The sequence below is a fragment of the Xenopus tropicalis genome, chromosome 7, assembly GCF_000004195.4.
Source record: "Xenopus tropicalis strain Nigerian chromosome 7, UCB_Xtro_10.0, whole genome shotgun sequence".
Lineage (NCBI taxonomy): Eukaryota > Metazoa > Chordata > Amphibia > Anura > Pipidae > Xenopus > Xenopus tropicalis.
In genome coordinates, this window is record NC_030683.2 from 27,686,726 (window position 1) to 27,758,814 (window position 72,089).

The 72,089-nt window shown below is 40.9% G+C and overlaps 1 protein-coding gene across 1 annotated transcript; it reads right to left on the bottom strand.

The window, feature by feature from the left end:
- Nucleotides 1–2,115: 2,115 nt before the first annotated feature.
- LOC100489056 (opsin-VA-like) lies at nucleotides 2,116–22,056 on the bottom strand. The gene is made up of 5 exons (NM_001278751.1): nucleotides 21,711–22,056; nucleotides 17,701–17,911; nucleotides 6,073–6,190; nucleotides 4,935–5,174; nucleotides 2,116–2,349 (listed from the first exon to the last, which is right to left on the bottom strand). The coding sequence occupies exons 1-5, from the start codon at nucleotides 22,054–22,056 to the stop codon at nucleotides 2,116–2,118; spliced, it is 1,149 nt and encodes a 382-aa protein (NP_001265680.1).
- Between the last annotated feature and the right edge of the window lie 50,033 nt (nucleotides 22,057–72,089).

A 72,089-nucleotide genomic window follows, 5' to 3' on the forward strand; every position in this document is an offset into this window, starting at 1 on the left:
AAGACCCATCATGACAAGGGTTTGTTGATATAGGACTATATGGGAGACAGAGAGCTGCATGAATTGCATGTACATCAAATGGCCATTGGCCTAGGGATCCAAATCAGACTACTATATATCTTACTGTGTCCATTAATATAGTGTCACTTCTGGAGCCGATTAATTCCCAAACGACCATATATTCACAGGGTCACTGGAGAGCCAGCCCAAAGGTCAGAAAAGGTCTTAACAGCAGTGGCGTATTGATGGAATAGCTAATAAATATAGTTTCCTCCCTTATTAAAGGTTATAGTGATTATTTAGCCCTTTGGGACATGGCAGTTCATATGAATAGACTGGTCCATTACTGTGAACAAGTACATTTGAGTCATGTGATGGTCATGTATGAAGAATAGTCACTCCTATGATAGCTCCAGATTAGTGTTTTCCAGATTATTCCATGTAGGGACCATCTGATGCACCACACGTTCTTACACCTGGTTGTATGGAAACCATGATGTTTGGCAATGATATCGGTGATGCCCTTGAGTAGTCAAATGACTATTAGATGAAAATCATCTAAACAGCAAAAACCATTACAGATTGATGTACTTGCAGCACAAAACTGTGAACTCTCATTTTATTGAATGTGGTATTGTCTTGTTCTGTGTACCACTCAGCATTATAAAGTAGCCCAATGAGGTTGATATGGGTGTATATTATGTTAACCCTGTAACAGGCTTTTCATTTGGCATTTTTATCTTCCATTAAGAATAGAATTCAGCCTTTGCATCCATATCTGAATTTTGTCTATGAAAATACTACCCTGCAAGGGAAACTGCACAACACACAAATGCTGTGTCCCTCTTATCTATCGGGCTAATTGATTTCTCTGACATCTGTAGGCAAAAAAATGGCTTAAAGAAAATAATCTGTCTGGTACATTACAAAAAGACATCAAAAAGGGCTTCAGTGAATTATGTTATGTAGAATTAAAGCTAAAATAAATATTGATATTAAGCTGAGGCGTTTTAATTGTATATATGGTGAAAATACATGAGGGCTCATATACAGACAGTGGGCTGTAAAGCCATCATGTTTTTGGCACTTTTCCGCCATTGGTGCCTGTGGTCCTTGTGTTTCAGAATTGAGTGCAAGGACCTACACTTCCCCCATGGATACAGCGCTACTGGCATTCAGTATTGGTGGGCATAGGGTGCAAAGGGGCCCTTTACATATCATGTGCCCTATGGCAGGCAGTATGAAGCGTTCTGCATTGCACCACCAGTGCTACAGGTACGGAGATGCCGGTATGCCTTGGGCACAAACTCTTTCCGATAGCACTAATAGAAGCAATTTTGCACCTCTTACTACTCAATCACATGTGGTGTTTTGGTTTTTAAAACCTAATAGTTATGTTAGTGTGATAGGCAGAAGTCACCTCTATCACTGTTGCCTTTTGTTCAACATTGAAAGGACAGAATATCCTCTGTTCCAACAGGGGTTTGATGAACAGGGCTTGTGCTGATCAAACTTTTTCTTTTACATGCCAGTAAAAAGAAATCACAGTTCCAATGGGAAGTCCTCTGTATAAACAAACCCCTCTTTTCCTTTCTTAGGCTTTGTGATAAGGAGTAGGTCATTATACCAGTGTTTTCTCAGCCCAGCATTCTATCAAAACGAAATATATTGGCAAATTAAATAAACATATGTTTTTTATATATATATATATTTTTATTGTCGCATAAATAATACAATTGAAATTGCAGTTAGGATAGATGAAAATAAAACTATGAACAATTTGTCACACAATGCATACATTTTTTTTTTTTTTTAAATCCCTATATATTAATATTGCAGTATAATTCAGCAGAATAAAATGTGAAACAGAGCAATGCTTGACATCATTGGAATGAAAGCAAACTGTGTGATCCCCATATGTTGGAATGTACAGAACGATCAAACAGATGATATATTTGCAATGTTTCCCATCTCCCATCATTTTCATTATAAATATACAACAACAGAACAACAGCAAAAAGTATTTTCTTCAGAGGAAGTAGGCCTCTGAAAAATATGGCACTTCACACCCTTCTTCTGTGACCAAGTCTTGCTCCTGGCTCTTCCCGAATAGACTTACATTGGGCAGACTTTATTGTCTGACACCGGTATGTGCGCAAAGGAATTGCTGCTGCTTTTTTCTTCTTCCCGATTGGTTACAGCAGAACTAGTTATGTGTGTGGCAATGGCCAGCATTTCACCTCCATTATTGTTACGTGTTAGCACACCCCTTTCTGAAGTTGGGTTTAAATTGGACTCTTTGGCTTCTGGGTCGTTGATGTTGAACATCTGGTATAAACACCTCCTAAACTGCAAATGAGACACACAAATGATTAGAGTTACTGATATGTAATACCGGGTTTAAATCAGATCAATCATCCTAGAAGGTTAACCAAACCAAGGGACAACATTGTTGCCCAAATTAACACAAGCAACAAATCTTCCACCGACTAAATAGAACCAATCGTCATGACTGTTGATGCTCAGCCTTACTGCAAGCATCTGCTTGTCAATTTGTCACAATCCAATGGTGAGCAAGAAAAATTAAGTTAATGATATTTTTACAAGGACGTCACTAGGAAGTCTACAAGCAGTGTCTCAGCTAAAACACACTTATATATGCTTGGTCCTATAGAGGATTATCATAGGTCACTGGTTTTATTTTTGTCCCATAGGCCCCTGGGAAGGTTCCAACGAAAGACCAGCTTAAAGTGAGATTTGAGAAGATGACTTGTTTGTTCTCCTGTGTATCCCTGAAAGGCCAGCTTAAAGGTCATTTAGGTTGGGGTTTTGACTAAATTATTTTGGAAGTAAGGTTAAATGACTGATAAAGGTTTTCCTATATCTGTAACTTTATTATGAATAAAGGGAATGGGTGCTGAAAAAATATTGAACCTCAAAGTGGAACTTGAAAACCTTGTCCAAAACATTGTGTTCTAGATTAGTGGTGGGCAAACTCATTAGTCAACTGAGCCAAATATCAACAAAACAGCAATTGAAATTTCTTTTGAGAGCCAAATTTTTTGCAGACTGTCACTTGCTCACTCGTGCATGAAACGAGCGAGCCTCCCCTGCACTGCGTATCCCGCCCCCGCCTGCGATGTTTCTCCCGTAGCCCAAAGACCACCCCGTCCCTGCTGATTTTTGTTACGGGCAATGAAAATTCGATTGCACTGTACATGTGAGCCCGCACCTGTGAGAGCCAAATTCAAGGGTATAAAGAGCCGCAGTTTGCCCACCACTGTACTAGATGATAGGAAACTGGCGCTTTCTTAGGGAAATGTAGCTGAAAGGAATGTGGGCATCATCATACTACCATACTGTGACCAAATATTCAACATTTAACTTTCTGCAATAATTTGGCTCTTTAATAGGTACTGGATAAAGTACTTAAAGTAAGATTGACATTGGATTAGATTTTTTTTTTCATTATTCAAGGAGTCTGTGGCTGTTGAAGTTGGTGCCACAACAATTCCCTACTAAGAGAATCGAAGGATCAGGGAATTACTTCTGCTCTGGAACCATCATCAACTATTCAGTTAACTTTTTGCAATGTCGGTAAACCTCTTTTAGGCCTTAGTAACAACTTCACAATAGTGGTACCGACTGGAAGAGTGACGTTGGCTCATGCAATTTTAATTTTTACATTCTCTCCAGTCTGCTAAAATCAGCAAATAAATAGCAATTAACAAACATTTCAGCAACCTGAATTTAGTTGGCTAAAACAAGATCCTAGCGATTTCAGCGAGCCGTAAGTGCTACATCACATCCTCTTATATAACTGGTGATTATGGCCCCTTTTCTGTAGCTGAAATGCAGGGAGAAATACTTTCCACTTCCATGGATGTCAATTCATTTGGTACAGTAAGCATTTCAGAAACTCTGCGAATCTTAAAACCTACCAAATAATTTATCTTTAGAAATACGTGGTTTACATTCATTTTGCAAATTATTTACCAAGAACTTGGACAAAAGTGCAAAGACAACTAAGGAGCACAAGAGAAAGCCTCTTGGCAATAATGCACGGAGCACTTCTGCCCCGGGTCTGGCTGCACTCTGCACTTTGCTCTGGGCAGGGCAGTGGCAGTGGGCACAGGCTGGTCCTCTCCTTACCAAATTACAGAATGCCGTTGCAGCCTATGTCCATCACTGCTCCATAACTAAGCTTCTGAATGATACGCAAATGAGGGGATGAGGGGGCACTTATTGCTGCATTCATGGGGGTAGGTGCAGGCTCAAGAGGAGCACCCAGAGGACTGCTCATTAATTAATAGTGCCACATCCTACCCTAAACCATGCTGCCTCAAACTGCACCTAACCAAGCTCGTTAAGCCATGCCTATTTATGTACCCTCCCATTCTTTGACATTATCGAAAAGGGGTGGGATGTGGGGAGCACAAATATATAAATAAATGCCGCTCTGTCACTACTGCTTCTGGGAAAGGCAAGGAGAGGTCAGGAAGTGGCTGGACTAATGCCAAATATAGCCTGTCCACAAGCTGCCTCTGGGGGGCAATTGGTTGGCTGAACCTGAGATAAAGCTTCATATATAATAGTTTTCCAGGTACTGTAACCCATTGCAACCAATAGAATGTCAGCGTATTGGTTACTTTAGGTGATTAGACCTGTAGCAAACTTTGCAACTTTTCTAACATAACTACAAAAAAAGTGCTAACTGAGTAAACAGAAGCACAGAACTTGCATTGCAAGCACAGATTCATGGAATATGCACTACGGACTCTTAAATAAAACTGCAGAGGATCGATCCCAGCACAGAAAGAAGAAGGAATATATTTGTATTGCTGGTATATTTGCTTCATTACCCAACAGCTCTGTATGTAACTGCAGTGAATCTCCAGCATATGTAATTGTACCTGTGGGATCAGATATCATACCTGCTTGTTCATGTAGACATAAATAATAGGATTGTACATTGATGCTGTTTTTGCAAAGAAAGCAGGAATTGCAGCTAAACGTGGATCCAGATCAATAGTCGGGTGTGCGGTGATAAGGATAGAAAAGGCTGCATATGGAGTCCAGCAGATAAGAAACGCCAGGATCATTATGACAACCATTCGAGTGACCTCCTTCTCTGGTTTTCTAGTAGAGCCCAACCGCCCTTGTGTATCGGACACCTGCAGAGAAACAACCCAGGTTATATTTTACAAGGCACCGTGTAAAAAGGTTAATGAAGCCTCAAAAAGAGTTAGGGTGAAGACACACAGAGCTACTAGTAGCAGCTGCTTGTAGTGGCTACTAAAATAGAAAATGCTGATCATTTACTGATAACAGTCTCAATATGCATTTTAGCAGAGGTAGTTCTCAGTATTGTCTATGGCAGAGTATTTTCTGGTGTTTAGAAGCTGTGAAAAAGTGGCTGCTACTAGTAGCTCCGTGTGTCTTCACCCGTAAGGTGGCCATATACTTTAAGAGCCACTCAATGGTGGCCAAACAAGCGGACCTTTCTCCCGACATACCAACCTAAGGTGGCCGATATCAGGCTAATTTGATTGTTTAACCCTTAGGCCAAAAGATCAAATACAATGACAGGAATAGGACCAGTCAGAATAAGGACTGCATCAATGAGCCGATGTGGTCCCCAATCTGACTGGAAAATCAAACCTGTCTGATCAACATCTTGCCAATTTTAGGCCAGATATTGGTCAGGTAGGTCCATCAGGGGTCCCCATACATGGGCAGAAAAGTTGTGCAATTGGTCTGAAGGACCCGAATCAACAGCTTAAATCTGCTCGTGTATGGCCACCTTAAGTGGCAGCTGTTGATCTCATTCATGGGGCCGCTGTATTGTCCTGGAATTTCAGTGTCAACTGAAGATGCCCTTGAACTTTTGTAACATTATTAGGCTGCTTGTTGAAGCATTCACTGCTATAACTCACAATAGCACAGTCCATTTATCCATAGTTAGTCAGTTAGGAACAACTGAAGAACTTCAGCTTGGATCTTCTGTCTTTAGGTGCCTTCTTATGGCACTAAATCATACAGTATATGGGAAAACATGGCATGCTTACAAACCTTTCTTAGCTTCCGCATCAACTTTCCATAAGACATAAAAATGACCAGTAAAGGAAATACGAAGCAGGTTGTAAGGAACGTGATGATGTAGGTATGATCCCTCATCTCTCCCGAGTACCTATGCCACAGGAAAGCAAAAGGCATTAAACAAACCACATCTTTTCAAAAGAAAATAAAATGTCTTTGATAAACAAGGATATATGGAGGTCACAACACTATTTTGATAGATCCCCCAACATACAAAGGAATGGGATGATTGCACTTAAACAGACCACAGGACAGATACCATAGCTTAAAATATCCTTTGCAACAAGTGTACTGTTTGTATTAATAGTCTATTAATCTATGAGATGACATGGTGACCTCTTCATTCAGTAATATACAATGTTTAGTCACATCCCACTATTACCGAACTTTAGCCATGAGTTGTTAAAGCATGGTAGGAATCATACACAATTGAACAACAATTAAAGCCTTTCATGCTGGATATTCCTGGATTATATTCTTGACCTTGTAGCTGGAGGAGCACAATTGTGATTTACCAAGGAGAAGTAGGGATATAGCTAGGACATGAAATGTAGTTATATAACAATAATACAGACAGGTCATTTAAGTTTAGTAGTTGTAAGAGTTGATGTTAGCTGTTATATAAAGGTTAATATAATCCAGCTATAAAATATTGCAATTTTAGAAGGGAATTTGCTGATAGCGTTCGCTGGTATATTGAATCAGCCCAAACACATATTTCTCATAGATACATTTGGCACTGGAGAGTTCTTTTTCTTGAATAGTGTCTTTAACTAAATACAGTTGAGGGTAACAATTAAGCTCTTTTCCAGAACCTTAACTGGAGCAGAAATCTCTTCCTTTCCTTAGTGCAGTAGGGAGAGTCCTCTGTATTAAACATCTCAACACCAAGTAATTGTGACAGGACAGTGTCCCCTGGGGACAGTCCCCTACGTCTTGGTGCATCTCAGAGCTGCTCAATCTAACCATGGCAATGCAACAGCAAGCTTAAGCCCAGGAATTCCATGTCACACAACAGTCTCTTGCCCCCCACCCCCAGAATTATACACCCCACAATATATTTAGTAATCGTATATATCCAGTATTACTTAATCTCAAAATGCAGTACTGTGAGTATGGTAAGTGTCATTTCTCAACAACTAAGAACTAATACATTATCTACAAGTCAAGAAATCAGTGAAAAAACTTAGCAGGAAGAAAAACAACTTGTATAATTTAAAACGTTATATACAGTATATGCAAAATATATTATTATTGTTAGTAGTAGTAGTATGTATTAGTTAATATTTCCATATACACTTCTTCACACTAGTAATTTGAAAGTTTCAAGAGATGTTTCTCCTATAATTTATATAATAAATAAAACTGGGAGATGGGGTGGCTTTAGCTATGGCCACTTAGGTCATCAGACCGGAGGAAAGTCCCAAGGAGAGACTGTACTGTCACTTGGGATCTGAGTAGCAATATCTTGCAGGTGGGGAAGCCATTGATATTCTGAACAATTGGTTTTCATTTTTTGCAGTTTTTCAGTTATTTAGCTTTTAATTTAGCTTCCCTCCAGTCTGAAATTTCAGCAGCTGGTTGCTAGGGTCTTGTTTACCTTTGTAACCAGGCAGTGGTGTGAAAGAGAGACTGGAATATGAATAGAAGAGGGAGTAAATAGAGAGAAAAGAAATAAAAAGTAACAATGAAAATAAAATTGTAGCCTCACACAGAAATGGTTTTTTGGTTAGTGGAGTCAGTGACCCCCATGTGAAATCTGAAAGCTTCAGACAAAGTAGGCAAATAAAAAAAAAACAAAGACAAATTGCAAAGTTGCTAGGAATAGTAGATTCTATAACATACTAAAAGTTATCTTAAGTTATCTTATCTTCAGTGAACCAGGTTTTCTTGGGGGGGGGGGGATTTTTAGTTATGCTACAGAGAAAGCAGTCTTTTGAAATGGGCCAAGTACAGAGTGAGGCTACTAAGTATAAATAAGGGATGGCACTGGTAAAGTCTAACAGACGTTGGGGGTACTAGAAGGAATTTGTTCAGCTAAGGTCCATGACACAACAATCAAATTCTTAGACAAAAATACAGGCCATTTGCTAACTGCAGGGCAATATCCACAAGTATTTTTTGCACTTGTGCTGCACTGCAAATAGAAGAACTACTGACTTTACCTGATGAATACAGTCCTCTCTGAATAAGCACTAAGGGATGGATAATGTTACATAACATACATGTGTATATACTGTATATATATATATGATTTTATTGCATACTTGGTTCCTGAGAATGAACCTCACTTTGCTGCATGTTGAAATGATGGGTTCTGGGACTTATTTTCTCAGCGGGTGGTGCACTAATAATCTGAAAATCAGAGGGGCCACAAGTCCTCAGATTCATTACTTCAGCATGGAACAATTCCCTGGCTGTCTCCAAGTCCAGGAAGACGTAGACTAAATACCTTTTATTGCTTAATGTAGTAGATTATAAAATGCAGACTTTCGGGACTGCTGAAGGATCAATGGCAACCAAAGCTCAACACTCTCTAACCCCAAAAGCAGTGGCCAACCTTTGTCAAACCGTAGGGTTAGGTTTAGCAGAACCTTCTAGTGTTTTCTCACCTCTTAATCTTAAGAACCATTTCTAGTGTTTATGCTCTCACGTCAGCCTCATGGTTCCCCCAAAGGAGAACATCACCCCAATAATGGATGATTTTATTTCATTATACAAACAAATTGGCTGGACATTCTCTTTAAAACAAATAAGTACACAATACCATTTAAAGCACAATTTCTAAACCCCCAATAACCATTAAAGAGTTAAAAGGAAATAAAGGAATTACTGTTCACTCGCACCTTTTCCCTCTAACAACAGAAGGCACCAAACTAAAATACAATTAAAATAAGTGCTTCAGATTGCATGTTTATCCCTCTATAATGCAGACAAATTGCTGGTTGTCCCCAGGAGTATCGCTGGGCATTCTGACAGAGCTGTCAGCTTTACTCACAAAAGCAGAGTTGCCGCGTCTGAAAAACTTTTCATTTGCTATTTATTTTCCTTACACTTCATTGTCCCTCTTTAAAAGGCAAATTATCATTTCTGCGTATATGTCTAAACAATGCTGATAGAAATTGACTATTGTGCTTATAAATCCCCTAATTATACTCTGGTCTGCATGCAGAATTTCTTAGAGCCAGAAAATCTCGCCCCTAAAGGTCCCCATACAGGGGCAGATTATAGCTGCCGATATGGGTCCCTTGGAGCGATTCGGCAGCTTATCGGCCCTGGCCGACCGATATCTGGCCTGAAATTGGGCAGATATCAATCGGCCAGGTTAGAAAATCCAGTCGGATCGGGGACCGCATCGGCTCGTTGATGCGGTCCCCGAACCGACTGCCCCATTGCCGCGTGCAGAATTTGATCGTTTGGCCCCAGGGCCAACCGATCGAATTCGCCTACATGCCTCCCCGATATCGCCCACCCCTAGGTGGGGATATCGGGTGAAGATCCGCTCGCTCAGCGACATCGCCAAGCGAGCGGATCTGCCCGTGTATGGCCAGCTTTATGGTGAAGACACACAGACCACTAGTAGCAGATACTTGTTACAGCTACTAAATTAGACAATGCTGATCATTTACTGATAATTGTCTCTACGTGTGTTTTAGCAGAGGCAATTCTCAGTATTGTCTATGGCAGGGAGGAGTTTAGTAGCCATGGCAAGTAGCTGCTACTAAGTAGCTCAGTGTGTCTTCACCCTTACAATTTATACTGTAGGCTACAAGAAAATGAACCCAGAGTTTCCAGAGCTACTCTTTCATATATGAATGGTCCTGTTCTATGAGTGACATCCCTTTCTTTTAAGGTTATACTTGGACTTTAAAAAAGATCACCTGGTAACTTTTATTTTTTAAACTAAAGGTATAGGACCCCTTATCCGGAAACCCATTATCCAGAAAGTTCCAAATTACATAAAGGCCACCTCCCATTATAAGCAAATAATTCAAATTTTTAAAAATGATTCCCTTTTCTCTGTAATAATAAAACAGTACCTGTACTTGATCCCAACTAAGATATAATTACCCCTTATTGGGGCAGAACAGCCCTATTGGGTTTATTTAATGGTTAAATGATTCCCTTTTTCTCTGTAATAATTAAACAGTGCCTGTACTTGATCCCAACTAAGATATAATTACCCCTTATTGGGGGCAGAACAGCCCTATTGGGTTTATTTAATGGTTAAATGATTCCCTTTTCTCTGTAATAATAAAACAGTACCTGTACTTGATCCCAACTAAGATATAATTACCCCTTATTGGGGCAGAACAGCCCTATTGGGTTTATTTAATGGTTAAATGATTCCCTTTTTCTCTGTAATAATTAAACAGTGCCTGTACTTGATCCCAACTAAGATATAATTACCCCTTATTGGGGGTAGAACAGCCCTATTGGGTTTATTTAATGGTTAAATGATTCCCTTTTCTCTGTAATAATAAAACAGTACCTGTACTTGATCCCAACTAAGATATAATCACCCCTTATTGGGGGCAGAACAGCCCTATTGGGTTTATTTAATGGTTAAATGATTCCCTTTTCTCTGTAGTAATAAAACAGTACCTGTACTTGATCCCAACTAAGATATAATTACCCCTTATTGGGGGCAGAACAGCCCTATTGGGTTTATTTAATGGTTAAATGATTCCCTTTTCTCTGTAATAATAAAACAGTACCTGTACTTGATCCCAACTAAGATATAATCACCCCTTATTGGAGGCAACACAATCTGATTGGGTTTATTTAACATTTATATTATTTTTAATAGACACAATATGGAGATCTAAATTACGGAAAGACCCCTTATACAGAAAAAAACCCGGGTCCCAAGCATTCTGGATAACGGGTCCCATACCTGTACAAATAGACTCATTTCCACGAATGTCCATTTATCAAAAATCTGAGCTGAAAAAGAACGTGCAGGAAAAAGTTGTGGAAAAGTTGCAAAAACTGCAACTTTTTCGACTTGTTGCACAATAACCGTGACAACTGAACCATTTTTGTGTGCCATTATTAGACTAAGGAAGCAAGCTATGCAAAATACATTTCTCCCTAATAATGCTAAACTATCTATTAGATCCAATTCTGACCCTCTCCTGTCCTGACAATGAGATCAGATTTCATCTGAAAGCAGATATAACCCAAACATAAAGGTTCTGAGCACTTTTCCAGTTTCTATTTGTTTCTGAGATATTCCCAGTTTTATACAGGCTTTTTGCTGCCTTTGAATGTCAGTGACCCTGTCTATGCACTTTCTATGCAATTCCTGTATTCAGTTATCCCTAATGGTGGCCACACACGTGGCGATTTCTGATCTTTCGTTGCGACCATCAGTCGCAGGAAAGATCGTACAATCGGCCACTAACCGTTCAGGGCTGAAACGGCAGATAAGGAGATAGAAACAATAGGATTTCTACCTCCTTCTGCCGATTCAGCCCTGACGGCAGACTTTGCTCAGGTGCCTTCTATGGCACCCAATCAAAATCTTTTAACCTGGCCGATCGGCGAGTCGACCGATTTCAGCAGACTCCTGCGATATCGGTCGACTCGCCGACTTGCCATACACACACCGAATATCGTACGAAACGAGGTTTCGTACAATATTATCGGTGCGTGTATGGCCAGCTAAAGGCTGCACCTAGGTCAGTTTGTATCCCCTCATTGTATTGAACAGAAATCTATCAAGCCAACTTTGCTTCATTACATTACATTCATATATTTAACCTACAGAATTTCTCATCAGTCCCAATGGCACTTTATCACCCGTGGGAGAGGCAATTGCCCACAGGGAAAATGTTCTGTCTTTGGGGGAAGAAGATATTGGTAGAGAAGAAGGCTTATACATCTTTATAAATAGTGTTTTTGAATAACAAAGGAAAATAAATTCAAAGCAACTTTCTAATACACATTAATGAGAAATTTCAATGCTTTTAGACTTATTGGCAAATGCCTCTTTCTGTTTCAGGTCTTTTAATCAGCTGGCTTTTGTTTCAGGAGTCGGAGCCCCGAGTGCAGAGACTATAAACAGTCAGACGGACACTGCCTTTACATTTCCAAATAACTTGAAAGCCATTGACATTTTTGAATTAATTGATATTGGAAAGTGGCTTAGAATTACATTCTCTTTCATTAGGCTTTTTGGGTGGAGTCGCTCTATAATGGGGTTGTCCTGATGAATTCAAGTAGGTTTAGCCTATTTATAAGTTTAGCATTTAGGTTTAATGAAAGAGCGACATATCTTTTCTCGATGAGTAACTGAACAAGAACAATAATTATAGAATTTTGTCCATCTCTATTTACCATCTGTGCCAAAGGAATTTATGATTGTGCCAGAAAGACAAGTGCATTCCCTAAAACAAACTCACTAACTAATTACTGCTTAGGTCCTCTATATCAGTTTGTTCTGTTAAACATGTATAAAGGAGGGTTAATGACACAGATAATATCTGCCCTATAGATTGCACATTCAGTCTGTTATAGATTTTTTAATTATATTTGATTTTCTGTCTTCTTATTCTTCAAACTCAATCTGGTGGCTGTTTCTAGAACATTTTCCTTTGCAGTAATGCTGTGAAGAGACTCAGCTCTATAAAGAAAGTAAATGCTGGGTGACCCTAAAATCCAGGTCTCATAAAGCCCATTTTACAGTAGCCACACACATGGATATTTTGTATGGTTCCATCAGTCCTTGACCACCTAGACAATCACTTGTCTGAATGTTGTCCCTACACCACTTTGGCCAATCAAACTCTAATGCAACTGCTCCAAAGTTGATGGGTCAAACAGGTGACCAATTTTAACTTAGTATATGTGCTTTTATATTTATGAAGGTATTTATAGAGCTGCTATTTCTCAATGTTATATGGTTTTGCCTATATTGAGAATTTCCTATGTCTTTACTTTCCCAAGCATATTTGAAGGTATTACTGGTTCAGCTAGATGTTAGTCTTACCAAAGGCATTGTCTGTCTGCTGCCCTTGCTTGAGGCCACAAGCTCCTATTGTCATCTCCCATTGATTCCTACAGACGGCCATGGCCCAGGAGTCTAGGGGTCTCCCACAACATTACTGGGGTTGGCCAGCTAAACTATATAGCTGTGACTTTTCTAGCATTTCTAACCTAAGCAAAGGCAACCCCCATTCTGTGGGACAGTTGTCTTCCTGCTCCTCTGTAGTCATTGTATATGAACCCTGTGTGCCCAATGCCACTGCCCCCTGGTAAATGTATGGTATGGGCTATGGATGGTGCCTTTTAGTGTACTTGGGATCAAGGCTGCACTCCAAACCACACAAAGGATAAAGCAGAAAAACCTCCATGCTTTATGGCTAAGATTCTAGCTATCTACGTTATAGCATATTGTGATGACAATGCTCACAGAGCTTATCTTAAACCTACTTGACTTTAGGATTTAAAGCCCAGAATTGATTTTTTTTTATGTTTTCCTCTGGGGATCCTGATTATTCCAGAGAGTCAGATTTGTGGCCTGAGATTGTGTTAAGATTTAGTTTTATATCTCATGTTAATTTTTATTGGCTATTGTTGGAAGAAATCTCACTGTATTAAAGGGGATTATATAGACCAAGTCTAAAGATAAGAGATCCTGCCATACCTCAGTTTCATTCATGTAGTCATGCAGAGGAACCAGGGTCAGACTGGCACCAAGTGGGCTAAGCCACCAAGTGGGCCCGGGCGGCCCAGACCCGTTCCTTGTTGCCGCTTCCCCGGTCACCGATGTCCTCCCCTGCCACATTTTACGCACACTCAGGGGAGGACGTTGGGTGGGGGGTGGGGGCCCCTTCAGGAGGTTGGGGGGGGCGCAGTGATGTAACTTTATGAGGGGACATGGAGCGGGTCACGCCCTCAGTCACATGGCACATGGTGACACCCTCTTCTCCCCTTCCTCCCATTTGGTTGCCTACTCATTTTTTTTGGTCCAGCAGACCTGTGACCATCTGAGGCCCCCGACCCCCCCCCCCCCCCCCCGCAGGTTGCAGGGTCTGCTGTATTTTATTTCCACCACTGAATAAACAATAATCAGAACATTCTCTAACTTAACCTTCCAGGCTTCATGTGGTTGATATGTTCAGAAGCCAATTGATGCTGAATAATGACATAATTGCCCCAAAGTGGTTCATTGGCTCCCCAATATAATTCTATTTGACGTGGAGATCTGTCACTTTCCTATTGTTGTCTATTTGTAATTAAAACCAACAGCTGGTTTAGGTTAAGAGTCCATAACCACGGATTCCTGTTTCGCATTATTATTGCCTGCCTATGGGTTATTTGTTATGGACAACATCATCCCCAGCGCATATGTTATAATTTACACATCATTCCACTGATATTATCTATGCAGTATACAATGGCACTGAATAACACAGCATCTTTATAAATAAATCATAATACTATAATTCTAGCAACCGCTGTAGCAATCTATATAGGGTGGTCAGCCCTTCTCGTTAATGCATGGAGCTTATGAAGCAAATGTACATTATAGGGCTCAGTCATTATTATAGAACTCTGAATATGGATTTTGCTTTATGGGACATCTCCATTAAGGAAAGTCTTAAGCTTTAGCTGTGTAAATGCTTTCACAAGAAGCCTCCTAAGATCTAACGCAGTACTCCCAGTGTTCCCTGCCCCCTGCACCATGTTGAATGGGCTGATAGAGAAAATTAATTACAGTCTGTCAGTGTATCTGGAATACAGGTATGGGACCTGTTATCCAGAATGCTGGGGACCTGGGGTTTTCCAGATAAGGGGTCTTTCTGTAATTTGGATCTCCATACTTTAAGTCTACTAAAAATCATTTAAACATTAAATAAACCCAGTAGGATTGTTTTGCCTCCAATAAGGATTAATTATATCTCAGTTGGGATCTAGTACAAGGGACTAGTTTATTATTACAGAGAAAAAGGAAATCATTTTTAAAAATGTGAATGTGATTACTATGGAGTCTATGGGAGACAGCCTTCCCATAATTCAAAGCTTTCTGGATAATGGGTTCTGGATAAGGGATCCTGTACCTGTATCCTTATACAGGAACAGGATCCCTTATCAAGAAACCCGTTATCAGAAGAAGAAACAAAATTATATAATGTCTGGCCAGGGCCAGAGCATGAGAAGGCAGGGCAGGCAATTACTTTCACTTTCCATTCAGCACCTTCTAGATGTTACTGCACTCCTCTCATTCCCTCTCGCTTCTCAGGGGCTATAATGGTGTATCCTGTACATGGGCATCAGGCCCCCATTCTGGCACATATATGATTCTGAGGCGATACAAAAGTTGCCTTAATAAGATTGTGAATCCCAAGACTGATGGGAACAATATGTAAATAATTTATACAGTGCAAGTAAAGTTTATTTTGCTCAGCTAACGTGATAGAAAAGATTTTGGAATTATTTCTAAGCGCGACAAGTCCTCTTTAAAGTGTAGGGTTAGATGGCAGATATAATTATCTTTCCATCTGTCTGTTCTGTGCCATTTTCAGACCTTGATCCCTTCCCATTCTCTTATTGGTGACAGTGCCTTACATCCTATTGGAGACTATTATTGTCCCTTATGTACGAGCTGTTTCATGAAGAAGCACTTCAGTGCTTTCCCCCCGGGTCTTCTGACGACCAAACCCAGTGCCTGACCTCATGTTCTAATGGTTCCTCTCACTCGGGAACATAAGTCCCTCTCTGTGTATTCGCCATTCTTTGTTGAATTATTTATTGCCATTGAACAATCACTTTACATGTGCTCACAGCATAGCATGTCTTTTTTCTTTTGTTGTTGCTGGAAATATCTATTATCTACTGGCCTAGGGATATGGCATTTCTGTAACCATGTGGTCCAGTGCTTTGAAGTCACAGCGCATGTTTCTCTTATGGGACCCTGACTATGAAGAGGGGGGGGGGATACTTCTTTTTTGGTTGTGGGGTTGTTAGATTTCAACTGATCGGCACAAAATACAAAAGTTGAGGTTCTAGCATTGGCTGTAGTAGAATAAGGAGTAAAAATAGAGTTTGGCACTATTGGCCAGTGATCTTCACAGCTCTCTGTTCACTTGCATAGAACTTTTCTGTCTTTTCTATTAAAGAGGTAAATATGACCCCAAGAATTCCTATGCAGAGGAATAGCAAGATGTGGAGATCCCATCTGGAGAACTCTACTGAACCCTATTTTGCTCTTTAATAAACATGCCCCACATTGTTTACCAGGCATGGGAAACTGAAGCTGCTCTAAATGTTGTTGAATTGCAACTTTCAATACCACTTGGTGGGGATGCTGGAAGTTGACATTTACAATAATGATGTGGGGGCACAGCTGATTCAACTCATGAGATATCTGCACCAACCCAGTTGGTTACAGCATGGGGGTGGAAAGGGGTCAGAAAAAGCATCCCAGGACTTATTGGTTCTCACTGAGCCTTCTCTTCAGGCCCCCTCCCAGTTGCCCCCTCCCAGGTTCCCCCTAGTTACTTCACTGGAACAGTGTAAGTTTAAAGGGCTACCGCATATGGGTTTATCGAAATGTACAGGGAGTCTCCCCAGTTTGATTTCAACAACTACACAAAATGTTTTTGGATCGAATGCCTTCATCAGGTGGAAAATGTGTATGGTTCCAAAACGCTGCAAGTGAAATTAATAACTCGGAGGCATCTGGTTGCCCAACACTGGTGTATATTATCTTCATTATTAGTTCCTGTAAAAGGGCACATAAACCCCAAATAAATAACCCCCCTAATAAAAGAAAATATATTTCTAAGCAACTGTACATTGACATAAACTTGCAGTGCTTTTACACTGAAGTAATTGCAATGAAAAGCAGTAACTATCCCTCTGGTTCTGACTCTTGGCAGAAGTCAGTTGTCCTTGAGCCAAGGTATATTTCCCACAATGCTTTGCTGGCCATCCAGCTGCCAAAAGGATAGGCGTTTGATGCAGGAAGCATCTTTGGATGTTTCTCTGCACAGTTCTCCCACTCCCCATCAGCTGTCACAGTAGCCAAAGAGGAGTGAGGGAACAGTGCAGAGAAACATCCAAAGATGCTTCCTGCATCAAACGCCTATCCTTTTGGCAGCTGGATGGCCAGCAAAGCATTGTGGGAAACAACCCCATGGTTAACTGCAGGTGGCTGTACTTAACCCTGTGGTTGTCGGCCAGCTGGAACAGTGGCATAGCTCATGATATTGGCAGTATAAAACTACTTATCTTATGAAAAGAGGATGGGGCCATTAAAGGGGCTTTACTTCCAAGCTCAGTTATCTGTCAAGTTCTTGAGATGTTGGGCTCCTTCAGACACCAAACCCAAGCACCCAAGTTGTACAGGGTGAGGATGTGCTACATCGGACAGTGCTTGTTACACTAGTGACAGTAGGAGACAAGTGCCAGGAGAGTAATAATGAATAACCAAGCTGTAGATTTCTTTTCTAAAGCCACAGTAAAAGTTAAACATGACTGAATGAATCTTCTGAAAGAGCTGTGAAATACTCCCTGCCTCTCTGGGCTGTGATAGCCTCTACATCCCTAACAATCCCTCTAATAGCATTCTCATCCCAGCTCAGCACTTACCAGTTGGGTTCACAGGTGGTGCCAATCTTACTTGTGGTATAGCTGCTCCAGCCCATGGTCGGGGGGATGGTCCACACAAAAGAGAAGACCCACACGAAGATAATGGCCAGAGCTGAATGTTTGCCCTGAAGGCGCAGATTGCCCAAAGGTCTACAGATTACTATGTATCTCTCGAAAGCCAAGACTGACAGAGACCACAGAGCCACAATCCCTTGGAAGGTACAGAGAGAAAATATAAATACATATAACTTTGACACAATAACATTGACTGGTCAACTGTCTACAAAGCACTGAGAACTGGCCATGGTTTATAATACAGGTATGGGACCTGTTATCCAGAATGCTCAAGACCTGGGGTTTTCGGGATTAGGGATTTTTTCATAAGCATTAAATAAACCCAATAGGATTGTTTTGCCTCCAATAAGGGGTAATTATATCTTAGTTGGGATCAAGTACAGGTACTGTTTTATTATTACAGAGAAAAGGGAATCATTAAACCATGAAATAAACCCAATAGGACTGTTCTGCCCCCAATAAGGGGTAATTATATCTTAGTTGGGATCAAGTACAGGTACTGTTTTATTATTACAGAGAAAAGGGAATCATTTAACCATTAAATAAACCCAATAGGGATGTTCTGCCCCCAATAAGGGGTAATTATATCTTAGTTGGGATCAAGTACAGGTACTGTTTTATTATTACAGAGAAAAGGGAATCATTTAACCATTAAATAAACCCAATAGGGCTGTTCTGCCCCCAATAAGGGGTAATTATATCTTAGCTGGGATTAAGTACAAGGTACTGTTTTATTATTACAGAGAAAAAGAAAGTCAATTTTAAAAATTGGAATTATTTTCTTCTATTTGAGTCTGTGTGCTTTCTTTCTGTATAACGGGTTTCCAGGTAATGGGTCCCCTACCTGTACTTGTTCTAGTCATTAGATCTTGGCAAGGGCAAATATTGCCCTATTAAATGCACATTATAATCAAAACATTTACTAAAGCACAATAGTCTGTTGATTTGCTGACAAAGCGATAAAGTTATACAGGTATGGGACCTGCTATCCAAAATGCTCGGGACCAGGTGTCTTTCGGATAAGGGGTCTTTCCGTAATTTGGAACTCCATGCCTTAAGTCTATTAAAAAATTATTAACATGTTTTGCCTCCAATTAGAGTTAATTAAATATTAGCTGAGATTACTTGATTAAAATGGAATCCATAGGAGACTTGAGCTTTTTTGATAACAGGTTTCTGGATAATGGATCCATACCTGTAGTCACTTTTTTGCCTGCTTAGGGAAGTCTCCTTCCTTTCTCTCCCAAAGCAGCAGTTATAACACACTTTATGGATGAGATTCTGGGTATCTCTAACAGCACATTCAGACCACAGTGGTCCATTCTGATCCCCCAATGCTGCTGGACTATTCCCTTAGCATGTTGTGCCCGTGGGTTGCCTTTCTCTGTTTAACACTGTAAGTTCACTGGCAACGTGGGCTCCAGCAAGTGACCAGTAATTAAAAAGGTTAATTAGTAGAGTGACTGAGTAAAGAAAGCTAAGCAGGCAAAGGTAACAAGCTACCTGTAGATCTAATATATTTCATTGCATGAAATTATATATATTTAGTCTCTCAGTGCTAATTAGAAGTGCTTACAAACGAACTGGAGGGGTTGAATAGTAAAGCAATAGTTCTTATGTTATCTGAAAGGGCATAGAAACTGCAGAAAAACTGGTTTTGCACAGTGAAAGAAAATGCAGTTCGAAGCAACTTCCAATCTACGTTAATTAATGTTTTCTAGTGGTTATAAAAGGTGTCTGTAAATGTTATTTCAGCAGAACGTCTGTCTGTCCCTTTCTGTTCCTGACGTCTGACTCTTCAAACAATATCACAGGAGTCAGTTCTTCTCCGAGCCTGATAATCCGCTGGCTTGCCATGTGGTTTCAGGAGTCAGAACCCGAAGTGCAGAGAATGCTACCAGCCAGACAGATACTACTTACAATTGCAATGACACTGATTAGTTATATCTTAGTTGGGATCAAGTACAGGTACTGTTTTATTATTACAGAGAAAAGGGAATCATTTAACCATTAAATAAACCCAATAGGGCTGTTCTGCCCCAATAAGGGGTAATTATATCTTAGTTGGGATCAAGTACAGGTACTGTTTTATTATTACAGAGAAAAGGGAATCATTTAACCATTAAATAAACCCAATAGGGCGGTTCTGCCCACAATAAGGGGTAATTATATCTTAGTTGGGATCAAGTACAGGTACTGTTTTATTATTACAGAGAAAAAGGGAATCATTTAACCATGAAATAAACCTAATAGGGCTGTTCTGCCCCCAATAAGGGGTAATTATATCTTAGTTGGGATCAAGTACAGGTACTGTTTTATTATTACAGAGAAAAGGGAATCATTTAACCATTAAATAAACCCAATAGGGCTGTTCTGCCCCCAATAAGGGGTAATTATATCTTAGTTGGGATCAAGTACAGGTACTGTTTTATTATTACAGAGAAAAGGGAATCATTTAACCATTAAATAAACCCAATAGGGCGGTTCTGCCCCCAATAAGGGGTAATTATATCTTAGTTGGGATCAAGTACAGGTACTGTTTTATTATTACAGAGAAAAGGGAATCATTTAACCATGAAATAAACCTAATAGGGCTGTTCTGCCCCCAATAAGGGGTAATTATATCTTAGTTGGGATCAAGTACAGGTACTGTTTTATTATTACAGAGAAAAGGAATCATTTAACCATTAAATAAACCCAATAGGGCTGTTCTGCCCCCAATAAGGGGTAATTGTATCTTAGTTGGGATCAAGTACAGGTTCTGTTTTATTATTACAGAGAAAAAATCAAATCATTTTGAAAAATTAGAATTATTTTCTTAATATGGGCTCAATGGGAGATGGTCTTTCCTATAGTCAGAGCTTTCTGGATTGCGGGTTTCCAGATAGCAGATCCTATACCTTTATTGGTAAGTTCCTTAGAATTGCACTTTCCTGCACTACACCAATGACAGGTTTGGATGGAGGGCCCCTTTAAGATATATGACATTGGATAGAAACCTGCCTTTCATTCATCCTTCCTACGTCTGTACCCCTCCGGGAATATTGCAGTGTCAGTGCTAACACACACTCAGTCAGACCATACTATGTTTCCTATTGCAGTAGACATGCACTTTGCCATCACTTACACAGCAGCAGGGATCATGGTTTTCATATTTAAAGAAAACTTAATTAACAAAGTAATTAAAAGTCCAGGTATTCATGGCCCAGTTATGGATATAAGTGCAGGGGAACAGGTGGATTTGTTTCAATGTTCTATCCACTGACTGGTCCCTTTGTGCTTTAGTGTCAGTGCCTTGTTTCTTACCAAGCCAGATGTGGTTGGACTACATCTCCCAGCATGCTTTAACCCACCACTATATATATACTGGGAGTTGAACTCCAGCCACATCTGGGGACCCAAGGTTACATTACTCAGAAAAAAGTTCTTGAATGGAATGACAGCCGTACAATCACAGCATTCTCATCATAATTGTTTCTTGCATGCAAATTTAGCCTTTTTATGGTGCATTATGGGACACACTATACAAATATGCTGTTAGGGAGTTAGACAGTTCACAGCAATTAGCGAGTAAACGCTTGTTTTAGCTAATGATACAATGATATGCTCTGCTTTCTTTTTTTTTTAGCCAAATCCCAACCGTAGCCGTAATTAAACGAGGACCGGCTTTTTTTTTTATAACTGGAATCAATTTGACATGATTTTTTCAGGCCAAATCAGCGTATGGTAATTAATTTCCTTGCATGTTAATAAGCTGCTATCATGGAATACATAAATGACAGAGCTGATAACTACTTCACATTCCACAGACACAAATGTATATCTTTATATCTTTATATAGATCGTTGCAAGAGAGAGACGCCACAGCATACAAAGTGGATCAAACTAATGGCAAGTTCTGAATGGCAGATCGTTAGCATGCAAACGAGCCTTACCAAAAAAAGTAACAGCGAAGCCTTCCAGGACGCAAGCCCAGGAACCCAGGTAGAAATAGCCTCTGCTATTGGTCGCAATGCTAATGGTACCACCAATCACGGACACCAGAAAGTCCGCCACGGACAGGTTGACAATGATATAGTTCAAAGGCTGCCTCAGCTGCTTGAATTTGGCCGTAACAAGAATAACAATAAAGTTTTCAGCGATGGAGAGCGACGTTACCACAAACATGAGGGCGGCCAATAGATGGAAGTTCCAGGCTTCTATGGTCTTCAAAGGTCCAGTAAAGGGATTCCACACAGTGGAATTCTCAGGAGTGGCCAGAAGAGACACGTTGGTTGGCATGATGAGTGCGGCCAATCCCAAAGAGCCAATGAGACTGGAAGCTTGGTAGATACTGAGTTCATCTGATGTTCTTCCAACAGAAATAAGTTGTCCTCTGTCTCTGAAGAACTTCAGCTGTGTCTCTCATATTGCTTTAAATTGGCAAACAAAGAGCAATAAGCAAAGGAAGGTGCCCCTCTAAGTGCAAAACGAAGGAACCTGCCCCTAGTAAAGTGCAAGCGAATGTGCACGTGTCTGTCTCCTAGTGCAACTGCCATTGATCCAGGCATGAGTGTAAGTGTAATAGCTGTGCCTGCGCCGGAGACATTCCCCTAGTGTTCCCCCCCACCCACCCTGCCTTCTCTTTAACTGACAGCAGCCGTGTAGGAAACATCAGCAGGCAGGTCTCTTTTGTACAACCCAGGCTGGGGACCCTCCCTAACAGAACAGAGGGGGGAAAACAAGAGTTAAGCAAATCCAGCCTTCTTAACAGATAGGGAGGGGATTAGGAGAGAATGGATGACTTTCCTCACTGCCTCTGGATATAAACCTGGGTAGAAAAAATGCCAAATAATTACAGAGGTGGCCTGACCTGATGGAGAAAGTATCTGGATGCTGAGCTGATAGCAACAGCAGCAACTGAAAGGAAAGTCCTAGGGATAGAAGAGAAGAAGTAGCAGCTTCAGCCACAATGACACCAATGAATGATTCTTTTAATAAGTAATGTTCAACTCAACACACACACATATATATACAGGTACAGGACCCATTATCCAGAATGCTCGGGACCAAAGCTATTCCAGATAAGGAGTCTCTCCGTAATTTGGATCTCCATACCTTAAGTCTGCTAAAAAATCAATAACACATTAATTAAACCAAATAGGATTGTTTTGCCTCCAATAAGGATTATTTATATCTTAGTTGGGATCAATTACAAGGTACTGTTTTATTATTACATATTTTAAAATTCTGAATTATTTGATTAATATGGAGTCTATGGGAGAGGGCCTTTCCCTAATTCGGAGCTTTCTGGATAACGGGTTTCCAGATAAGGGATCCCATACCTGTATATATATATATATATATATATATATATATATACAGTAGCACCCCTATTTGATTTTCAGGGAACCATAAAAAAATTGTATAAAAGAAAATGTGTTAAAATAACTTATTCTTCAAGTACTCAAAGGATAGTTGTACAGGAGTCAGTTTTACTTTAAAATACATTATTTATCGTGTTGATGACAAGGGTTAAGCAGTCCAGCATTAATCTTACACTATTGGGGGGGGGTATTAATGTTATACTATGGGGGGGTATTAATGTTATACTGTGGGGGGAGGGGAATTAATGTTACACTATGGGGGGCATGAGCAAGACCTTTCTGACAGTCAGATGCACAAGCTACAGCAATAAGGGGTTTGTGTTTGGATATATGAGGTGCAGGCTAATTGGAAACGACTATTTACAGACAGAACCAGGGTCGGACTGGGCTAGCGGGACACCGAGAAAAAACCCAGTGGGTCCCAGCCCTCATGGGTCCGGCCAACCCACAACATTGCCGCTCCCCCCGCTGACCTCTCTCCCCCAATCTTACCTAGGTAAGTATCAGATAATGATGCATGCTCAGGGGGAGGTGGGGGGTGTGCGGGCAGTGGGGCCCCCTGGGGATATGTGGGGTCCCCTGGAGGGGGGGTGAGGGGGCCCCTTTGGGGGTGTAGAGGGCCCCTGGGGATGTGTGGGGGGCCCTGGGGATGTGTGAGGGGCCCCTGTGGATGTGTGGGGTCCCCTGAAGGGGGAGTGTAGAGGGCCCCTGGGGGGTGTGGGGGGCCCCTGGGGAGGTAGCCCTGGACCAAACCCTGGCAAAGTATGCGTGTGGTTAATATTTGAAACCTCTTAATTTCTAGTGCAGAAAGCACAATTTAAAAAAAAATCAGAATTTCAACCCTTACAAGTTACCAGGAGCGGCACTTTGCTGGCCCAGTTACCTGCGGGTACTGCCGCCTGTCACAAGCATCTCAACTCTCCTCATGGCAGCACGGCCCCTGGAAAAAAAGCCATTTTTGGGAACACAAGGATCAAATATTTATGTAAAATCTGGGAAAACATGTAAAATCCAAGAAAACCACTCATTGAAATGCATTATAAATTGGTGAGACCACTAAAAAAACCCAATGTAAAATGCAGGAAAATGTAAAATAACAAATCTGTTATACCGAAAGCTCTAAATTATTGTAATGCTATTAGTGTCTTGTTTAAATTTCAACAAACAAATAATTTTCTAGGCATTTCCTTTTTTTTCTGTAAGGATAAAACAGTACCTTGTACAGGTATGAATTCCATTATGCAGAAACCCGTTACGCAAGAAAGCTCTGAATTACAGGAAGGCCATCTCCCATAGACTCCACTTTAAGCAAATAATTCTTTTCTCTGTAATAATAAAACAGTACCTGTACTTGATCCCAACTAAGATATAATTACCCCTTATTGGGGGCAGAACAGCCCTATTGGGTTTATTTAATGGTTAAATGATTCCCTTTTCTCTGTAATAATAAAACAGTACCTGTACTTGATCCCAACTAAGATATAATTACCCCTTATTGGGGGCAGAACAGCCCTATTGGGTTTATTTAATGGTTAAATGATTCCCTTTTCTCTGTAATAATAAAACAGTACCTGTACTTGATCCCAACTAAGATATAATTACCCCTTATTGGGGCAGAACAGCCCTATTGGGTTTATTTCATGGTTAAATGATTCCCTTTTCTCTGTAATAATAAAACAGTACCTGTACTTGATCCCAACTAAGATATAATTACCCCTTATTGGGGGCAGAACAGCCCTATTGGGTTCAGTTAAGATTAAAAGATTTTGTAGTAACTTTTGTATGTAGATCCAAATTACAGAAAGATCCCTTATCCGGAAAATCCCAGGTCCCGATCATTCTGGATAACAGGTCCCATACTTGATCCCAGCTAAGATATAATGAATGTTTATTGGAGGCAAAACAATCCTATTTAAGGTTCCAGTGTTTCTTTAATGGCTTTAAGATACGGTATGCTGTTCTAAAGTACAGAAAGACCCCCTGCTTAACCCCTAATAGATCCCATACCAGTATTCATTCATTGTTGTGCTTGTGTGTGAGCAGAGCTGTTTTCTGCTGCTAAACAGTAGTCAATGCCTGTGTGAAAGACAGGGGGAAACATTAATGAAAAGGAACATTATTCCCCATTGAAGACCATTCTCTCCGAGCATTAAGCGCCTCTAAATGTTCTGAGCGCAGGATGTGTAATTACAATCCTGGCAGTTATTAGTAAGTAAAAAAGCCAATTTCAAGTCATTTTGCTGCTAAAGAAACTTCTACAGCGCTTTTACATTGTGGAAATTGTCACAGGGCAAAAGTAAGAAGTGAGAAAGGTTCTACGTGGTACCTATTGTTTCACTGAATCGCTGTCGTCTGTAAGGGCAGGAACAGATGGGATTCATACTGGCGGCTGGCATGTTGTTCTGGTGGCATTCAGTGCCATTTAGGCAAGAAGAGAACAGACTGGCAGCAACACCTATGTGTCAGATAAAAACATTTATAATAATATATTATATCATAGTGCATCTGTGAGGGTGACACAGGGGGTTGCTTTTATTTATCTTCAATAGCATTAAGCTGGCCATGCACAGTGAGATCTGCTTGGTTGGTGCGCTCATCAGACAACACATCTCTGGCCAATTTGACCACGCACACGATGGGTGGTCCCTTGGGCCAACAATCAGATCATACAACGGCCTCCAGGGACCTGCTGGGCAAGCACCACATCAGCACACTGGTCTTATCCTCATCCATTAGAATTTCCAAACCTGCCCAATAGATATCTAACCAGATATCAACTGGGCAGGCCTTACTGAGGGTCCCTACTTGATTTAGAGGTTCAGGGCCAGATTTAGGGGTAGGTACAGTAAGTATATGCCTAAAGCTCTGACTCCAGGGCCAGAACTAGGGGTAGGTACAGTAAGCATATGCCTAAAGTTCTGACTCCAGGGCCAGAACTAGGGGTAGGTACAGTAGGCATATGCCTAAAGTTCTGACTCCAGGGCCAGAACTAGGGGTAGGCACAGTAAGCAGGGCCAGAACTAGGGGTAGGCACAGTAAGCAGGGCCAGAACTAGGGGTAGGCAGAAGAGGCAGCTGCCTAGGGCACAACGATTGAGGGGCGCCAGGCAGGAGCCTCTCCTGCCTACCCCTAGTGCTACTTTGTCATTGCCTCCACCGCTTATCATTTGCGGTGGAGGCAATGACCGACTGAATCGCACTGCTGAGTTGGCAGGGTTGCCTAGGGCGCCTAGGGCGCCCGGTCGGCTTGGCCCGCCCCTGACAGTAGGCATGGCTGGTGGGGCACCAGGCTAAGTAGTTTTGCTTTGGGCTGTAATACTACATGGCCCGGCTCTGTCTGAGTCTGCAGCTTTTATTGGCCGGTATATATCCAGGTTGGGCACAAATGTTGGCCTATCGCTTCAGTTCACAACTGACCTGTTGTTTAGGAGGGTTACCTCCCCCGAAACTGATCCTGTAGTTTGACTAGCATAATATAATAAATAATTTGAGTTGCCCTCGTGCAAGTGTCATGCAGTGTCCTGTTTGTTGTGGGGCACAGACATATGGCCGGAGACTGAGTGCCCTGCAGGATTCTTATCCAAGGGATGTGTGACGGTGAACAATTTTGTATCCAGCTCCTTAACACATCCACTTCACAATCACTTCACTTACAGTTGCCCAGGGCGGCTCTGCTGGGGCTGGAATTTGCTCTAAATGCTTTGCTGAAATGGTGGAACCAATCATGGTGCCATGACACAAGGATCATTTACTAACCCTGGACAGTAACCCATAGCAACCAATCAGTAATTCGCTTCATCAGTAATTAGTCATCTGCAGGAGGAATAATGAAATCAAAAATCTGATTGGTTGCCAGGGGTTACTGCCCAGTTGCAACTTTAACAACTGCGTATAATTAAGTTGTGCTGTGCAATCCACACTACTGCTAATAACATGGCTGTGTGCTTAATTATACCACTGCAATGGGTGGGGATTAAATGGCCACTTCCAATAATATACCTTTTAGTTCTTGACACCCAGCTTTAAGGGAATGCAGCTTTATGTATAGAAATGGGATCTCTAATCCAGAATGCTTGCAACCTAGGCTTTCATCAAGTGCGTATTTTTACAGATTGGGTGCCAATTACAGCTGACATTTTAGAATGGAGATTGCAACGCTTCTTGCTGCAAATCTGCAGTGACTTGATGCAACCCACTATAGGAACCCTGGAATTACCACCATGTCCTGGGCAGTGCTGATTCCAGTATCCTAGCATCCTAGTATCCTAGTATCCATAGACGTACTGTACCTGCAATAAACAGCATTAGTAAGTAAACTATCTGGAGTCCATTTCAGCGGGCTGCACTTGCATTTGTTGTCATAAATGAAGCTTTTATGCTTTAAAATACCCAGCTGGATAGTTTGGCTGACAGCATGGATTTATGTTGGCTTAGCTACAAGCAGAAGGCATTTGGGGTTATTTATGACCCCAGGGGCCATTTTTTGTGCATTGTAAATGAGGTCTATTGTGTTATTATTACAAGGGAAAAGTCAAATAAATAAGGAACGTAAAACTGTTCACCTTTGCAGCTGCTCTCCACCTCTCCAGCATTTTAGCAGTTGCCTGGTTGCTAGGGTCCAAATTACCATAGCAACCAGGCAGTGGTTTGAATGAGAAACTGCAATGAATAGGAGAGGGCCTGAATAGAAAGATAAGTAATAAAAAGTAACAATAACAATACAATCTCAGTTTTTCTTTCTTAGCTGCCGAGGTCAGTGAACCCCATTTGAAAGCCGAAGAGCCAGAAGTAGTGAATTCGCAGCAAAATTCCACATTTCACCATTGCTGATTTTGTTTTGCAAAACTGCTGTGAAAATTCACCGCAACAAAAAATTTGAAGAGCAAAAAAAGTCACATCAAACAAGCCACAGTTGCCTCAAAAAAGTTGCAGTTGTATAAAAAAAAAATCTCACACATCAAAAAGTTGCCCGGTAGCTGTATTTTACTAATTTTTTTACTTTTCTCGAATTTTTCAGCAGTTTCGAGAGTTTTTTGCTGAGGCGAAATGGGACAGATTTGTTCATCACTAGTCAGAAGAATGCAAATAATTCAAAAATGATAAAAAATGAAGACCAGTTAAAAAGTTGCTAGGAATAGGCCATTCTATAACATATTAAAAGTTAACTTTAAGGTGAACCACCTATTTAATTAGGAAAGAAAACTGGCATTTCCATATTTTGGAGTTTTTTGGATAACTGGTTTCCAGATAACAGATTCTATACCTGTATTAATACCTATATATCCTGAGTTCATTTTCTTTTCTATGGAAACTTGCAGCTTTTCCCCATAGACACATTGCAAAAAGTTAATCCGCTGATGCCTTCAGTGAGGTAAATCCCCGAACCCAGTATGAAGGCAAATGTTCTGGGCACGCAACGATTCACGTTCTCATAATTCCACCTCCTAAAGGCAAAATAAAAAGTATATATTTTTAATGGGAGAATGTGTCTGTGACGGCCTACAGGCAGATACTGTGGTACTACCCTCAGCGGGATGCATTGGTGAGAGATGTAGTTCAACAGAATCTAGATGGCTTCCTGTTACCTTATTTTACCCCTGATGGTGTGTGCCCTGAAACAGAACCCAATACAGGAAGGCAATTAAAAAAAAGTGTTATGAACTTATATGAATGAAACAATAATAAAGGTTGATTGCCGTCCAAGTCTTCATGTGTCCTGGACACAAAAGCCACATTGCTTAATGGCTCTAAAGTACATTCCTTTCACAACGGCCAGACTTGTGTGATCCCCACTCGCCCATCGCTCCCTCCCGCTCTGTAGCAAATCTCCCAATTACTCCGACTTTGTTGCAGATCTCTAAGCTCTTTCTGGATTAGCAGCAAAATCTGCCACTTTCCTTCCCTGCCAATGCCAGTTCTCCCTATCTGTCGGGCACTTGGCTGCCAGTTTTATAGACGAAGACACGGGTTTTTGAAGGAGCAGGGCAAGCAGACAGATAACACGCAAGTAGAATTAAGAGCCAAAAGGTAAGAGGAAAGGTCATAGAAGGGGTGGTTTCTTTGCTGCATAATGTTTATTTCATAGGCTTGCTGCATTTCATATTAGGGAAGGACTACAACCCTATTATTCAAAAGGTCAATGTGGTAATAGAAATGTGCATAATTTAAGATGACCAGAGCTTACCAGTCAGGTCACACAGAGTGCCACTGGTTCCTAAGCAGCCCTGCAGACCTATACTGGCAGCCAACTTGGCCACTCATAGTCAGTTCAGCGGCCTATTATCTCCAGTATGGGCTACAAATGATGTTCGCCCTGATGAGTATCTGTTCATCCAGATTTTGATCTAGCATTCTGTAAAATTCTGTTGATTCTGGCAGAGGACTGCATTGAATTTTGGATGCAGTCTGCGGCTAATGAGTTTGTATGGGCTCCCAATGTCATCCAATCACTGGCCTAAAGCACCACATAGAAAGGTACCTGTGTATGAGCAACTTAAGTAAGGTCAAGCTGCTGTGATGGTTTTCTCCTAGTGGTCTTCAGAATATAGATCACATTATACCTGTGCCATACAATCTCTAAGACAGGGCAACCATCCCAAAGAACGTTGACCCCTTTTAACGTAGGACATTTAGGTTGTGACTTACTGAGAAATACAATATATTGATCTATTAGGCTCAAGGATTTATGTGGTCAGGTATATTTCCCCAGATGGCTGAGATGCTCAACCTTGTCTTGTGTTTCTTTAACTCTTATTTTTATTGGCACAGAATATTACTATAGCTAATTCATAGGACTTACTCCACAAGCCAGAGATACCATAACATGAACATTATGAAGTGCCTTCTTAAGATTTAACAGTGACAACATTACTCTGTTCCACACCCTGGGAAGTTGCCATTACTTTTAACATTACTTTCTATATGATAGAGTTACCCAGTGGACATCAAACTGGTTCCTAGGGTCTATCTCCTGGCATTTTACTTTGATATGTCACTTGACTAATTTACTTAATTGTTATTTCTATGGTCTTGTCCCAGGCCAGAAGGTTGATTACTTCCCGCTCACCTCCATTAACACAGACAGCAATGGACAGAATGGACAAAAATTTCACCCAAATATGACATTCCGGAACAGGTAATAATATATCAATAGCTAATTTTCCCTGGAAATTCCTTAGACCTGGACCCAGTGTCAGACTGGCACCCCAGGGACCCACCAGAAGACCATAGACCCACTCTACAAACTATTTCCTCCTTTCCTCACCCAACCTCTTTATTCTCCTAGTGTCTTTTATTCACATGCTAGCATCTATTCTTCCATCTATTTATCTTTTTTGTTCCCATACAGAAATAGGGAATGTCCTTGAAGCAGGCCAAATGGTCAGGAGCAGGAAGGCCCAATGACAGCTGTGCCCACCGGGAGTTTTCCTGGTATTCTGGTGGGCCAGTCCGACACTGTGTGGGCCTCTTACACAGATTTTTCCTGGGTCTACCCTGTATATTGCACAGACCTTAGCTTGTATTTACTGGTGTAAAGCACAAAAAACTGTACTTCTGATCAGAAACAAACACATGCCACGGACAGAGAAAAAACAAAGAATCAATGGTATCAAAGGTATTTTAAAGTCTTGTTCTTTGCATATTTCTTACTGGCAAATCAATGGTTTGAAGAGGGTCATGGGAAATATGTTATCTGCCTTAATAGCTAAGGGCTAAGCTGTGTGTTTATAACCTGCTCTGACTACAAGTTCACCTCTCAGGAGAGTTGTTCAGTCTGTGCCTCTACAAAGGGTTTTGTGTGATCAATCATTATTCAGCCTGTGGCCTCCGTGTATAGACATTCAATGGTAATGCTGCTCATCCTATAGTTTAACCACATCTGTCACATCTGGTTAGGCAATATATATACATAGCATAACCAGGCCTTGTGTGTCCAAAACTTGTCCTTTAATCTATATAGGATGAGTGACATTACCATTAAATGTGTGTATATAGTATATGGAGGTGGTTTCTCCTTTAATGTTAGCTCTCCCATTACACCTACCCCTATAAGGGCTGCCCAATAACAGATGTGGATGAATTGCTTTTAAACTAGGTTAGGTCTGATGCAAAGGGCACTGCCGTGACTGGGCGCATTGCCTTATGCATGTTTGTACAAATGATGTGACCAAATGTGTTTTTAGTGAGTTCAGACATTTTCCCTCACTGCCTGTAGGGCTGTTAATTCACTTTGTACTTAGAATGCATTTATGACATTTTATATTTATGGAGTGCTGAGAAAGTTTAAATACATATGGTCTTGGTATAATGAACTGCCTGGGGGCAGTAGGTAACATAAATCTGCTGCGTTACTACAGGTGAAGCAGACAAACAAATATATAATCCAATCTCTGGCCAGAAGAGGATCACAACCATTGTAAGAAATACGCAGACGCATACGATATGAAACCGGAAAATGAAGCCTTAGTCATGGACATCTGTTGTAAAGGGACACATTCTGTAAAGGCGCACATTCTGTAAAGGGGCACATTCTGTAAAGGGGCACATTCTATAAAGGCGCACATTCTGTAAAGGGGCACATTCTGTAAAGGGGCACATTCTGTAAAGGGGCACATTCTATAAAGGCGCACATTCTATAAAGGCGCACATTCTGTAAAGGGGCACATTCTGTAAAGGGGCACATTCTATAAAGGCGCACATTCTGTAAAGGGGCACATTCTGTAAAGGGGCACATTCTGTAAAGGGGCACATTCTGTAAAGAGGCACTGAAGCTGCACAAAATCATTTGCATCCATATAGTCCTGACAATGCCTATATGTGGTATCTAAGGGGCACATTTACTAAAACTCACTCACTAACATTTCCTATTTTTTTTATTTTTAAAAATTGGAATAAACTCATTTTCACGAATGTCTGACATTTACTTAAAAGCCTGAACTGAAAAAGTCTGAGTGGGAAAAAGTAGCAAACTATTTGCGAAACTTTTGCAAATTTTTCCAATTGTCACACAAAAATCCAGCGTCAAAAATCCTAAACCTGTGAAGTTTCAAAGCAAAAGAAGGGACATCTGCCATTGACTTCTACATGATCTCAGCAGGTTTTAGCTACCGAATTGTCGTATTAGGATATTTATTAGGATAAAAATCCGACTGTTTGTAAATGGCCCCCATAGTGTAGCTAATAGGAGTATTGGCCAGAAGTAGTTTGTAATCAGTGACCAAGGAAAATCTTTTATAAATATATGATAAATTTACAAATTTGAGGACAAAAGTGCATAAACATGAAGACCTATTACATCTATATATTATCTGTATTCTACAGACTGTTGGAAGAATTGGGCAGTTTTACTCACACCCTAGAGGCATCTAATCCTAATAGTACTTGATCTATTAGCGCTAAGCATTCTGCAACAGATAAACCCGTAATCAAAATAACATCAAGGAAACATACAACATGATCCAGTCCTTGGAGTACCTGATCCATGGCACCCTGAAACATAGCTGGAGCTGTAGATACTCCATATTATGAGCACTGGTATTGAAGCAAACTCTCATGTGTGGGTCTTGATGGTAAGATATGGCTAAGAATTATGGTCCCCTTTTAGCTGTTATAGGCATATGATAGATCAAAGTACTTGCCTCCAGCAAGAGTAGCAAACGCTTTCTCTGCATTGGGTAGTGGGTAAGTGGGTTATGGTTCTACACAGCGACTGATGGTGACCTTGTAGTCACACAAAGTCCCATATTTTGTCCTTTTTTGGAACCGCTACAATTAAGGCAGGCCAACTATTGTATCTTACCTGTGGCCATTCTCCGTTCTTTCTTCACAGGTTTCCTATGGGCATATAGCAAGGGACATGGCTTATACAAAACAGGCAGAAATTCCTACCTGCTGAATGGCTGCTATGATTTGCAGTTTTGGTAAGTGAAATGAGTGGGGCAAACCCACTGCAATAAGTAGACTAGATTCCCTTTTTATGAACCTATGTACGATAAGGGCCGTTGTTTGTAGCGCTGCTCCTGGGAAGATAAGGACAATATGCATGTATCTTTGAAGGAAACACTCTTCACATCCCATCTGAATAAAGATGATGTGTCTTAAATTCTGAGACTAAACAAGTCCTGAGATTATAGAGTTTATCAACCTGCCTTTTGGTGCCTGAGGCTCTCAAACATCATCACCAGAAATGACATGCCTCCCAGAGTTCAGTTTAGTTACTTAACCAGTAAACCATTCCTTTTCTTCCTTTAGGTGGCCCACATACCTTCTGCCAGTTCAACTAGTGTGAAGCCTGGAACAAATTAAAGATAACTAGCCAGTTCCTGGAAGACCCTGTCCCCATGTTCTCCCCTTGCACTTCATTAGCCCCTATGTGACATGTGCCCCGAGTGGGTGGCAAGAAAAGCATCAAAGGATGAAATATTTCCCCAGTCCTTTATAGTATTTTGGATTATCACACTCAAGCCAGAGAAGAAAATCAAAAGTGAAAACTCCTGGCTTAAGGGTATATCACAGTGTAAACAGCAGGAATACCGAACTATATTTCAGGCACCGCAGTACACACAGTGGGGTTAGGGTTGCACATATCTGGTTTTGAACCAGCTTTATTGTAGCAGCATTACAGGCAAACAGACTTATGGGCCTGGGCACCATGACTGAGTATAATATATTACTGTATATAATTGCTGATAATTGAACTTGGGGATTTGGTTCTATTTTGTTAATTTATAGGTGCTGCATTCTTTGTGACACAATTAGCTTTGTGATCCACTTATTGGAAAACTGGAGACCAGTACTTACTGCATGCTTATGTCTATGTTTTGCTTTGCTGCGTATCTCTATATACAGTTCATGTTAAGGTAAGTAAACTAAGCTCAAAATATTGTCTGTGGTGCACTATGTTTTGGCATTATAGATTAAACCCACCAGCACATTCTGTCCTTTTGTGAAATGAAGCTCAGTACCTTGAGGGAACAGCATCCTTAGAATATTACAATAACAGACAAAAAGGATACCACCATTTAAAGACTTTGCACTTGAAGAAACAACCCTTTACTTACAAAGAGTTATGGGATGCACGTGACATAAGAAATGTAGGGCCTGTTGCCCCATGTGCATACATTCATTGAGTGCTGATATACTTTTGCTTATGGTTTTACCATTAAGAAACATTGGCAACCCCAATATCCAGAATAGGAAGTTGCTTGTCTTAAGGTGGCCATGCTTGTTTGGCAGATCTTCTCCCAATATACCCACCTAAGGTGGGTGATATTGAGCTAATTTGATCATTGGCCCAAGGGCCAAATGATTGAATTACAATGACAGGTATAAGAGCCACTGGAAAAAATAGTTGACCGGCACAATGAGTGTAATGCAAGAGAGGCTTAGCCCCTGCGTGTTTATTGAAAAAATAGCAGACTCTCTGGGCTATGCACCGAGTAAGAATTGTTGGAGGAGGTAAGGGTGTGCTGGGTGAACTTTCTTTGTTGTATAAGAGCCACTGGACAAGGGCTGCATCAATGAGCTGATGCAGTCCTCAATCCGATGGAAAAATCAACCTGCCTGATTGATACTTAGCCGATTTTCATCCAGATATTGATCGTTTAGGCTTGTTGGGGGACCCCATACATGGGCAGATAAGCTGCCAAGTCAGTCTAAAGGAGTCAAATTGGCAGCTTAGATCTGCCCATGAATGCCCAGCTTTACTCTTAGGCACCATGTAGACAGCATGGCAGACATCAACGTTAGGGCTGCCTGATGTGGCTGGGGGGGCCAGAGGCCATAACTAAGGAAAGGTAGGAAAGTCTGTAAGTCAAAATGGACACAATGGTCCAAATGAAGCTGGAGTTGTACTTAATGTATAATCTTAACTTTTAGTTTAAATGGATATAAAGGGATTATTTCTTCTGATTATATTCAGTTTTCATAAAATTGCATGGTATCAAACTGCCACGTAGTTTTCGTTTTCACGCTTTCTTTTCTTACTCTCTCAACAAAATAATCCTATTAAAGGCTTAAAATCATGTAGCATAATGAAGAAGATTTACTAAAGAGGTAAAAAGGGGTGACAATTCTCGCTAGGTTAGCTATGGCAAACCCATAAGGAGACACATTTTTCTGATACAAGTTGTTCCATCCATTTTTTCCCAGAGGACTTGGAGCTGTCTATGTATGGTATTGGTTTGGGGCTGGGCAAGGAGGAAAACAAATATAATCAAGGATGGTCAACCTGTGACTCTCCAGTTGTCGTTGCTGAATCGCAGCAGGAGGGCCATGTTTACAACTTTTTATTCCTAATGGAACCCCCAGCAGGTCCAGACTGAGAATGACATCTTGCAACAACCCGAATCTACAGATTGCCAGTCTGAAACTGCCCAGTGGTGCGAGAAACCTCTCTGTGTCACTTAAAAGGGGTCCATGGGTGCTCACTGCCAGCTGCAAACTACATTTGGAGACCAAAGTAGTGCTAGTATTTTTAAATGGGACTTTCAGATTGCTTTTATATGAGCATACACCCAAATTTCCCTTTTTACATGGGTCCAGACTGGCAATCTGTGGGTTCTGGCAAATGCCAGAGGGGCTGCTGTAAGATGCCATAGACAGTCACTATTTATTGGGCCTGTGGGGGCTGTTTGGGCCTCTGTGTACTTGTAATGCCAGGGCCTATTTTGAATCCCAGTCCAGACCTGCATGGGAAAGACTTAAATCATAGACCCCAAAAGATGCATACCTTACTGGGAAGTGGGAGGCAATATTATCCATCAGGGTCAGGGGCAAATCTGGGGTATATCGTATAATGACCCATGTCTCCATATGGTGGGAGGTATGCGTGCAAGAGAGAGAGAGACCAATAAACGGCATAACTACTCAACATTTCCAACAGATTACATCACTAAGCACCCTTCATAAATATGTATTCTACAGGTTATTCATGGCGTTTGTGTATTTTCAAAAGAATATTTGGAGGAATTTAGAACACTTGCCATTGGGCATGCCTTTACTGGACATTTGAAGAGAATTAGCACTGGGCACGCATTCTTCTTTCTATACATGCAAAGAACATCTTTTGTTTTGTTTACAGCAATAGATTCTCCCAAGAAGAAGGATCAAAATGCTGCTGATAGGGGAAGGGAGCTTGTAATTAGCTTAAGGATAGAGGGAGATGCTTTAGAAGCAGGACTTGAAGGACCCGGGATAAAATGATTACATATGTACATATATACTGATGGAAATGTTGGAAATCTATAAGCAAACATATGTTAGGAGTTAATTGAATGACCTTGCGAGGAGGCAGTTGTGATTTCATGAAGGCATTGCAAATGGAAAATGAATATGTGCCTCCCAGTTTCATGGTATGTGCTCATTAACAAAACGCAATAATTATAACCCAGCGGGGGCTATTTTAGTAACAGCTTCCAGGGTGCAACAGTAAAAAATGATCTTAATCAGTTGTATCATAGCAGCCACCCTCCAGCTGTTGTTGACCTGCAATTCCCAATGTTGTGCTTGCAGCCGAAGGGGTTGGAGCAGCTGGACGGCTGCAGGTTGGACATTTGAACACACGTAATATGTCCTTTGTGCAGATGTTTGCCCTTGTGATGCTAGAGGCCCAGGCCAAATGCTCTCTCTGCCCTAACCTAAAATAAGTGCCACCTTGGGCAAAGACTTGCCGTTCTGCTTCTGTACTCAGGGCTGGAGTTAGAGAGAGGGGACCCAGGGCAGTTTATAGAATCCCCATAGTCATCTCCCCAACCTTCTCACCAAGTTTCCCCTTAATTATTTTTTCTCCCTATCCCCTTTTCCAATAACTTCCTTATTGCTTATATTCCTCTTATCTAGTACAGATATCGGATCCCTTATCCGGAAACCCGTTATCCAGAAAGCTCAGAATTACAGAAAGCCCATCTCCCATAGACTCCATTTTAATTAAATAATTCAGAATTTTTAAACAGATTTCCTTTTTCTCTATAATAATAAAACAGTACCTGTACTTGATCCCAACTAAGATATAATTACCCCTTATTGGGGGCAGAACAGCCCTATTGGGTTTATTTAATGGTTAAATGATTCCCTTTTCTCTGTAATAATAAAACAGTACCTGTACTTGATCCCAACTAAGATATAATTACCCCTTATTGGGGGCAGAACAGCCCTATTGGGTTTATTTAATGGTTAAATGATCCCCTTTTCTCTGTAATAATAAAACAGTACCCGTACTTGATCCCAACAAAGATATAAATAATCCTTATTAGATGCAAAACAACCCTATTGGGTTTATTTAATGTTTTATTGATTTTTTAGTAGACTTAAGGTATGGAGATCCAAATTACAGAAAGACCCCTTATCCGAAATACCCTTGATCCAGAGCATTCTGGATAACAGGTCCTATACCTGTACCTATCACAATTCCCCATGCAAATTCCATGTGCTTATTTGCTAGGGTTTTCAATACTGCACTTTAACATTCAAAGCAAAATTGTATTTTCTAATTTGTAGCACTCTATACACATGAGTCCATGCCCCAGTGGAGCTTACAATCTGAGGTCCATATCACAAACATTTTACAGTCAATTTTATAAGGAGCCAATTAAACTGACTGTTTGATTTGGGAGTATAGGAGGAAACCCACACAGACACAGGAAGAACATAGAAACTTCTTGCAGTGTTCTGGCTGAAATTGACCTTAGGACCCCAGCACTGCACCTCCTCGCTACCCAGCATTGTTATATACCATAGACAGGATATGGGCAAATTTAATGGTGTTCCCACTAGTAATCTGAGGAGTGGCCAGTAGTTTCACCATAGTATCCCTGCTAGATTGTCCATAATGCTTCCAAACATTGTTGTGTCCCAACCCCTGGCTGCAGTGCTGCACCCCCTGTTTCTCTGGAGATTATGATACTGTACTACAGGAGGGCTGTCGGTAGCCATAAACTACAGAATGGAAACTTTAGTTGGCCAGACAAGACCTAAAGGTAGCCATACACGGGCCGATTGTAGCTGCTGATATTGGCCCGTGTAGGGGCAGGAACGAGGGGCATGCCCGACCAATATCTGGCCTGAAATTAGCCAGATATCGATTGGGCGGGTTAAAAGATTAAGTCGGATTGGGGACCGCATAGGCTCCTTGATGCGGTCCCCGAACCAACTGCCCCATTGCCACCATTATAATTCGATCGTTTGGCCCCAAGGCCAAATGATCGAATTAACCTACATGTACCCCAATATCGCCCACCCATAGGAGGGGATATCGGGTGAAGATCTGCTCGCTTGGCAACCTCACCAAGCGAGGGAATCTTCACATGTATGGGCACCTTAAAGATCTGCTTGTTATACAATTTTCAAAAAGATACAGGTCGAGCAGGCCTGTTGGTGGCCCCACCAATGAGTCTGCAGCTTTTATCAGCCCATGTATGGCCTCCTTAAGACAAGACTGAACCTGAAGATTTAAAAGTTTACACAAAACAAATACAAAGGTAAAAAACAAAGGAGCTGAGGATGCAGTTTGAGGAACGAAATGAGTATTTTATAAGTTAAGGAAATAACAAAAAACATGGTTATTTAATGAAAATAATAGGGAGAAAGTATGTCCAACGCAAGCCGGATCCATTGAACTCCAGTGTAAATTGCCCCTAAATTATGCATGTGCTTTTCCATAGCTAATGTGGCGGAGCTGAGGATGCATGAATACGCCTGGCTGCGGCTCAGTCTCTGTGTGACCTTGAGCGAGACGCTATCCTGCGAGCATCTACATGAAATCTACCGGGTGATTAAAATACATAAGGCTGATGATTTGCTGTATATATCCCTGAGACTAATTGTTGCAGTGAGTTAATAGCTGCCATGGATCTGATGTGCTCGGCATTTTTTATGCCACGGAATATACAGTTCATCCTAAGGAATATCTAAAGCCAAATATAAATATAAAGTTGCTCCAAGTGCTCTTCTATTTTTAGTTATTACAAAGACATGCACAGTTTTATACTGCTAATATAGGGACTTGCGGCTCAGCAGTTGTGTCGGGGGCTGTAGGGTTAACTGACTGTGCAAGCTCATCTCCAATGAGGTGTCACTCTACATATTGCTCTTTATGTCCCCTTTCAATTCTAGAGCTGAACCGCACTGACAGCTGGAGGGGAGAGACCCACTTACCTTGGGAAAAGCACAGACAGGAATATTAGAAGTCACAGAGGAGTTCTGTGTTGCATATAAAAGGCCGCAAGCCCTGATACTATTGACATGTTCATACTTACGTAGAAGTTCATTATTTCTTATAATAAACAAGTTTTTTATGAATCACATGACACAAGAGGCATTGGGAAGCACCATTCCTACATATATGTTCACAAATTATTTGTAGCAATTGAAATAAATGAACTTTCCACTGAGATTTCCCAGGCAATACTTATAGCACTCAGGCAGATCATATTTGGCTCTGGGTATCGGCAGTGCTTAATAACTCACAGGGTACTTGGTCTGGCAAATCAGATCCACTCATGCTATCTGCTAAAGTTATGCATGTAAACCCAGGCCATGTACTTTATTTATCCACTGGGGTCCCTATTCTTGGTAAGCATGGCCTGGGAACAGCGAATGTTTTTCTTACTCACTACCCTGTCTGTTCAGTGCTCCTACGATATGCCTAATATCACTGTATGGGTCCATATACTATGAAGTGCCTTGGTTCTAAACTGAAGGTTCAGCAAACATAGGGGCCAGTACCACCGAATGCAAAAGCCCCTATGTGGACTGGCAGCCTACAGGCTCAGTTTGGCATTATACTTGCTTTTTATGCAACTAAAACTTGCCCCCAAGCCAGGAATTCAAAAATGGGCACCTACTTTGAGGCCACAGGGAGTAACATCCAAGGGGTTGGTGAGCAACATGTTGCTTATAAGCCAATGGTTGCGGACCACTGCTCTAGGGAAACCTTACATGCCCATAGGGATCAGCAAGGGATGCCTAGTTTATCATGTTAAAAACATGCACATTAAAGGAGAAGGAAAGGCTAATAAAGAGTTAATCTCAAGCTGCAGGCATACCTTCAGTTGTCTCAATAGTGCCCTTAAGTCTCCCCATATTTCTCCCGTTCAGATGATCAGAAGCCTCATAGGAAAAAAAAACACTGAGCTGTGTAAAGAAAGTTCCCATAATGCCTCACTCCTGCACCCAGACCAAGACCAGTGTACATGCTCAGTTTGTAAGACTATGAGAAAGCTTCCTGCTAATTGGCTCAGATCATACATTCCTATGAAAGGGAAAGTTCTTAGCATTCTTGAGGGAGGGGGGAGCAGGAGAAAGGAGAGAGCTGCGTGTCTCTGGCACAGGAAAACAAAGAGACAACAAATGCAGTTTCTTTGGAAAGAGAACTCAGTGCAGCGTTTCTGTGAGTGCTTATGGCTGTATTTACATAGACCTTTCTGATAAAGCTTACTTAGTTTTAACCTTTCCTTCTCTTTTAATAACACTGATTTGGCCTAATTCAACATTGGGTTACTCTTTCCAAGTCTGTAACAGCTCACTGGACATTTGTATTGTTTGTCTCTGGCCCGTCTCTCTACACCCAGGGGTTAAGGCTTGTACCTAGAGTCATTACGGGCATCTATGGATGAGACTCCCTGGTGTATTTAAAGAAGAAGGTCAATGTGAATTGTAAAAGTTTGCAGAAAACAAGATACAGAGATAAATAACACTAACCCCCAGGAGTGGTTTTGTAATAACAATGTGTGATCTTATTTATAGCTGTATATATACTATATATATATAAACTATTCTCTTCTGGTAAATGGCTCTGAAGGAAGAGCAGAAAAGCTATATTTCATATATTGTCATACTCTCTTCTGGGGCTCCAGGTTTATCCATTATAAGTGTGTGAACTTTCCAGCTTCAGGCAGACAGGTGCTCGTATTGTTGGTATTAGAACAACAGCGGCCTCACCGGCAAGCTAAGGGCATGTACACATGGATATGTCACTATACAGTATGTGTGTGTGTATATATACAGGTATGGGATCCCTTATCCAGAAAGTTCCAAAATACAGAAAGGCCATCTCCCATAGACTCCATTATAAGCAAATAATTTTAATTTTATAAAATTATTTCCCTTTTCTCTGTAATAATAAAACAGTACCTGTACTTGATCCCAACTAAGATATAATTACCCCTTATTGGGGGCAGAACAGCCCTATTGGGTTTATTTAATGGTTAAATGATTCCCTTTTCTCTGTAATAATAAAACAGTACCTGTACTTGATCCCAACTAAGATATAATTACCCCTTATTGGGGGCAGAACAGCCCTATTGGGTTTATTTAATGGTTAAATGATTCCCTTTTCTCTGTAATAATAAAACAGTACTTGTACTTGATCCCAACTAAGATATAATTACCCCTTATTGGGGGCAGAACAGTCCTATTGGGTTTATTTAATGGTTAAATGATTCCCTTTTCTCTGTAATAATAAAACAGTACCTGTACTTGATCCCAACTAAGATATAATTACCCCTTATTGGGGGCAGAACAGCCCTATTGGGTTTATTTAATGGTTAAATGATTCCCTTTTCTCTGTTATAATAAAACAGTACCTGTACTTGATCCCAACTAAGATATAATTACCCCTTATTGGGGCAGAACAGCCCTATTGGGTTTATTCAATATTTAAATGATTTTTAGCAGACTTTTTTTTACAAGTTATGGAGATCCAAATTACGGAAAGACCCCTTATCTGGAAAACTCCAGGTATATACTGTATATATATATATATATATATATATATATATATAGGAATCTGTAGAAGCAGGCACTCACGTTTAACAAAGGTATAAAATGTACCTGGGTGCAGTACAAAACATCATATATATATATATATATATATATATAAAGTATCGGAGCAAGGTATACGGCACTCACAGGTCTATAAGGTCACTTGCTCAATAAAGAACTTCTTTTGCATCTTAAGACCTGTGAGTGCGGTATACCTTCCTCCGATACTTTATATATATATATATATATATATATATATATAATACAGAGAGTGTCGGCACTCTTAGGCTTTTCTCATTCAGGCAAAAAATAGGTACAAGTTGCTTCAAATGTGAATGGTGAAGTTTATTTCCGACGTTTCAGTCCTAACTTGGACTTTCGTCAGTACAAACAGTTCTTAAGCTGCACACCAAAAGTTAGGGACAATACCTGGGTGCCAGAGCAATATAGCAATATAGGCAAACGAGAGAAAAAGAACGGCACTCGCAGGAAATTTTTACACCAAAGACAACATATGGTTTGAAAAAACGTGAGGTTTCTTTATTGGTCCGACGTTTCAGTTCCCACAGGAACTTTCCTCAGGGACAGCAGTATTGTGTTATACAGTGAACGCCTTTTTAAATCCAAAAGGGCGCCAAAGTGGTTGCCAAGCAACCATCAACATATACAAACAGCAACATACAGTGCATATAGGACATACAAAGTACGTAAAAAACGAACAAGGGTCATATTATAACCATGCCCATATATGTAGGGCAATGGGGCGGGTGAAAGGAGGCAAAACAAAGGGATAATCTGATATACACATAAGTTTCCAGAGCGCATCGATCTAGCGCATATAGTTTATGCAAGCAGGAGAGACACTGTTACATTCTTATAATAGCCAGCGTCAAAGGTATCCAGGTGGATCCGCCAGCCTTCCCATCCAAAGTCTGAGACACACATCCCTTACCCGACTCATCGTATGATCAGCCCGTCCGTGCCCAACGCTATGCCTCTCTGCTATCTTACCGTTAGCCACCCGTACTTCCGACCAGTCACGGGTGGTTGCTAGGCAACCCGTCAGAGGTGAGGGGATTCGGTAATCCCTCAAGCGCAAGCAGTATCATTATTGTTGAGACTCGCGCAGTCACGTACATTATTTAGCCCAGGGTGGCAGGCAGGTCTCGTGGCTCCAACACAGCAGGGCCAGAGGTCTGCGCCAGTCCTATATCCAGCTGCGTGGCTCTTTAGAGTCGCTGACCCCCAAGGGGGGTAGGAGCGGATTTGGTAATGCTATAGGCGCAACTCACTTGAGGGTAATTGCCTATCTGAGTAACGCTTGGCCCTACGCAGGGCAACTTATTATAAGCAGAGGCATATATTAACGGACCCGGGTATAGACACGTGTCCCCACGCGGGGGCATCTTTCCTGTTAGGTCCCACGCGGGACATCTATCATAGTGGGTAAAAGGACCCAAGGGCACGCCTGCTGCCCCAAGTTGTGTGTCAGGTGGGAATTAACTATAGCATAAACAGAACTGGACCAGTGTACAAAGGACGTTCATAGTTAACCCAGCTAGGAGGATACAAAATTGTTATATTGTATTAAACATTGTTGCGAGCATCGCATGCTGATCAGATTAGTGCAACAGTGTGTTCATAGAAAGGGAAGTCTTTGAGAGTGTATACAAGGAACTGCCACAGTGTGGTCATAGGCAGAAAATATGGTGTGAAACAGGTATTGCGACAGTAGAGTCACAGAATGGGAATCAATACATATGATGGCTGTCGGCCATCAGCAAGGCCCTGAAAGAGGGCGAATCAATTCAACCAGTGGCTAGACATTTCCTACTCATGTGCCATACCCTCCCAACGTTTAAATGTATGGCCATTGATTTTCAACCACCCTTACCCAGGGGCGGTAATAGAGACTTGGCTCTCCTTCGGCGAGAATCACGCTGGATTTATAAATTGGACTGTGTGGCCCCTCGGGGCCTGAATGAGATATTACCACTTGGTTGTTTTATTTAACTAACTGGATTTTGACATATGTATTGATTCCCATTCTGTGACTCTACTGTCGCAATACCTGTTTCACACCATATTTTCTGCCTATGACCACACTGTGGCAGTTCCTTGTATACACTCTCAAAGACTTCCCTTTCTATGAACACACTGTTGCACTAATCTGATCAGCATGCGATGCTCGCAACAATGTTTAATACAATATAACAATTTTGTATCCTCCTAGCTGGGTTAACTATGAACGTCCTTTGTACACTGGTCCAGTTCTGTTTATGCTATAGTTAATTCCCACCTGACACACAACTTGGGGCAGCAGGCGTGCCCTTGGGTCCTTTTACCCACTATGATAGATGTCCCGCGTGGGACCTAACAGGAAAGATGCCCCCGCGTGGGGACACGTGTCTATACCCGGGTCCGTTAATATATGCCTCTGCTTATAATAAGTTGCCCTGCGTAGGGCCAAGCGTTACTCAGATAGGCAATTACCCTCAAGTGAGTTGCGCCTATAGCATTACCAAATCCGCTCCTACCCCCCTTGGGGGTCAGCGACTCTAAAGAGCCACGCAGCTGGATATAGGACTGGCGCAGACCTCTGGCCCTGCTGTGTTGGGGCCACGAGACCTGCCTGCCACCCTGGGCTAAATAATGTACGTGACTGCGCGAGTCTCAACAATAATGATACTGCTTGCGCTTGAGGGATTACCGAATCCCCTCACCTCTAACGGGTTGCCTAGCAACCACCCGTGACTGGTCGGAAGTACGGGTGGCTAACGGTAAGATAGCAGAGAGGCATAGCGTTGGGCACGGACGGGCTGATCATACGATGAGTCGGGTAAGGGATGTGTGTCTCAGACTTTGGATGGGAAGGCTGGCGGATCCACCTGGATACCTTTGACGCTGGCTATTATAAGAATGTAACAGTGTCTCTCCTCCTTGCATAAACTATATGCGCTAGATCGATGCGCTCTGGAAACTTATGTGTATATCAGATTATCCCTTTGTTTTGCCTCCTTTCACCCGCCCCATTGCCCTACATATATGGGCATGGTTATAATATGACCCTTGTTCGTTTTTTACGTACTTTGTATGTCCTATATGCACTGTATGTTGCTGTTTGTAAATGTTGATGGTTGCTTGGCAACCACTTTGGCGCCCTTTTGGATTTAAAAAGGCGTTCACTGTATAACACAATACTGCTGTCCCTGAGGAAAGTTCCTGTGGGAACTGAAACGTCGGACCAATAAAGAAACCTCACGTTTTTTCAAACCATATGTTGTCTTTGGTGTAAAAATTTCCTGCGAGTGCCGTTCTTTTTCTCTCGTTTGCCTATATATATATATATATATAAGGATTATTCACTAAACCTTTGCAGTGTGCTAAGTGTAAAATTTCAGATGCCAAGTGCCATTTTTTTTTTACCCACAATGCAGTGTTTTTCCAGCATAATTCTGAGCACACAAAAAGTTGCATCTTCTACAACTTGTACACAATGTACCAACATGGATGCACATTAGTATCAGTTTTGGTACAAGTAGCAGGACACTTTTGTGTTCCCATTACATCGCTTTCAATGCACGGCTGACTCAAAGGGCACCTCTATTTCTGTAATTTGCCACCCCTGGTGCAACTCGCCCCATGGCAGCAGCGCCCCTGTTAGCAGGCATTCGATAAAGAATGAAGAGACCATTTTAATTGTCTCTTTTAATAATAAATAGATTTGAAAGAAAACATTGATTGATTCAAATTAGTGAACTCATTAGTAAACACATTGAACTCCAGTAATGTGATTGGAGTGAATGTCTTTATAAGAATTTAATTGGGAGATCGGTGTCCAGTTAATCAAGAAGGATACTCCCCATGTACCAAACTGATTACTGAAAGGTAAATGTGCTAATATAGCGAAAGGGAATGTTCGCCTATGGTATATATTGCCCTGTTATAAGCAACTTTACAGTTGGTCTCTAAAGGAGAACTAAAGTCTAAATGAATATGGCTAGAAATGCTTTACTTTCTAAACCAGAAGCTTCTCCGTTTGCTTAAGATAGCAGCTGACATTTTTTAGTAAATTTTTTTAGCCATCTTTTACAAATATACTGAATTGTTAGTAGATCCATAAGCTCAGGTAAGTGACAGCAGCCCAGAACATTTGCTGAGAATCAACAGATAAGAGGAGCTACAAGGGCCACTTCAGAGATTTTTACTGCTAAATGGCTTGGGCTAGTAAAGACAGGAGACTTGGGCTAGTAAAGACAGGAGGCTTGGGCTAGTAAAGACAGGAGGCTTGGGCTGGTAAAGACAGGAGGCTTGGGCTAGTAAAGACAGGAGGCTTGGCTAGTAAAGACAGGAGGCTTGGGCTAGTAAAGACAGGAGGCTTGGGCTAGTAAAGACAGGAGACTTGGGCTAGTAAAGACAGGAGGCTTGGGCTAGTAAAGACAGGAAACTTGGGCTAGTAAAGACAGGAGGCTTGGGCTAGTAAAGACAGGAGGCTTGGGCTAGTAAAGACAGGAGGCTTGGGCTGGTAAAGACAGGAGGCTTGGGCTAGTAAAGACAGGAGGCTTGGGCTAGTAAAGAGAGGAGACTTGGGCTAGTAAAGACAGGAGGCTTGGGCTAGTAAAGAGAGGAGGCTTGGGCTAGTAAAGACAGGAGGCTTGGCTAGTAAAGACAGGATGCTTGGGCTAGTAAAGACAGGAGGCTTGGGCTAGTAAAGACAGGAGACTTGAGATAGTAAAGACAGGAGGCTTGGGCTAGTAAAGACAGGAGGCTTGGGCTAGTAAAGACAGGAGGCTTGGGCTAGTAAAGACAGGAGGCTTGGGCTAGTAAAGACAGGAGGCTTGGGCTAGTAAAGACAGGAGGCTTGGGCTAGTAAAGACAGGAGGCTTGGGCTAGTAAAGACAGGAGGCTTGGGCTAGTAAAGACAGACACAGAGAACATAATAAGGGTAATTTACTTATCAGGTGCCGTTTGCAATATTTTTTTTACCTGCAATCCAGCAATATTTTCAAAGAATAATTGCCCCCACACAAGAAGATGCAGCAACCACAATTGCTCTTATTCATCAAACTGAGCACATTAGGTTCCTTTCCATAAGCTGAGGAATATGATAATACAGCTGGTGGTTGGACCTGTAAAGATACAAGGGGAATGATGAGCGAATCTGTCCCGTTTCACTGGAAAATTCACGAAACTATGGAAAAATTTGTGAAATGGCGAAAAATTTGGGAAACACGGGGGCCACGCGTCTTTATTAACATGTGCATTTTTCTTGACGTGACCGTGCCTATCCTTTATCTGCCAAATATCCCTTCCTGCTCTCATGAGGCACCCCAGTATCTCTCCTTATTTAACTTCTAAATGCTGAGTCAGAAACACTACAAAAGAAGCAAAGGCCCTCTCATTAAATAAATACATGTACACACATAGTCAGCAAAATATAATTGTCTTGCTCCCAAAATAAATATGTTCATACCAATTGCAAACCCCCTACTGTTACTGTATCTAGGGAACCTCACAGTTCCATGACCTTATGATTTAATTGGGAAATGGAGTGCCTTGGTGACTTGTTATCCTTGTTTATTACAGTAGGGGGGGAATTACAGTGGCTTGCAAAAGTATTCGGCCCCCTTGAACGTTTCCACATTTTGTCACATTTCAGCCACAAACATGAATCAATTTTATTGGAATTCCACGTGAAAGACCAATACAAAGTGGTGTACATGTGAGAAGTGGAAGGAAAATCATACATGATTCCAAACATTTTTTACAAATAAATAACTGCAAAGTGGGGTGTGCGTAATTATTCAGCCCCCTGAGTCAATACTTTGTAGAACCACCTTTTGCTGCAATTACAGCTGTCAGTCTTTTAGGGTATGTCTCTACCAGCTTTGCACATCTACAGACTGAAATCCTTGCCCTTTCTTCTTTGCAAAACAGCTCCAGCTCAGTCAGATTAGATGGACAGCGTTTGTGAACAGCAGTTTTCAGATCTTGCCACAGATTCTCGATTGGATTTAGATCTGGACTTTGACTGGGCCATTCTAACACATGGATATGTTTTGTTATAAACCATTCCATTGTTGCCCTGGCTTTATGTTTAGGGTCGTTGTCCTGCTGGAAGGTGAACCTCCGCCCCAGTCTCAAGTCTTTTGCAGACTCCAAGAGGTTTTCTTCCAAGATTGCCCTGTATTTGGCTCCATCCATCTTCCCATCAACTCTGACCAGCTTCCCTGTCCCTGCTGAAGAGAAGCACCCCCAGAGCATGATGCTGCCACCACCATATGTGACAGTGGGGATGGTGTGTTCAGAGTGATGTGCAGTGTTAGTTTTCCGCCACACATAGCGTTTTGCATTTTGGCCAAAAAGTTCCATTTTGGTCTCATCTGACCAGAGCACCTTCTTCCACATGTTTGCTGTGTCCCCCACATGGCTTGTGGCAAACTGCAAACGGGACTTCTTATGGTTTTCTGTTAACAATGGCTTTCTTCTTGCCACTCTTCCATAAAGGCCAACTTTGTGCAGTGCACGACTAATAGTTGCCCTATGGACAGATTCCCCCACCTGAGCTGTAGATCTCTGCAGCTCGTCCAGAATCATGTATCATTGGGAATCATGTATGATTTTCATTCCACTTCTCACGTGTACACCACTTTGTATTGGTCTTTCATGTGGAATTCCAATAAAATTGATTCATGTTTGTGGCTGTAATGTGACAAAATGTAGAAAAGTTCAAGGGGGCCGAATACTTTTGCAAGCCACTGTATAAATAAAAAGAAAAAGGACTTTTGTATTACGCAGCATAAATATACACTGCATATACTTCAAACCCTGGATTCAAACCCTGGACTGTGTGCAGGACTGCTGGTGTATGTCCCAACTGAGCCACTGGAGGCTTTTTGTGCCGGCCTCTTTGCTTTCTTCTATGTACTTTTACATTCCTGCCCTCTGCTTCCTTTCTCTGCCCACCTCCTTATCCCCATACGAGGTTCATTGATCTATTAAGACCCATTATTTGGTTGTGATCCTGCCAACCTTTGTATCTAGTGATTTCCTTGCTTCTGAGTTCCTGTCGGGTTCCTATACCCTTGCCTAGTTCCTGTGCTCCAGTAACCTTCCTTTGCTTATTTGCTGCCTGCCCTGACTACTGGCCCGGTAACTCCAACTATACCTGCCAGTTTCTACTATTTTTGCCTGTGAATTCACTGTGTGCACTGCAAGCTGATCACAACCTTAAAGTTCTCATTCATCATTTAGTCATGGCTTCTGACCTCTGTTCCGCTCTATATGGTTACAACCTGGATTACCCAGCCTTAAGGCTCTCAACTGCCTGCTTCTCCACAGCCTCCCTCTGTGTCAGATGTGGCAGTTTAATAGTATTGGAGGCCATGCAGTAAATGTTGTACAGCTGCACATGCACTTTACTCTAACTGCTGTAACAGCAGTCGACTGTCCTCAGCCTGCCTAGAGCCTGCACCCTCCATATCCCACAATTCCCTGCACACGTGATGTCAATAAGGAAAGGAACATGTCTGTTAACTGTGGAGAAGTTGTTACAATTTGTAACATCAGTGTTTTAGTCCCTCCTCCCCTGCCAGGATTTCAAATGATGCAGAAAGAGAAGAACTGTTTTGCAGCTGGATTTCAGCATATAAAAATAGTATTTATTTATACTTTTGAAGGAACAGATTAAAGTGATAGGTATACTGGGGGTTTCTGTGTTGTGTGGGGCTCTTAAACACATTCATGTTTGGAAGCTGGAGTTCCCCTTTAAATATCGAGAAATCTTCAGCATCAAAAATATGTCTGCATCTGAATTATTAGGTGCAAGGTAGCCGAGTCTATTGGCACAGGCCGCTGTGGGAACCCTTCTGGGTTACTGTACCTCAGTGGCTTCCTTGTGTCATTGTGGAGAAATTAAATCAGATTTCTCCCTAGATATTTGGCCCTGAAATGTGATGTTATTTTTCTGTCCCTTTACATATAAATGGAACTCTATGGAACATTCACTGGATGTTTTAGCTTCCCCAAACAAAGAAGTGGAATGACCGAGCAAGGTGTCCTCACTGAATAGTATCAGGCCTTCCCTTGATCTTGCTATTGATTAGGAGACTTGGATTGAAGATAAATGTGTTTTCAAAGAGAAGATTATTTATATTTTACAGCTCTGAAACATTTAGTCATATTTCATTCACTTAATTGTTCTGTAATGAAGAGTCTCCTTTGCGTATGTTACGGAACAATCCATTGGTTTAGATGTATCAGTATCAGGGAATTGTATCTCTGTGCTTTAATCAGGTAACAAAAGGTTTGTGTTACAAAATAATGCCCAGTCATTCCAAGAGTTGCTAGGAATAGTTACAAACTGCCAATTTTGTGTAATTAAATACATCAAAGCTTGAAAAACTGCATCACGCTTTTGCACGACACAACTCGCTGCACTGACTCCACTAAAGAGCAACAAAATGTAAAGTCTCCTTGCTTTATACTCACTTCTTTCTACTCTTTTCTTTGATTAAAGGTCCTTCACTTCCAGCTGGTTGTCAATGCATCCATTGTGCTTCTTCTGATGAATGGAGCACAACTGCACCTACTAATGCTGGGGAACCCTGTTGCTACCACTAATTGGGCACAGCAGACTTGCACCCAGTGAAATGGAATCCAAGTGCTGTTTTGAAAAAGCACTCAAAACCCCACTCTGAAAATGCCAAATGCATCTTTGGACAAAACCTCTTCCAGATTATCTAATACCCCTTTCAAATGCCCTGGGTTTTTTTTTACTAGCAAGCCTTAGAAAGTAGCTAGGTTTATTTACCTGTACATACACTTTATTTGGTCTGAACTAATTTACAGTTTGAAGAATATCCTCGTCACTCAGTGATTGTGGGGATAATAAGTGCCCTTTATACCTCAGTGTGACTGTGAATACCTCGGGCACAATGCCAGTGCTCGGCTCTGCAATCTCTGTTTCAATCTTTTGCTATTCCAAGTTCCCTTTTATTTATTTAATTTTTCTTTGAAATAGGTAGGAATTTGTTCTATAGAAAAATGTCTTCGAGCCTTCTAGCCTCACCATATTAATGTTTATTAAGTACAGGTCATACTTGGTCAAGTTAAGTGGCAGCTTTCATCTGTGCCAGTTCTTTAGCACGTTTTTCATAGTTCTTTGGTCTGTGACCCAAGAGTTCCTTATTCTCTTCCTGCTTCTTTTTATCTTCTCTTCTTATAAGTGACAGTCCCCCCGTGGTCATATATTTATTTATGGTCTCAAAGAATTGCCCGATGTACAACTTTGCAAAGGTCTTTGCAGGCTTGATGCAGGTCTCAACAAAAAGTTGGTGCACTTTTTCGATGTAGTGGGGCCTGGGCAAGTATGTCAGCTCCATTTTATTTTTTGTGTAAAGTAGGGTCGCAAGACTCAGACTAGGAAGGCCATGAAGTTTATGGTTAATACAAAGGCCAATCCTACCGCTTAGAAAAAAATCATAAAATAGAGCTCTCCATATGCATTGCACTTTCCATTCCAGCAAAAGCAGTGGTAGAGCTGAATAACTCTCCAACCCTTTATTTACTGAGTTGTGCATATATACATATTCACTCAGCCATGCATCCACATATTTATCACATATAAGCATTCAGCCCACAGCATCATCTCATATATAAATGTTCTTATACTGCATAACTGAGGGATAAGGTGGATAAGAAAAAGGATAAACTTTAGGGCCCTTATGAGTGATCTAAGAGCCAATCCACAGCTTCTGAAGTACATTAATACTGTAATTATCCAAATGTTTTCAGTCTCAGCGGTACTGTGCTTTGCAAGATTCCACATCTGCCTCATTTAAAGTATTTACTTGTGTGTAAGTACATGTGCGGCTTAGGCGTAATACCACTTTGTTGAAGATACTTCATTAGCACATAAGGGTTGTGCTGGTTTATATACCACACAGAGCCCAGCTGATCCAATAAGCAGTTGAGCCCCTGACTGTAGAGCTGACTTTGGTCGCTGAGGAATTGGTAAATGAATAGACAGATGTATCACCGCCTCGGTGGTGGAGAGAGGTCACCATTGCTCCATTTGGGAGCAAATCTTCAGTGCGGCTGGGCGGCATGCCACCCCTAAACTTTGCCACCCTAGGCCCGGGCCTTTGTGGCATTGCTACAAATCCAGGCCTGGGAGGAGGGATTGGCACATTAGAAGTGGGAGTATGGAATAGAGAATGGTAGATGGGGAGGGCAACTAGGAGAAAGGCAGTGCAGCGCTGACGTGTATTAGCTGGGGGCCCCCCTGCTGTCACTGAGCTGCAGACTTGGGAAGGGAGGACGGGAGCTCTGGTGTCTGCAGGTTCTTTCCCCTACTCGGCCTTCCTTACTGCTCATTTGTTGCTGAAGTTTAGTCCCGGTAAAGCTGCACAGGGATTGGGTGGGTGAAGTTTGAACTTCCCCTCCAAACCCCATGCAGCTTTCCCAGGGCTTAACATCAGTGACCAATGAGCATAGGGAAAGCTGTGTAGGGGAAAAAATACAGGCACCCGAGCTCCCGCCCTCCTTTCCCAAGTGTCCAGCTCTCTGAAAGCAGGGGGGCCCCCGGCTTATACAAGTAAGTGCAGGATGACTGGGCCCCCCTATTAGATTCTGAACTCGGTCTTATAAAAGAGGTCCACAGCAGCTGGTAGTGGAACAAGATTTACTTAGAACAAAACATGGCTGAACTGCCAACAAGTTGGGAGGAAGGAGAGGAGGATAGACAGGCAAATGCTAGAGGGAACAATTATCAGCAGAACAGGATGACCCATATCAGTTTTTACATTTAACAACGCCATCTAGTGGTTATACATTAACAGTCAATACACAACACTCCCTGATTTGTGGGTCACATAAGGGGCTTGTGGAGAGTGGGCAGGGTTTAGTGAATCATAGACAAAGTTATGGCATAATTGGGGATTGGTCTGGATGCATCAATTGAGCGACTGTATGAGCAAGGGGCATTTTTTACTTTGGGGCCCTCCACCAATGAGTCCCATGTTACCAGCAGGCTAATAATTCCTTCTAGCGACTTGCTAAATTCCACGATTACTTGATTTGGAGTATAACTTACTCCACTAACATACAAATCTAATCTCTACTGGTTATTTGTGAAGCAAAAAGGACTTGAGTACACTAAAAATCCTCTGCTACCATTGTATATTACATATCAACACTTGTGCAAATCCTTTATTTAAGGTACTTGAAAAGGGTGGGGTTCCCCCAAATGTTGCCAAGATTTCCATAGAATCCTGTAAGTCTCCATTCTTTTCTTTTTTTGTATGTTCCATTGGAAGTTACGGTTGGACATCTAGGTGGAAAGATTTGATGAGAATACACAAGCTTTCCCTGGCTGCAGCATGAACCTGAGATTGAGAGAGACCCGAGAAATCTCAGAGACTACATGACATTCTTAAGAACAATGCGATGCTGGCTTATTTGCCCACATATGGTCCCAAAACTATTGCCAGGTTTTGAATTTGCCCCCAAAAACAATTTGCCTATTTTGAAAGCTCCAGGATCCAGGATCTATTTTCCAAAAATATGTAGTAGTGGGTTACGTTACTGTTCGGAATTTCTGACATAAAAGAAGCTTAGTGGGGGTCATTTATCAACACCGGGCAAATTTGCACCTAGGTTTATTTTTAGATTATTTTACAGAATCTTTATTTAAAACACACACATTTGTGTAAAAAAAATATTTAGCCCACAGTTTTGCCTTTGTCTCCAAAAACACATAGGAGGTAAGATGATGTAAACTATGTGATTTGGGTTGATTTTCAGGAAAATTTTGAAAAATGCTAATTTTGAAAGTTTTACAGTTTGTTAGTATGGAGTAAAAATACATGTTTAGCTCCTGTAATGGTTCATAAGCTTTACATGCTAAAAGTATAATGTTTTGTGAGGTCATCTTGCTATTAGGGGCTATTTATTTCATTGTACATTTTTGGCATGTTGTATGGTGCAGTTGTATTATCCTGAACACCTGAACAGAATTTGGTTATTGTTTATTATTGGTACAATTGCTTTGTAATATAAATATGATAAATAACAATGAGATGGCTGACGTAGCACTAATATGGATTATTCCTAGTAGAATTAAGTTTGGGATACATACTTTGGAGAGCTAGGGATGTGATTTTAATTAAGGTTTATGTGCCCACAAGAGTAGTTATTAGTACTACAGTGAGAAAGAAAGTTTGACAGCGCTTAGTTTGCCTTTAAAAATAATTTTTACAAAAAATGAGGTGTTAGTACCACACTTTGGCCAAAATATGTAAGCTCACGTGCCACGTCAAGGCCCCTCATTGTATGTGAGTCCTACACTGTCTAATGACTTTGAGTCTGTGATGCAATTAAAATAAAGTCCCCCAGCAAACAATGTGACTGAGTAGTAAGACCTATTGCACTTACCTTTAGCTCAAAAAGGCTCTAGTGGAAAAGCAGGGAGCTTTTAAGCCCCAGCTCATTAGCACACACATGAAAGTGATTCATTGGTTTAAAGGCTACATAGCAGCTAGAAGCAAAATTTGGCTACAATTTGTACACAAAACACAGAAAGAAATCGCCAGTGCTCGGTCTAACCCACGCTGTAGTGTTGACCAGCTGCTAGAAACACACTATTGTGCCAGCGCTCGGTCTAACCCACATTCTGGAGTTGACCAGCTGCTATAAACGATAAAAAGCCATTACTTATACACAAAGAGAAAGAAAGTTTGCCAGCGCTTAGTTTGCCTTTAAAAATACTACAGTACTATCTCCATAGCCTAGAATATGGCCTGGGGAGTAACAATAGCACAACCCTACCAGCCTTGTAGAAGCGTACCCTAAACATAGTCATGCATGGCCCCCTTAGCCCATATAATCTGTTAAAACTTTGACCAAAAAAGTAGTTTTTGCTCATAATCCAAGAATGTGGCCTAAGGGGTTTCTGCAACAAATTACCGTTTCTTGTAGAGCCTGTGTTATTGCCTGGGTGCTAAAATCAATGTTTGGGCTGAAAGTAAAGGGTTGAGCTTATCTCAAGCCTAATAGTCACCTTGCCTACAGTTTTCTTATGTTTTCTCCAAGTCTAATGCAATGCATCTGGTACGGCCCATTCCAACTGCCTAACTCGGAATTCCTCCTTATATGCAGATGAGTCTGGAATACATCTTAGTTATGAAAACAGGTTCAGCCTTTATCATATGCAGGAGGATATGCAAGGTGATGTTAAAATTTGCATTTTGTCTGCTAGCGCTCAAATCTGCTGATCTGCGAACAATTTAAATTGACATAAATCATTATTTGCATTCTAATGGGATCAGCTGTATATCAAAGAATCATAAATCTTTGTAACATGAATAATATCATTACCAGCAATAATAACAAGCAGGACATGTAACCCCATTGGGCATACCTGATCATTCAGGAGATGATCGGCAGAGTAATATCATTCTGATGTTGTGGAACCGGTACCACTCAGCCATCCTTTTGCTTTGGGGGGAAGGTGTTATTTGTAGTTCAGTAACATCTGAAGAACCATCACTTAATTGTGTCTGGTACATGTCCATTGCCACGGGGAAGTGAAACACACAAGACCTGTAATACAGTGCTTAGTGACACCATTAGTAATAATCAGTGCTTATTTATACCACGTGTGTCACATTCCACTTGTTTATTATAAGAAATAATTATATATTCTTTAAACCACAAAGGTATTAGAAGCCACCTATGAATTCCATGACCTGTATCAAAGCATTTGCTCTCTTGACATATATATTCATGTTGTCCTATATAATACACACGTGCCATGAATATCTTGTAAATTTTATCCTGCCCAGTGATGTTATTCCTGTCACATGACTTGTGTATTATAATAAATGTACCCCCTTCTGTTCATATTTTTATATGGTCATGGAACTTCCTGGTGACTTACAATATCCTTATATTTTACAATAATGTGTACATCAATCACTGTATGACTAGCAGCATCTCAGGCTAGCCATTGAACAAATCCTTTGTGGCGGGGGGAGGGAGATTTATTTATTTTTTTTCCCCAAAAATTGTATTATTATAGTCAGTGTCCTACCTCAACCCATTAGTATCATTACTGCTTAAATACTGTCCTATTTGCAGTCTTAGCACCCAGAGTGTAGCACAGTAAGATGTCTTTCTATCTGTGCTATGTTCTGCACCAAGCACTGGGTTTTGAATTTACTCCAAGGTGCAGAGCACATATGCACCAACAGAAGTTCTAGGGGCTACATACTTAGTGCCTGAGTCTCTATAGGCCATGATATTACAGCTAGTAAAGGGCCAGGCATGAATTCGCAGCGAATTTCCGTGTTTCGCCATTGGCGGATTATTTTGCGAAACGGATGAAAAAATTTGGCGCGTAAAAATTCGCCGAGCGTCCAAAAATTGTCACCCACGTCAAAAAAGAGCCGCGCGACAAGAGAATAGCCACGGGCAACAAAAGAATAGCCGCGGCGACAAAGTAATAGCCGCTCAACAAAAGAATACCCACGGGCGACAAAAGAATAGCCATGCGACAAAAGAATAGCTGTGGGCGACAAAAGAATAGCTGTGCGACAAAAGAATAGCCGTGGGCGACAAAAAAATAGTCGCAGGCGACAATTTTTTTTGACGTGCAACATTTTCACTGTTTCACGATTTTTTCGTGAAGCAAAACGGGACAGATTCACTCATCACTAACTACAGCCCTTAGTGCTTCTGCACTGGCACCTAGCCCTTCAGAGGAGTGTTTCTTGCTATGCCTGGGATGCAGTGCATGTACTGTAATGAGTGCTAGGAATGGGAATCATTAGGAATCTAGGTACCTTATGGGCATGCAGACCAGAGAAGGCAAAACACCTTTCCAGAAGCAAATATAGCACAGCTGTTCAGTACAGAGTAGCTTCTGAAAGGAGTAAGTCTTCCCACTGGACACTTCACAGGATGGCACAGGGGGGCATCTCCAACTAAATCTCCAAAACAGTTGGTATAAGGTGGTCCTGTATTTTAGAGTATCTTGAGTAGCTTGGGGAGATCTGTCTCTCCCAGAATGCTCTATTAGACAGAGCAAATGTGGAGAATAGCAGGAGCGGGGTTCACTGAGGCTGAAAAATCCAGTACAACTATTGGAACTGATGAATGGGAGTGTATCAGTCTATTCACCAAGGAATCCTGGAAGATGGGTGACGTGGCTACACTCTTGCCAGAATTTTCATCCAGCGTAAGGTGCAGAGTACAGCCAGACTCGCTCTCTGAATGTGCGCTAAGGCTTGCGTTTATGCCCCTTTGTGTTCCTGCATTTGCGTCGGGCATCTCTGTAAATGACCCCCACTACTCCTTTACATTAGGACAGATGTACAGAAGAGACAGGTGCACCCTCTGATATTATTTATGTATATTATTTAACCATTAAGAACATAAATATGAAAATAATTTTCCATTTCTTTTACATCACTAAACTGTAATAAATCACCTTTAAGCCAATGAGAAGCTATGTAAATTCCTAAGCCCAGACAGCAGCTTCTCATTAACCCCTCTCGCTGGCTACGGCAGAGTGAGACATTCTGATTCGCATCATGCATTCCAGGGATTTCACTTAATTCCCTTATTCACAACCCTTTCCAAGCAAACCTCCAATTTATTCAAAATCCTTTCCTTTCACAATTCCACCAGATGTCAAAGTAATCCAGAACACAGCCTCATCCTCTAGAGAAATGTGATCAGTAATCTGCGTAAAATGTAGCGGCAGCTCCGGGGGTCCCTACCTCTGATGTATGGCACCGGGAGCCTGTTTGCTAAACGAACAGTATTTCCCCCGATTTGTAACCACCTTCTGCCCACAACTTTTCACAATTTGTTTTATTAAATTAACTGAAAAAATCATTGTTACAGGGATGGTTAATCAGTGGTTGGATTCAGTTTGACGGCACTGCAGTGTATTATATTCGCAAATATGCACTTGGTAAAGCAGTAAGTCATACACAAAGGGGCACATTTACTAACCCACGAACGGGCCAAATGCGTCCGATTGCGTTTTTTTCATAATGATCGGTATTTTGCGATTTTTTCGGAAAATTATCGCGACTTTTTCCTTACCAATACGATTTTTGCGAAAAAACGCGAGTTTTTCGTAGCCATTCCGAAAGTTGCGATTTTTTCGTAGCGTTAAAACTTGCGCAAAAAGTTGCGATTTTTTCGTAGTGTAAAAACTTGCGCGAAACGTCGCGCCTTTTAAGTTTTAACGCTACGAAAAAAGCGCAACTTTTCGCGCAAGTTTTAACGCTACGAAAAAATCGCAACTTTCGGAATGGCTACGAAAAACTCGCGTTTTTTCGCGCAAATCGTATTGGTAACGAAAAAGTCGCGATAATTTCCGAAAAGTCGTAAAGGCGCCGAAAAAATCGCAAAAAATACGAAAAAGTCGGAAAATTTTCGTTTTCCAATCGGATTTTTCCAATTCGGATTCGAAATCGTGTCTTAGTAAATCAGCCCCAAACACTAGATAAGTGAACATTCTGGGATAGTCTCCAATTATAAAAATAATGTTGATACCCTCCTTTCAAGCCATTTTAAGTGGCAGCCAAATAGAATTTATGTTGCAGATGCTAAAATGTAATGTGGGGTCTGTATTTATGTGTCTATATTATCCTATAGGGATAGCTAAATTACTCTTGGGTGCATACTTATGGCAAATGAACATTAGAAGAGGATCACAGAATGTCCCAAAATCATGGGACACAAAAGGGATTGGATACGGTTTGGGTGGATCAGGGGCTTCTCCAAAAAAATCTTCAAGCAGTAGATACAAGGTACCCCCTGTATTTTTATAAAGTAAAGGTCCCCATACACTATAAGATCCGCTCGCTTGGCGATGACGCCAAGCGAGCGGATCTTTACCCGATATCCCCACCTACGGGTGGGCGATATCGGGTAGCAACCTGCCCTGGGGCCAAACGATCGGATTACATTTGCAGCCATGGGCAGTCGGTTCGGGGACCGCATCAATGAGCCGATGCGGTCCCCGATCCGACTGCATTTTCTAACCTGGCCGATCGATATCTGGCCAATTTCAGGCCAGATATCGGTCGGCCAGGCCGCTCGTTTCTGCCCATACACGGGCCGATTAGCTGCCGAATCGGTCCAAGGGATAGATATCAGCAGCTTCTATCGGCCCGTGTATGGGGGCCTTAAGACTATAAAGGGAAGATATATATCTTCTAGAAATAACAGAGCAAATGTTGAGGATAATGGGACTGTGTTCACTGAGACTGGAAAAGCCAGCAGAGATGTTGGGATTGATGAATGATAACCTGTGTAATAAGGGAGTGTAACAGTCTGTTCACCAGGAATCCTTGAAAATGGCTGACATGGCCACACTCTTTCATGAAACAGGAGAACCCCTGCCAGCACTGGTCTTCACAGATGCCCCTTTGGAATCATGGGACATTCTACTGCAGGACTGACAGGGAACCCTAACACAACAGAGATCTAGAAAATAATGCTTAATGCATTAAACAGATAAGTGCTGAACAGCCAATATGTTATTATATATTTTAATAGAGAACATTTCTGAACATTGAATGTATGAAATAATATCAATAAAATAGAAATGCACCAATGTATTATTACTGAACTATAAGGGGCCCCATAGAGTCAAACAAAGCACAATTATTTAATGATTAAGAATGTAGCTGGTTGTGCACCAACACAATCCCTGTGTAATCACAATGTTATCAGTTATGTAAGTGCTTAGGTCAATGATGTACCGGGCATTTTTTGGCACTTTGCCTGCTGTGTGACATAGGCCTTATCTGCTCATCTACTAATTTTACTTTTTATCTAAAATATGTTTACCAGATCACCTGGTGGTTTAGGAACATATTAAATGCAAGGAGAAGGGTGACACAATTTGCAAATGATGGAATTAGCTTGTACTTAGCCTTGCTTGGTTAATATATATTTACTTTGTCTCATAAGAAAAGATGACATTGCTCCTTCATAACACTAGTCCACATCCCCTAATGTCGTACATACAGCTCCTATGATAATTGCTATACACCCACTGCGATACAAACCCTCCTCTGTATCAAAATTAAGAGTAGGTTTCCCAAATGTTTTTTTCTCTACTTCAAATTTGATGGATCAGGATTTTAAAATACAGGTATAAGATCCATTACCCAGAAACCCGTTATTCAACAAACGCCAAATGAAGAGACGGCCATCTCCCACAGAATCCATTTTAATGAAGTAATTCATTTTTTTTAATTTCCTTTTTCTCTGTAATAATAAAACAGTACATTATACTTGATTCCAAGATATAATGAATCGTTATTGGAGGCAAAACAATCCAACCAGGTTTATTATCAATACACTCATCCATTATCAATATATATAGGACATTAAGATATTCTGTGCATAAAGCTACCAAGCAATGCTCTCCCCTTAATGTTTAAATTAATTTTGGGCAGACCTAAGATATAGAGATCCAAATTACAGAAAGATCCCTTATGCCGAAAGCCTCAGGTCCCAAGCATTCTGCATATTAGGTCCCATATAACATGTGGGCCGATTATGCTGACCTAATGTACATCTTCATATAGACCTATTATTCACTGTAGGCCATGATAACCACCAGAAAGAATGCCTGGAACCTAGTTGGTGTGTCAAAAGAATCTGCTCAAACACTGATTATTCCAAACAATTCACCATCAATGGAATATAGATGTGGCAGACCAATTCTATGGATCTGGACAGATTTAAATCAGAGAAGAGAAAGAAAAATACTCTACCCCCTAGGGTACATGATAATCAATCACAGTATGACACTCAGATAGGTTGAAACATTAGATACAGGCACTGAGTTGGTCAGAAAAATTCTATACACTCATAAAAACAACCTACTCTTTTAATATTTTACATTACTGTAGACACACAATGAATGAAATAATGAAAGAGGATAGGTGGACCAGGGACAGTTATTCCCAAAAATCAATAGGAAGAGTCCAGGGATGAAATTAAAAGAAACCGCAGACCCCCCAGAGAGGAAGGAACACAAATACTGTCAAAGGAAGTTAAGATAACAATGATAAATCTATCCAAACATGTACTCAATACAGATCACATTTCAGTTGGATACATTTATAAAGGATATCTATTTATTTTATATAAAGATTTTGTGCTATGCCAAAAATAAAGACAATGAGAATGAGGCCAAATGATCTGTAAAAAGTTTCTCCCTAGGAAAATGGCAAAGTGTAGCTGGCAAAAAGCAAATCCAAATGTATGCCAGCTTTATACATCATGTAAATCATGTCCAGATATTTGTGCAGATAATCATTAATGAGATCAATTCACTTAGTAAAGTACTGGGTCTTGATAATCTTACAATCCCAAGAAGGAAACTTTACAGGAGATGAGGTCATGGGTTGACGTACAGATAAAGGAATTGGATAAAAAAGGAAATGTGTGGCTAATTTGTTACCCACTTGGACTTTTCCAGATTTTACAACCTGGAATGAAAATGGATTTCATTGGGATTGTTTACCATTTGATTGGCCATTGTTTACCATTTGATTGGCACATTAACAAAAGTTAAAGACAGTACCCCTTGATTCAGTACTTGGTATAACAACTGCAATTATAGTTGTGAATCCCCCGGTGTAAGTAATGAACAGATTTTTGGACATGGTTGGGATTGATTTTTCCGAGCACATTTTTGTTCCATGTTGTTCACTTGTGCACCTCAATTTTGAAATAGCGTCACCAATTCCCATTAAGATTGCAATGGTGGTTTGAATGGGCCACTGCCAGACATTCTCTTATTTGGTCTTAAGTCACTCAATGTAACTTTGTCCTTGTGTTTTGAATAATTGTGCTACTGAAATTTTCTCCCAAGATTCAGGTTAATAGCAGAGTAAAATGGGTTCTTCTGCTGTAGTTTATCCATATCTTGCATTATCTTTCAAGATGTCTAGACTTTGCTTATGAAAAGTAGACCCCCAGCATGAAGCTGCCACCCCCAGTACTTAACATAGTAACAAAGGAAGTTTAGTTGAACAAAGACACATGTCCTTATTAAGTCCAGCCTTATACAACCTGCCTAAACACTAGTTGATCCAGAGGAAGACAAAAACCTCTCTCCAATTTGCCTCAGAGGGGGGAAAATTCCTTTGTGACCCCCAGATGTTAATCAGACCAGTCCCTGGACCAACTTGTACTAAGAGGTAACCCTGTCACTTGCTAAAAAGCCATCCAACCCCTCCTTAAAGCTTGCAACATGGTTACCCGGGGTTGTTGCTTATCTGCCTAAATATCTGGACATGATTAATTCTGCTTATTGACATAATGTCTGTTACTTTCTTTTTACTTTACTTTCTAATTTTCCATTACAGATATGTGAAAGAAACCGCCGTGACCTTGGATAAAAAAAAAATCCAATTTACCCACATAAATCTGCCATAATTACATCTGCAACAAAAAGATATTTGATCCCCTTTAAAGCAAAAAGAAATATTCTTGCACATTTATGTATATATCATTTTTTCTGGCTGTCAAATGTGAAAAGCAGAGCAAAATACAATTTGGTGTCATGAAGGCCACGCCGTATTCCAATTAAAGATGATGTAAAACTAGGTCACTGTACATCGGAATTGGCGAACCAAAGTGATACATTACTATTGCCTTTGCTATGTAGATAGCATGTGATTAATACCTTTTATGGCATATCTGATATCCTGACCCTGCAAAATTCCATTTAACCTTGTCATGATTTACTAATTTTGCATTTTTTTTGTCCCTCCAAAGTAACTGATTATTGAACGAACTGGATGTCTCAGATTTTTTTTTTCATTTCTCCATTAAATAAATATTTTTGATGTTGTTCTTTGATGGAGCATTCAGTTCAGAAGTCTTTCATATTTCTCAAATGTGCCTGACAGCGAAATGGCTTTTATTTTGCGTTTAGTTCTGAACTTGCCTTATCTGCGTGACACACACACAGCACACACGATGCTATCTGTTGTCGAACGGAGGGACAGAACAGTCTAATCCAGTTACAGTGTAATTAATGGGCATTGGGCAACGAGGCAGTCAAACGTATCCCATTAGCAGATCATACGCCTTGCAATGTCGTTTGACTTTGGTATATAAATTAATTTACAATTTTTTGCTTATACTGGCGGTTCCATATCCTGTCCACCTCCAACATCAATGCGCATAGATGTTTCAAAAGTAAATGGCCATTGACAGAGGGAAAGTCTACTTTATGGTACAGGATTTCTATACAGCCAGCAAGACTAGCAAAATAACAGAGGGCACATTTTGGATCCAAATTGAAAGTTATAAGGCATCATTTACAACCTGCAGGGCAGAGCACACAGGTAGAAGAATTATTGCAAGTTCTTTTTATTGTCATCTCAGCCGCATCAGAAACGTACACAGTGGAATGAAATTGTTGAGATTTGTGTTGGCCCCATGAATACATCCTTTGGCAGCAAAGCATTCCACCTCCCTCCCCTACCTGTCTCCTAACTTACAAAGGTCAAAACCAAACCCTTTATCTATTGCCGGACTGAGAATGACTGTGGCAATGGCGCTCCAGCAGACAGCATTTTGGTAAAATGGACAAAAGTGGTGAAAGTTTCTAGATTCTGTTGGTAAATAGAAACCTGAACATATTTGAAAGGGAAAATGTGTATGTGCCAAATGCTTCAGGTAAATCTTTACCCACAGTAGAACATGGGTTACAAGACCCTCCATAAACCTTTCCCACTTTACCAGGGAGCACCTGCTGGGCCTCGGCTCTCATGGGCGCCACCAGCCTACGGGGGATATATATTAGGTGGTTGCAGTGGGGCAACAGGTGCAGTGGGAGGGCTTGTGTCAGGGACAGGAACCTTTCCCACTTTACCAGGGAGCACCTGGTGGGCCTCGGTTCTAATGGGCGCCACCGGCGGTTGCAGTGGGGCAACAGGTGCAGTGGGAGGGCTTGTGTCAGGGACATAAACCTTTCCCACTTTACTAGGGAGCACCTGGTGAGCCTCGGCTCTCATGGGCACCACCGGCCTACGGGGGATATATTTTAGGTGGTTGCAGTGGGGCAACAGGTGCAGTGGGAGGGCTTGTGTCAGGGACAGGAGGGCCGGTAGGGGGGACCCCACACCTGGGAGGTGGAGCCTTGAGATGGTCCCAGCACATCACAGTCCAAAACTACACTTGATCCTTTAACCCTTCAAAGCCAGTCACTGAAGCTGAATTACAGACGCAAGAGAATTGTCAGTCTCTTGCTGCTATTAATAAAATGGAGATTCAATTGCAGTTTTCTCTCCCTGATATTACACTGCAATAAAACATAAAAAGGATGGATATCCTTCAGTTTAGTACTAGCAAAACTGTGTTCTAGCTCCAACTGCAGAAACAGGGAACATGAAGTCAGACTTACACACATCAGATGTAATTTTGCCTTTCCACCTAGCATTTAAGCATGCATATTTTTATTATATTGTATTTAGCCTTTTTCATTGAAAGATCTTCTTTCCTCTTTCTGATACCAAAGTTACAGATATATGAAAGCATTGTCATATTAATCATTCTGATTCCATTCCAAAAATACCTAGCACTCCAAATAGGCCTTCACCATAAATCTCCCCATATTTAGCCTTTAGGCTGGGTCTTCAGATATATCCAGTCTTATCTAGGATTGGCATCTCCACACTTCTTTAAGTCCCATGGTGGGGCTATAGCCCCCAGAGTCTGTGAGCCTTTATAATACTGAAGCTCTGAAAGCACAAGGAACCAATAGGAAACTGTCACTTCAGTTCCTCTCTGAGCAGTACCTTTTCATATTGTTGTTCTCTTATGGGTTATACTACTGGATACCAAGAGCAGTAGTAGGGCACACCCAAAGAACCATTGCCAGCAACAATTAATGTTTTGGGTTTTTTTACTTGTTATCTTTTAAAAACCCAGTTGAACTTCTATTATTTTTAATGAGTTTCTTTGCTTGTAAGTTATATTACAGTATATCTAACCAGTTGTCTAGCATGATGTGAGCTTGCTGTTGGTTTCTTGCTGCCTCCAGAGCCATAAACTAATGTACAATGTCAAAGAAGTTTAGTAAGCAGGGTACATATTTGTAATATATTCTCAAAAAGACATACAGGGTGTATAATAACAAATTATTGAAATGCAGGTTAGAGAACAAACAACAGATTGAAGAAAATTGAATGTTTACAAAGAAAGAAAATGAGTAATTTAAAAAGAATAAACTAAACAAACAAACTAACTATGCAGTAATATAGTCTCTGTGCATTGTGATTGGATATTATTATATGGCTGCTCATTATGTTCCACACATATCGTATCCAGCTGAATACGAGTATAGAGAAAGTGTTTTGCACACCGCTTGTACTAAGGTATTTCTCGAATGTATAAAGACAACTCCAAGAACTATCATTTGATCCAGTTACTAGTTTTTCCTTTGCATGTTTATTATTAATGCTCCAGAATGCTAAACCATGATGAATGAACTTTAAGCCAACAAGGAGCTCTAGTAAGTCCTAACCCCATACAGCTGCTCCTTATTAACTTCTTCTCCTGACACTTACAAATGTCCAACCACCAGTTGGTTTAATAATTCATAAAGCCCAAACAGTTTCACACTGGCTCAGATACGGGACACAATGTGACATGACTGGAGCTTAGTTTATCTTCCCATATTTAGAAAGAGCTGAGTAATATGTTGGTACTTCATGAATAAAAGATTCTAATCTCAGGATGCAGCAGGTTTTTTGTTAAGGCAGAAAGCACTTTAATAGCCGTGTGGTGCTGAGAGGTTGCATGTTCTACATCTTGCATTTCTTTTCTCCCACCAATAGCAGGTCTTTATTACGCTAGTTTAATTAATATCAAGTACAATCTGCCCTTTTGAATGCCACACGTGTCACATCTGATATAAATGGGTTGCATTTATATAAAAGGAAACTGCCGTCATGTCTTATGATAAGCCCAAAAAATGCACACCAGAACACTGTCAGGCCAAAAACTGCCCAGCAAGACTGGCAGTTTGCAATTTGGGAGGATTAATCTTCTCAAGACCAACTACAAGGCTTTTTGGAATGCCACAGACTCCAGTTTACAAAATGTTTAATGGGATTTTGTCTTGGTTTTTATGGTGTATTACTGGTTTTATTACTATATACTGTGCACATTGCAAATAATTAATTCCAATCTAAAATATTATATTATTATATATTAATATAATAGCCGTGCGACGAAACAAGAGCCGCGGGCGACGAAACAAGAGCCGCGGGCGACGAAACAAGAGCCGCGGACGACGAAACAAGAGCCGCGGGCGACGAAACAAGAGCCGCGGGCGACGAAAGAAGAGCCGCGGGCGACGAAACAAGAGCCGCGCGACGAAACAAGAGCCGCGCGACGAAACAAGAGCCGCGGGCGACGAAACAAGAGCCGCGGGCGACGAAACAAGAGCCGCGGGCGACGAAACAAGAGCCGCGGGCGACGAAACAAGAGCCGCGGGCGACGAAACAAGAGCCGCGGGCGACGAAACAAGAGCCGCGGGCGATGAAACAAGAGCCGCGGGCGACGAAACACGAGCCGCGGGCGACGAAACAAGAGCCGCGCAACGAAACTATGGCCGCGCGACAAAATAATAGCCGCGGGCGACAATTTTTTTTGTCGCACGGCATTTTCGCCGTTTCGCGAATTTTTCGCCGTTTCGCGGATCTTTTCAAAGATTCGCAAATTTTTCGGCGAAGCGAAACGGAACAGATTCGCTCATCACTAATTAGAACTGCTTTCAGGTAACCTATTGTTTCTCCTACTGTGACTGGAGGAATCATGGCCTGACTTGGGTCTTTTACTGTTGAGTGCTATTCTCTTATCTACCACTAGGTGATGCATGGGAGCATTTTAAGCATATTTTACTGTTATCTTGTTACCTGACCATTGTTTACTTATCAGAGCACTTGTCACATGGCTAAGGGCACCTTGGAAAATAAGGAAAGGGCTAGGCCCATGTCAAATTTCAAAATGAAATATTAAAAAAATCTGTTTGCTAAATTAAAAAACATATATTAAAGCAAGAGTCTGCTGGAGGAGCACTAATTACTGATATGTTTTGTAAAAAACATGCTTTCCTGTGACAGAATCCCTTTAATGTTTACAAGGTAACCTTTATTTTTTATATATGATGGTAAGCTTTGAGTTCAGTTCAGTTCAGTAACACGTGAAATAAACAGAGACTTCCCTTCAAGAGTTGACCCAGTCAAGGCATTCCAAAGTAAAAATTTGGAATTTAGCTGATAACATCTGATAACAAAGTCAGCTCCATATTGAACAAACATCTGTAAAAAGAGAACTACTATTCTGAGCTTTCAGGAACGCAATAAGTAAACCAGACTGTAAATCTAACCTATATATAACTATATATAATAAAAGCACACCCTGTAGCTACTTCTAGGCCTGCCCTGAAAGCAGATATACCTAATCTGACAAAACTTCATACACAGTGTAAGGATTAAGGAGGAATCTGGTATTAATAAGGAATGTACCGAATGTACCTAATATTATTGGCTCAACCACAGTTAGTGAAACAGAGGTACCTATGACTGTCAAAACACAAGTAATCAGTTCACGATCAGTTCATGGGTAAATGTGATGATTGTTGGAACTTCACTCGATGGCAGACTCATAAACTAAATGAGTTTCACTGTAAATAAATAGAGCTGTAAAGGTGCAAGCTTGCCTTCTCTAGACAATCCAAAGACCCTGGTGGGGTCCCTGGTTGGACGTTATTCTCCGGAAGGCCCATTCTTCTCAACTTGTGGGGCAACTGTAATTTAATTTTGAGATCTCATTTTTTTTCTTATTCAAGAAAGTCACGGAATAAAAAAGGTGATCTCTCATTTTTTCAAGTCCAAGTTTTCCGAACTCAAATTTCTGAATTTTATCAATCGAGAAAATCACTGAAACCTTTCAAGCTTCGATAGAAGTCAATGGGACGTGTATTTTAAACACTTAAGCAATTTGAAAAGTTACAATTTTACAATACATAAAAACCATTTTCATTCGTGGTCAAGTTTTTTTCCAGTTTGTAAATGAAAAAAAAAGATCTAGATCCAGTTTTATTGCAATTTTTTCTTTTGTCTTGTTGAAAAACCTTCAAAACGGAAAAATTGCCCTCCCCATCTTGCTGCTTTTGTTGTTGGCTGTGACTGCCACATTTCTCCTTACTGTTACATGTTTGCCTTGCCTAGTACAGATATGGGACCTGTTATCTAGAATGCTCGGGACCTGGGGTTTTCCGGATAAGGGATCTTTCCGTAATTTGGATCTCCATGACTTAAGTCTACTATAAATCATTTAAATGTTAAATAAACCCAATAAGCTTGTTTTGCCTCCAATAAGGATTCATTATATCTTAGTTGGGATCAAGTACAATATAGTGTTTTATTATTACAGAGAAAAAGGAAATCATTTTTAAAAATTAGAATTATTTGCTTATAAAGGAGTCGATGGGAGATGTAATTCAGAACTTTCTGGATAACAGGTTTCCAGATAAGGGATCCCATACCTGTACCCCTAACTGAGGCTGACTCATGATCAGCCTGCTGTAACATTTGGCTCCAAACTCTTGATCAAACTGTTCCATACGTTGGCTTTTTCTAACAGGAAATAAGCAGAACTTTTTTATCAAAGTAAGTTCTGCCCGTGTAAGCCTGCATTCTTCATTGCATGATGTAAATGTCACTGATAATGTGTCAGAGGGTAAATGGCCAGCAGGTGAAAGCTGCTATTTGTTTTAGAAAAATGTGATGGTGCTGGAGAATGGAAGAATATGCAGTACAATTGATGTCATTTGGGTGGGGGATACTGTATGTGCCCAATTTATAAACATTGTAGAAAAATGTAGACTTGATGCTATCACATCTAGGGAGATCAGTAAAAATGTTGGCTTGTGGGGAGCAGCCTTGCTGTTAGTGTAGCATCAAGAGTGGCACTGGATACACTGGTCTTCACCTGATCCCTCAATTGTTCCCTGTGACCTGCCTGTTTCTCTACCTTGTGAAGGGCCTCTTCATTCACCAAAAGAACTCCAGGAACCCTTTTTCCATATCTCATACTGTACAGGAGGCTTTGCAAAGGCTGAACTAGGACTTTTTTCCAAACCGGATTATCTACGTTATGCAGCTGTGTAAACCACTTGGCAATGTTTTTTTGCACTAAACATCTTTAGCGCACTTCTTTGCAGTAATTCATATACTGTATATTTCAACCAAAAACTCTAAGGCTTCACTCTGTTCTCAATATATTTGTGTGTATTTATATTTATCCAGGACTTGTGTTAAACAGGTGACATTTTTCATGAATGTGATAAAGCTACAAGCATAATAGGAGCCACTGAACAACACTTCTCCACAGCATCTTTACTTATATACCATTGAGTTAATAGCTTTGCCTTTTACCTGCAAGTAAAACTACATTTTTGTTTTCATTATTTGCCACTTATATAGGCATCTACCACTATTGTCTACTGGGAAAATGTTTAACATTTTCTTTTCATGTTTTTATCAATAGTGCAGCAAACTGGAAAATGAGGTTCAATGTTGACAAGTGCAAAGTTATGCACTTTGGTAGGAATAATATTAACGCAAACTATCTACTGAATGGTAGTGTGTTGGGGGTATCCTTAATGGAGAAGGATCTAGGGGTTTTTGTAGATAACAAGTTGTCTAATTCCAGGCAGTGTCATTCTGTGGCTACTACAGCAAATAAAGTGCTGTCTTGTATAAAAAGGGCATTGACTCAAGGGATGAGAACATATTTTTGCCGCTTTATAGGTCCCTGGTAAGGCCTCACCTTGAGTATGCAGTGCAGTTTTGGGCTCCAGTCCTTAAGAAGGATATTAATGAGCTGGAGAGAGTGCAGAGACGTGCAACTAAACTGGTAAAGGGGATGGCAGATTTAAACTATGAGGTGAGACTGTCAGGGTTGGGGTTGTTTTCTCTGGAAAAGAGGCGCTTGCGAGGGGACATGATTACTCTGTACAAGTACATTAGAGGGGATTATAGGCAGTTGGGGGATGTTCTTTTTTCCCATAAAAACAATCAGCGCACCAGAGGTCACCCCTATAGATTAGAGGAAAGGAGCTTCCATTTGAAGCAGCGTAGGTGGTTTTTCACGGTGAGGGCAGTGAGGTTGGGGAATGCCCTTCCTAGTGATGTGGTAATGGCAGACTCTGTTAATGCCTTTAAGAGGGGCCTGGATGAGTTTTTGAACAAGCAGAATATCCAAGGCTATTGTGATACTAATATCTACAGTTAGTACTAGTGGTTGTATTTATAGTTTATGTATGTGAGTGTATAGATTGGTTAGTATAGGTTGTGTGCTGGGTTTACTCGGATGGGTTGAACTTGATGGACAATGGTCTTTTTTCAACCCTATGTAACTATGTAACTATGTAACTAAATAGTGAGAATTTATTAAGTGCAATTCAAATACATTTTTTTTTCATCTTTTCACCTGGATCCATTAAATTGTCTTTGTATCTGTTACTAGCTAGATGTTTTTCATGGGTAAAAACACCTGAGAAAATGTTTAGAATCCCCCCCCCTAGTTTTTAAAAATCATAAGAATATATTAAATGCAAGTACAGGTATGGGATCTGTTATCTGGAAACCCGTTATCCAGAAAGTTCCAAATTACAGGAAGACCATTTCCCAATGGCTCCATTATAAACAAATAATTCTAATTTTTTAAAATGATTTCCTTTTTCTCTGTAATAATAAAACAGTACCTGTACTTGATCCCAACTAAGATATAATTACCCCTTATTGGGGGCAGAACAGCCCTATTGGGTTTATTTAATGGTTAAATGATTCCCTTTTCTCTGTAATAATAAAACAGTACCTGTACTTGATCCCAACTAAGATATAATTACCCCTTATTGGGGCAGAACAGCCCTATTGGGTTTATTTCATGGTTAAATGATTCCCTTTTCTCTGTAATAATAAAACAGTACCTGTACTTGATCCCAACTAAGATATAATTACCCCTTATTGGGGGCAGAACAGCCCTATTGGGTTTATTTAATGTTTCAATTATTTTTAGCAGAGTTAAGGTATGGAGATTCAAATTATGGAAAGACCCCTTTTCCAGAAAACCCAAGGTCCTGAGCATTCTGGATAATAGGTCCCATACCTGTACTTTTTTTTATATTTTTATAACTTGATCCACTGTATTGTTTTCCTTCCCATTGTTAGTTGTTGGGGTTCTTTCTTAGGTAAAAACACCTGAGGAAATGTTTACAATTTTTATGTTTTACAAATGATGACAATGTATCAAGTCTAATGCATTTTTTCCCTACATTTATGTTTTTTGTTGGCAAAAATACCAGAGAAAATATTCAGAATTTTCTTGTAAGTTTTTTACAAATTGGGAGAATCTGTAAAGATGTGTTTTGCATCTTCCCCCCTGGGCCCAGTAATGTTCTATATCACAATAGCATAATTATTTCAGCAAAGGGCCTTCAGAAAAATAATGGTTAAATACTTTTCTAGATCACATTTTCCTTTTTTTTAGATAGTATGTGTTGCACATTCAGCTATTATGAGTAACAAAGCAGAAGATTGGATTATACAGAATGTACGCATTTCACAGGGGGATTATGGAGAATTGTCAAATCACACCTTACAAATAGGTTTAATAATCCTTCTTAATGATCCCATGTGAACACAAATATACTTTTTGACTGTCGTTGCTAATTTGTTTTTTACATGGCTAAGTCCCGACTGCAAAATCTGACCTATCACAAGCCTAGATGTAATACTTTATTCCAAGCTGTTCACCCGGCTCAAAAAGTCTGCAAATACTGTACAATATACGCACAAAATACCAAGCCATTTTCATCCGTTTTTTTGCCAGTGGCGACATACAGAATTTTGCCGCAAATCCATGTCTGCCAAAAAGATTTCACTTGTTACTACATTGCAACACCTTAAGCTGTAGTAAAGTTAACTTACTTACATCTGATTATCAGTACAGTATGTGCACAGTATTTCCCCAATGTGTGGGAATTCAATCAACTGGTAGAAGTGACAGCAACACCCAGTGCCTTAGTCATTATATATCTTCCATATCTACACTGTCTAATAGA

Excerpts from the sequence above, each read along its gene's own strand:
- LOC100489056 (NM_001278751.1), bottom strand. The coding sequence starts at position 22,056 with ATGCCAACCAACGTGTCTCTTCTGGCCACTCCTGAGAATTCCACTGTG. Across the intron at positions 6,191-17,700 it reads ACCACCTGTGAACCCAACTG|GTACTCGGGAGAGATGAGGG; the intron begins GTAAGTGCTGAG and ends CCTGTGGCATAG. Across the intron at positions 2,350-4,934 it reads ATGTCTACATGAACAAGCAG|TTTAGGAGGTGTTTATACCA; the intron begins GTATGATATCTG and ends TCTCATTTGCAG.